The sequence below is a fragment of the Choloepus didactylus genome, chromosome 10, assembly GCF_015220235.1.
Source record: "Choloepus didactylus isolate mChoDid1 chromosome 10, mChoDid1.pri, whole genome shotgun sequence".
Classification (NCBI taxonomy): Eukaryota; Metazoa; Chordata; class Mammalia; order Pilosa; family Megalonychidae; genus Choloepus; species Choloepus didactylus.
In genome coordinates, this window is record NC_051316.1 from 131,211,229 (window position 1) to 131,264,804 (window position 53,576).

General features: G+C 56.2%; 1 protein-coding gene across 4 annotated transcripts; it reads left to right on the forward strand.

Moving 5' to 3' along the window:
* The first annotated feature begins 12,613 nt into the window (after nucleotides 1-12,613).
* TRAF2 (TNF receptor associated factor 2) lies at nucleotides 12,614-41,886 on the forward strand. 4 transcript variants are annotated; one of them, XM_037797443.1, is made up of 11 exons: nucleotides 12,614-12,665; nucleotides 18,676-18,876; nucleotides 19,580-19,658; nucleotides 19,940-20,038; nucleotides 25,524-25,685; nucleotides 26,787-26,861; nucleotides 35,759-35,833; nucleotides 37,180-37,506; nucleotides 38,132-38,309; nucleotides 39,715-39,863; nucleotides 40,563-41,886. In XM_037797443.1, exons 2-11 carry the CDS (start codon nucleotides 18,689-18,691, stop codon nucleotides 40,779-40,781), a joined length of 1,551 nt encoding a protein of 516 aa, XP_037653371.1. In that variant the 5' UTR covers nucleotides 12,614-12,665; nucleotides 18,676-18,688; the 3' UTR covers nucleotides 40,782-41,886. The 4 variants fall into 4 exon arrangements, with proteins under 4 accessions (XP_037653371.1, XP_037653372.1, XP_037653370.1 ...); XM_037797444.1 differs by lacking the exon at nucleotides 12,614-12,665 and adding an exon at nucleotides 15,737-15,822; XM_037797442.1 differs by lacking the exon at nucleotides 12,614-12,665 and adding an exon at nucleotides 18,204-18,334.
* Nucleotides 41,887-53,576: the final 11,690 nt, after the last annotated feature.

Genomic DNA, 53,576 nt, shown 5'->3' on the forward strand with positions numbered 1-53,576 from the left:
GAACAAATAGACAAATGGGATCTCCACAAAATTAAACACTTTTGCACATCAAAGGACTTTGTCAGAAAAGTAAAAAGGCAGCCTACCCAATGGAAACCACATATCAGATAAGGGTTTAATATCCAGAATATATAAAGAGATCCTACAGCTCAACAACAGAAAGAAAAACAACCCAATTAAAAAATGGGCAAAAGACATGGATAGATACTTTTCTGAAGAGGAAATACAAATGGCTCAAAAACATATGAAAAGATGCTCAATTTCATTGGCTATTAGGAAAATGCAAATCAAAACCACAATGAGATATCATCTCACACCTACTAGAATGGTCATTACCCAAAAAACAGAAAATGACAAGTGCTGGAGAGGATGTGGAGAAAGAGGCACACTTACTCATTGCTGGTGGGAATGCAGAATGGTGCAAGCACTCTGGAAGACAGTGTGGAGGCTCCTCAGGAAGCTAAGTACAGAACTGCCGTATGACCTAGCTATTCCATTGCTAGGTATATACTCAGAGGAGCTGAAAGCCAAGACAGGAACAGACATTTGTAAACCAATGTTTATAGTGGCATTATTCATGATTGCCAAGAGATGGAAACAGCCCAAATGTCCATCAGTGGATGAGTGGATAAACAAACTGTGGTATATACACATGATGGAATATTATGCAGCTAAGACAGAATAAAGTCACGGAACATATAATAACATGGATGAAACTTGAGGATGTTATATTGAGCCAAGTTAGCCAGAAACAAAAGGACAAATACTGTATGGTCTCACTGATACGAACTAATATTAATGAGAAAACTTGGAGAGTTAAAGGTGGGAACACAGGTTATCAGGAGATAGAAAGAGGGTGGAGATCAGGCATTTGATGCTCAAAGAGTGTAGAATGTTCAACAGGATTGATTGTATAGATGCAGAAATGGATATGCACAAATCTGCATGATGGTAGCACAATATTGTAAGTACACTGAACAAAGATGTCTGTGAGTAAAGCTGAAAGAGGAGGGCTAGGGGCATGTATGACACAAGAAGGAAAGATAGATGATAAAGACTGGGAGTGTATAACCTAATGAAACTTAGAGTGGTCAGTGATGGTGACTAAATGTACAAATACAAAAATGTTTTTACATATGGAAGAATAAATGAATGTCAACCTTGCAAGGTGTTGAAAAAGCTATGGTATTGGGGGAAAATATAATCAATGCAAACTGAAGTGTATGGTTAACAGTAACATTGTAATATGCTTCCATTACATGTAACAAAGGCAATATACCAAAGCTAAAGGTCTCTGAGGGGGGTGTTCCAGTCTATGAATGTCAGCATTACCCCATACAAAAACGGTTTAAAAAGCTGGAAAAGAGCTCAGACTTCAGTTAGACATATGAATGAAGCAGATCTGGTAAGACTAAGGCAAAGCAGGCCAAAGGGTAAAGGATGATATTGACTATGTTTTAAAACCTCAACTCCTATGTAAGACCAAGGGAAGAGAGGTTTTTTTTTTGGTGCAGGATCTGTATTTTCTGTAGTACACCAAGTAATTTAACTTGTACAGCCAGTTTATTCAAACACCATAATTACATGGAACTTTGACTAGGAGATGAGATCCAGTAATTTGTACATGTAAGTATGAAATCCCAATTCATCCCAAAGTAATTTAGGCAGAGAATAAAAATGTATTTGCAGGTATCCCTGAGGAACTGGGGAAAAATGCGGAAATATTAAACTTCCCCTCCTGGGGAATTCCTGATATTCTCACAAGCATTGAGGGCTACCAGTTTAGAAGGCTGAGCCCTTGACCTTGGGGCTTGCCCTTATGAAGCTTGTTACTGCAAAGGAGAGGCTGAACCTACTTGTAATTGTGCCTAAGAATCACTGCCAGAGAACCTCTTTATTGCTCAGATGTGGCGTGTCTCCCTAAGCCAACTCAGCAGGTCAACTCACTGCCCCCCCCTCTATATGGGACTTGACTCCCAGGGGTGCAAATCTCCCTGGCAATAAGGAACATGAGTCCCAGGGATGAGCCTGGCCCCAGCATCATGGGATGGAGAAAGTCTTCTTGACCAAAAAGGGGGAAGAGAAATGAAACAAAATAAAGTTTCAGTGGCTGAGAGATCTCAAATGGAATCGAGAGGTCATTCCTGAGATTATTCTTATGCATTATATAGAGATTCTTTTTTAGGTTTAATGTATGGGAGTAGCTAAAGGGAAATACCTGAAACCATTGAATTGCAACCCAGCAGCCTTTATTCTTGAAGACAATTGTATAACTATGTAGCTTACATGGTGTTACTGTGTGATTGTGAAAACACTGTGGCTCCCGCTCCCATTATTCAGTGTATGGACAGATAAGTATAAAAATGGGGACAAAAAAACAAAAAATAGGGTGGGATGGGGGGATGGGATGTTTTAGGTGTTCTTTTTTACTTTTATATTTATTCTTTTTTTTATCTTCATTTTATTGAGATATATTCACATACCACGCAGTCATACAAAACAAATCATACAGTCGATTGTTCACAGTACCATTACATAGTTGTACATTCATCACCTAAATCAATCCCTGACACCTTCATTAGCACACACATAAAAATAACAAGAATAATAATTAAAGTGAAAAGGAGCAATTGAAGTAAAAAAGAACACTGGGTACCTTTGTCTGTTTGTTTGTTTGTTTCCTTCCCCTATTTTTCTACTCATCCATCCATAAACTAGACAAAGTGGAGTGTGGTCCTTATGGCTTTCCCAATCCCATTGTCACCCCTCATAAGCTATATTTTTATACAATTGTCCTCAAGATTCATGGGTTCTGGGTTGTAGTTTGATAGTTTCAGGTATCCACCACCCGCTACCCCAATTCTTTAGAACCTAAAAAGGGTTGTCTAAAGTGTGCATAAGAGTGCCCACCAGAGTGACCTCTCGGCTCCTTTTGGAATCTCTCTGCCACTGAAGCTTATTTCATTTCCTTTCACATCCCCCTTTTGGTCAAGAAGATGGTCTCCAGTCCCACGATGCCGGGTCTACATTCCTCCCCGGGAGTCATATTCCACTGTTGCCAGGGAGATTCACTCCCTGGGTGTCTGATCCCACGTAGGGGGGAGGGCAGTGATTTCACCTTTCAAGTTGGCTTAGCTAGAGAGAGAGGGCCACATCTGAGCAACAAAGAGTCATTCGGGAGGAGGCTCTTAGGCACAACCATAGGGAGGCCTAGCCTCTCCTTTGCAGCAACCGTCTTCCCAAGGGTAAAACCTATGGTAGAGGGCTCAACCCATCAAACCATCTTATTTTATTTTGAAATAAGGAAAGTGTTCAAAAATTGATTGTGGTGATGAATGCAGAACTATATAATGGTCCTGTGACCAGTTGACTGTACGCTGTGGATGGCTGTATGGTATATGAGTATATCTCAATAAAACTGAATTTAAAAAAAAAAGGAAAAAAATGACCCCTACGTGTGGCGGTGGAGGCTCGGCAGGAGCGGGCCGAGGCGATGCTGGGAGGTGTGGGGTCCGCGCATGTTCCGAAGGCCGAGCTGGCGGGGTTTGGAGCGGCTGTGCGGGGGTGGGGTGGGGGTGGGGGGGCACCTGCCAGGTGTCCCACCTGAGCACCCGGAAGGACGGTGGTCAGCACCGATGCCTGGAAGGGGCCGTTCTGGGGGAGTGGAGATGTTGGGACCAGTTGCGTCGAGACACCCATTGGAGGTCGGGGGGCTGCCGCTGGGCGGGTGGCTGTGGGGCTGGGAGAAGGGGAGTGGGGGGCGCACTCAGGAGTTCCGAGGCTGGGAGCCTGCAGGTCAGTTGGGAGCGAGGGTGGGAACAGGAGCCAACGGGGGGAGCCCGCGCCCTCCACAGCCGGAGCCCGGGAGACACGGGCAGGGGCGAGGGGCCGGGGGCTGGCAAAGCTGTGGAAGGGGCCCCCGGAGCAGGCAAAGGCAGGTGCTGCATCCCCGGGGAGGGGTCCCTTGTGTCTTGCAATGTGTGGCTGCAGCGTTGGGGCCATTTGGTGACACTGACCAGGGCAGCATGGGTGGGGGTCCTGGGGGCTTTTCGAGGGGATTTGACGGTGGTGGTGAGACCGTGGGGAATTCTGACTGCGGGAGAACGAGGAGACACAAGCATGTCTGTGGCTGCTGCGTGGTCCTGCTACGGCAGGAAAGGTGCTTGGGAGAGGGGCCCTGGGGAGCGAGAGAAGGACTGCGGTCCAGGGCCCTCGGGGGGGCTGGGTCCCACTTCCCGGCCGTGACAAATGCCGCGCAATGGGCTGGCTGAACACCAGGGATCTACTGGCTTCCTCCTGCTGGCAGCCATCCTTGGGCTCCTTGGCTTTCCCTCACACGACGAGGGCTTCTCCTTTCTCTTCGGGGTGCCCTGCTCTCCAGCGTCAGCGCCCCGTGATTCTCTCCACAAGGCCTCCAATTACAGGGTCAAGACCCACCTCCTTCAGCGGCTGCACTTGAGCTAAAACTCATACCTTGGAATGGTCCCATGTACAGAGGGTTTGCACCCTCAGGAATGGGACTAAATTTAGGAACATAGTTCCTCTGGGGTCCAGGGCTCCACCTGCCACAGGTGGCCTTGGTGGGACCAGGTCAGCCCTACACACAGGAGGGAAGATGGAGTATATGTGTACAAACATGGGTGGATATCGGCAGGCGTGTGCAAGTGTGTATTGTGTCCGGATGTCAGCAGACATGTGCAAGTGTGTCTGTGTGTACAGGTGTGAGGTGTGTATGGTTATGCACATGTATACAGAAGGGGGCAGGCATGTGTGGTTGTGCCTATGGGTACAGCTGGGGGCAGGTGTGTGCAGCTGTACCTGTGGGTACAGCTGGGAGCAGGTGTGTGCAGCTGTGCCTGTGTGTACATGGGGGCAGGTGTGTGAGGTTTTGCCTGTGTGTACAGATGGGGGGGGGCAGGTGTGTGCAGGTGTGCCTATGTGTACATGGGGCAGGCGTGTGCAGCTGTGCCTGTGTGTACACATGGGGGCAGGTGTGTGTGATTGTGCCTGTGTGTACAAGGGGGCAGGTGTGTGTGGTTGTGCCTGTGTGTACAGATGGGGGCAGGTGTGTGCAGCTGTGCCTGTGGGTACAGCTGGGAGCAGGTGTGTGCAGCTGTGCCTGTGTGTACATGGGGGCAGGTGTGTGAGGTTTTGCCTGTGTGTACAGATGGGGGGGCAGGTGTGTGCAGGTGTGCCTATGTGTACATGGGGCAGGCGTGTGCAGCTGTGCCTGTGGGTACATGGGGGCAGGCGTGTGCAGTTGTGCCTGTGTGTACACGTGGGGGCAGGTGTGTGTGATTGTGCCTGTGTGTACAAGGGGGCAGGTGTGTGCAGTTGTGCCTGTGTGTACAGATGGGGGCAGGTGTGTGCAGGTGTACCTATGTGTACATGGGGCAGCAGTGTGCAGTTGTGCCTGTGAGTACACGTGGGGGCAGGTGTGTGTGGTTGTGCCTGTGTGTACAAGGGGGCAGGTGTGTGCGGTTGTGCCTGTGGGTACAGCTGGGAGCAGGTGTGTGCAGCTGTGCCTGTGTGTACATGGGAGCAGGTGTGTGAGGTTTTGCCTGTGTGTACAGATGGGGGGGGCAGGTGTGTGCAGGCGTGCCTATGTGTACATGGGGCAGGCGTGTGCAGCTGTGCCTGTGGGTACATGGGGGCAGGCGTGTGCAGTTGTGCCTGTGTGTACACGTGGGGGCAGGTGTGTGTGATTGTGCCTGTGTGTACAAGGGGGCAGGTGTGTGCGGTTGTGCCTGTGTGTAGAGATGGGGGCAGGACAGGATGGTGGCAGCCGGGCCACAGGAAGGTCTCTTCCATGAGCAGCCCTTGGCCCTTGGCGTGGGGCCAGCCCAGGGCAGGGCGGGAGCAGCCGTGGCGGGGACGCCTAGGGGGCCTCTGATGCCCTGCGCTGCACTGCGCTTTGCTCTCTGCTGCCACGAGGCGCCATCAGTCCCGGGCCATGTCAGGGATAAAACACCCTGCTTGAAAACATCTTTTGTTGGGTTGAGTTTTGGGCAATCACTGTCTGTGCACTACAGCACATTTTAAACACTTCCCAAACATTGTCTTCTGCATGGGAATCAGCCGCACTCTTTGTGCTTAGGGTGAGCCCACAGTTTGGAGCTGCTCCGGCCCCCCGGCGAGTGTGGGAGCTGGTGGACCCGCTCACCCTGCACTCACGCAGCGCACAACAGCAGCGCGGCGGCCGTGAGGATGGAGAGGCCCTGATTCTCCGTGGCCTTCTGCAGTTTTCCTGGAATTACAAATGTCTCAACTGCAGAGACACCTGGAGGCCACACGGGAATGGGCCTGAAGCAGCAGACGTGCAGGCATCACGGTTTCTAGAAGTTCTTGTGAAGTGAAACTTCATGAATCTCTGCCCATTTATTCCAGCTCTGAGGCTTTTCCCGACTAGTGTACCTGTTGCTTCATGTGAAAGAAGATTTTCAAAATTACAGTGAATAAAAAGTGTTCTCTGATCAACTGTCCTTAGCAAAAACAGGTGGACAAATCTCACCACACTATCCACCGAACAGGACGACAAGAAGCCAATTCTAACAGCCAGACACCATGACCCAAGACAGAAACTTAACCCTAACGTTATTTGTTCATTCCTGAGAAAAACCGAGATGTTGGTGCACATCCCTCCCTTTTCTGAAGAAATGCATCATGTAATCAACGTTGTCTGCCATCACTTTTCACTTTTTCCTGCTTTGTAGTGTAATGTCTGTTCAGACAACTTACTTGTTCTTTCTTTCTTCTTCACCCCCACGGTTCTACATGTGAAGTTCAATCACAGAATCTTTTCACTGCTTGTATTTCTTCTCTGGTCATTATCCGCTGCTGCTGGGTTGTTGGGGTCCCTGGTCCAGCTGGCTAGAGCTGGAAGGTGGGGGGCCACCACGGGGGGGGGCCCACGAGGGACACCCCGGCCGCTCAGCGCCTCCAGACGCGAGGCCCAGCCCGGCCAACAGGTGGTGCGTGCGGCCTCGGGCCCAGCCCTGGGGTGGGGGGAGCCGGCGGCGGCCCGTGGGGCTCCCCTCCCCTCCCCCCCCACCAGGCCCGCGGGGCTCCCCTCCTCTCCCCCCCACCCGTTCCCCACGCAGCATCTGCTGGAATGTGCCACTGTAAACCAGTCCCCCTCCGGGGAGGGGGCGACGAGCCTGGAGCTGTGCCCAGGCAGAGGGGCCACCCCCAGGGACTCGCTGCCCGGGGACAGGGGGGCGGGAGGCGCACCCACCTGAGCTAGGACCACCCGGTGCAGCCCCTCGTCCTCCCGGCCCGGAAGAGCTGAAGGGGCCTGGGGCCAGCTGGGCCCTCGGGTTGCCCGCCACAGGGTGGTCACCCAGGCCCTCTGGCCCCGGATGTGGGGCGTCATAGGACAAGAAGGTGACTTGTGAGGTTTGCAAGTGAGGGGGGAGCTCCGGGGCTGGCCGAGCCTGTCTCCAGGTGGGGAGATCGGGGCTGACCCCCGTATTCTTCTTTGCGCTTTCCTGTTTCCCGGAGTTTCTGAGGCTGCCCCTGTTGCTTAAAGCAGTGGTGTCGTCACGTGGTTTTAAAAGATGGAAAAAGATTCGAAAAGCTCCCTCCCCTGCTCCCCGAACCCTCCCAGTCCCTCTTTCGCTTTCTCGGCCGGGCGCTGCGGGTCACAGCCTCCCGAGGGGCCGTCCCTGGTGCCCGCAGCGGCTCTGGGACGCCTGGGTGAGCGTCCTGCTCATCGCTGAGGCCGGGGCCGCGGGCACCTGTGTTACGGCTGAATTGGGTCCCCAGAAAGCCACGTTCCAGCCCCAGGCCGTGGCCCCTCGAATGTGACCTTACTTGAAACAGGGTTTTGAAGATGGGATCCGTTAAGATGAGCCCGCACTGCTGTCCTTAGAGGGGGAGGAAAGTCGGTCCCTGGAGGTAGGAGACAGAGAGAGCAGGACGCGTGACGTGTGACGTGTGACGGAGGCTGCGGCTGAGGGACGTGCAGGTGGCCAGACCCCAGCAGAGTCCAGGTCGGGGGCAGGGCGGGACCCCCTCCAAGAGGGAACCTGGCCCCGCAACACCTGGGTTTCAGACCCCTGGCCTCCAGAACCCCAGGGAAGCTTGTCCGGGGTAGGGTGTGACAGCAGCCCCTGAAACGGAGCCACCCTGGGAGGTGGGCTGCAGGGATAGCTTTGCGTGGCCCTTGGTAAAGTCCTCTGGGCTGGTGTGTGCAGGGGGGCTCTGGCCGAGAGCCGGTAAGTGGCCTTTCTGGAAGGGCACCTGTCCACTGACCACAGGACCAGAGGGGAGACGGTCTCCTGTGAGAGCTGCAGTGCCCGGGTGGCTGCCAGGGCCTGGGAAGTGGAAGGAGGATAAGCCCCTTCTGTGAATAGTGGATGTGCAGGGCTGGACCTGCTTCTGGAGGGCCTGACCCCCGGGGACCCCAGAAGCTGGGCTGGAGCTGAGGCCACCCCCAGGGCCCCACCCCAGGCCCACCTTCCTGCCCCCCACCCCGGCCCCTTTATGAGCTGCTCCCCATGGTCCCCAAGGACTGGGTGAGCACAGGGGTGGGGGAGACCCTTGGAGGGGAGCAACCACACCTCACAGAAGCTGAGACATCACGAGGATTCAGTGTCTGCTGGGCTCTGTGGGGCCCCAAGGGGCACAGCCAGGTGGACACAAGAAAGGAAAGAAAGCAAATGAAGGAGGCCAGGCAGGGGACTGAGCCGCTCGCTGCCGGAAGCCTTCAGGCAGAGGGGGGCCGGTGGTGCCCCCAAGCCCTGGTTCTCCGCCAGCTGATGGGGCGTCTCCACGGGGCAGCTGCGTCCACTACGGCCTCTGCCCTGGCCCAGGACAGCAGCTGCTGCTTGGGCACCCGGAGCCGGGGGACATGGGGCTGCACGCAGGGGTCCTGACCTGGGGAGAGGATGGGTGAGGTGGGCCCGTGGGGTTCCTTGGAAGGGGCACGGCGAGGACAGGCTCCACTCCCAGGACTGCTTGGGACCCGCAGGGGGCTCCTGGGTGTGCCCGGTGGGGGTGGGGGCCCGGGGCTCCGAGGCCAGGCCCTTCCCGCCAGGGCTGCCGGGGCTGCCCCAGCTTTGCTTCCTTTTTGGCAGGAAGGAGCCGCACGGGAATCCCCTGAGCCGCCGCAGCCCAGAATGCGTCAGCCCTTTCCCAGCCAGCGAGCAGGGCGAGGGCCTCAGGCTGGGGGTGTCAGCCCTTTCTGAGTCAGTGAGCAGGGCGAGGGTCCCCGGCTGGGGTGTCACCCCTTTCTGAGCCGGCAATGGGGTGTGCCCCTCCTAGGGCTGACATCACCAGGCCTGGGGATCAGTCCCCCAGGAGAAAGGAGAGGCTGGTGCCTTACCCAGCCCCCCAGCGGGGCCTCTGTGGCCAGGCGGTGGCAGGAGCTGGTGCCCTCCATCCTCAAGGGACCCCGAGGGACAGCCCCTGGCACCTGCCACCATCGTCCAGTGCCCTCCAGGCACTGCCAGTCACAGGGCTGGGGACCTTGGCATCCACATATCCTTGGAGGCTTCCCCTCACTGCCACCTGTCTCCTGCACAATTTTGCTTTATCAGAGGATTTAAATAAAAATAATTTCCTAACCCATCCCCCAGGGAACAGATAGGTGGAGGTGGAGGGGGTTAGGGCACCAGCAGTGATCTTGCCTGGGCCCAAGACCTGGCCACAGAGACATGCTTCTGGAACATTCTGCTGCCCCTTTGTGGGGCTGCTTCTCTCTGCCCACAGGTGAGAGGGGCGGGGGTGCCGTTTGAGGGATGGAAGGGGAGGTGGGGCTTTGGAAAGGACGGGTATCGTGCGACAGGTGAGCAAGGCTGGGAAAGGGGCACAGAGGGGTGGCTGGGTCAGGGTACAGCTGGTGGGGCCAAGGGGGCCCATGCAGGCAACTTGCGGGCACCCCAGGGCCCAGGCCGACGCAGCAGGCAGAGCCCTGCGGTCCCCACTGTGTCGAGGCTGGGGAGCTCGGAGGTGAGCCGCTGCCCTGGGGGTGCCCGCTGTGTCTGGGCAGCTGGCCAGAGGCCATGGCCTTTCGGGGAGTCCTCCCCAGATGGTCAAAGCGTTGCCAGGAGGCATGCGGGCAGGGGGCCGGTGGACACCATCAGGAGGTGGGGCCTGCAAAGACCCCACATACTCCTCTGGTGGGTCGGTTCCGCCTGCCCTCGGGGTCACACTCGGTGGTGACCAAGGCGCGGCCCGGGCTCAGGGTGAGGCGTCTCCCCTCCCACCTGCGCTGCCAGGAGAGCTGCTGCTGGGAATGGATGTGGTGGTGCGTCCCCCTACCCCACACTTCTTCCCTCTCCCAACCCCCAATCTGGTTACCCACGTCCCAAATCCCCATCCTGAGGTTGTCCCTGACTCCCGAGCCCATCCCTGACCCCAGACTTTGTCCCTGACCCCTGAGACTGTCCCTGACGCCCCAAGGCCATCCCCAAAGGCCCCCCATCTGGGTCAGCACTACCGGGGGAGGCCAGGGAAGGGGTGGGAACGACCGCGTTCAGTGCTCGGGGCTGGCAGCCATCTGGCTCTGTCCCTTGCAGGCCCCTTCAAGGGCTTTAGACCCCCCTCCCTGCTTCTGCTGACCCCCACCCAGGGGCCTCTCACCTACGGCTCCTGGAGGTGCCCCACACCCCACCCCCTGCCCCCTCGGAGAGTCCGTGCTTCTCCCCGCTGGGGTCCATCTGCCCCTCCTAGTGGCCCACTGGGCAGAACCCGAGACCACCACCCACCACTCCCTTGACATGAGGCCCGTGTCTGGACACACTGGAAAGTTCTCTTGGGCCCACAAACTGGGGAGCACCACCCTACAACCTTTAGCTGGGGAGGGGCAGTCAGACCCCAGGTTGCTGGCCCCAACTGCAGGATCCAGCTACGGAGTTTTGGGGTGAGCCATGGAAAGAAGGCTCTGGGGGTGGCCAGGGGTCTGCCACTCCCTGGTCGGGGGCTCGTGGGCACACGCAGCCTGCCTCTCCTTCAGTGTCCTCAACTCCACATCCTCATTGGCCCATCCTAACAGTCAGAATTTTGAAATGTGTGTGTGAAAATCCTCAGTAGACAGGAAAGTCTAAATCGAATTGAGGCATTTTTGCGAGGGGAGCATTTGAGACCCTTTGGGATGGGCCCGGGGATGGTTCCGGGTGGGGCAATAGCACAGCCTGGCCCAGGAAATCACTCTGGGTGTGGGGCCGGGCAGAGACGGTCCTCAGTGGTCCCAGCTCCTGGACAGGTGAGGCCTGACCTCCTGGGGGGCCCACTGCCCTCGCCCGGCCGAGACCCTCTGGAGGGCACGCTCTCCCTGCTGCAGCTCTCTAACAAGCGCCACGTGCGGCTGGGTGGCCACAGCCCAAACAGGCAGCACCAGAAGGAGCCTCACGCTGCCCACGAGTGACCGACCCTCCAGAGCCTATCGGTGGGGACCCCAAATGCTCCCAGGCTGCTCTAGGTGAACTCAGGCTGGGACGAAGCGACTGGATGCAGTCGCTGCCCGAGTTCTATCGGAGGCAAGGCTGTCTGCGGTATCCCGGGCACGTGGTGTGTAGTTAGGGAATTCCCACTTGGAGCCTGGAATGGTCCCAGGCGCCACGCCAGGCCGTGGTCAGCAGGGACCGTCCTCCTGGAGTTCGGCAGCTTGGGCGTACAGTGCCCCACCCGGAACCTCGGCTTCCCTTTCTGCAAAATGGGGGTGAGAGCTCCCATCTCACAGGATGCATGGAGAAACTGAGATAACAGCTCAGACCCTTCCCCAGCGCGGGGCGCCCTGTTCCCTCAAGATAGCCGTTCTGCTTCCCGGCCTCCTCTGGAGAGGAAGAAACTGCACTTCCCGTCACAGCTGTGAGGGTGAAGGCGTGGCAAAGACTTGCCCCCTTTCCTGGTCAAGACCACCGCCTCGTCTACAGCGGCCTCCGCGGACGTGTTCCGTGTTTCCCTGGCCGTAGACTTCGCGTTGCTTTTCCAAAATTGTGGTCGAATGCACGCTGCATGCGACGTGATAGTGTACAATTCAGCGGCGTCTGGTGCACCCACTAGCACGTGGCTCCAGGACGCTGCCATTGCTCGACAGGAACAGCTCCGTGTGCGAAATTTTATTTATTTTTCGTACTTTCTCTCACCAATGTAACCCAAGCCGGAGCCCTCCTATACTGCGCGCAGGCTGCGCGCTGCCGTCCCCTCTTGTCCCGGCGGGTCACACAAGCTCCAGGGGCGCCGGGGACCACGTCCGGGAAGCCCAGGTGGGACGGGACCGGTTTCTAGGTTCTCGCGTGGGAGTGAGGAGGGGCGAGCGCCAGCACGCGGAGGGTCCGCCGCCTCGCCGACACCCCCACGAAATCCAGCAGCATAAAACCCACATTGCCAGCGCCACTGGGCGCTCTGGTAGGAAAACGCCGGTCAGCGGCTTAAATACTCCGTCAGGAGGGCGGGCCTCTGGCGGGGGGCGGGTCTGACCAATCGGCGCCCGCTGCGGCTCCCTGCGCGCTCGCGGTGGGCCACGGCGACTGTCCGTCAGGCGGGCTGGGGGGCGGGCCCGCGGTGAGGGCGGGCCCGACCAATCGGCGCCCGCTGCGGCTCCCTGCGCGCTCGCGGTGGGTCGCGGCGACTGTCAGTCAGGCGGGCGCGGGGGCGGGCCCTCGGCAGCGGGGGCGGTGGCCCGGCGGGCGCTCAGTTCCGGGCGCGCGGGGACCGTTGGGGTGAGTCGCGCGGGCCGCGGCCTCGGGCGGTGCGGGGACCGGGCGCGGGGCCGGGGCGGGGTCGGGCAGTGGGGCCGGGGAGCGGGGCCGGGGCCGGGGCCGGGGGGCAGGGCCGGGCCGCGCGCGCGGCCTGAGGGGGTTTCTCGGGAGCCAGCCGGAAACTGAAACTCTGCGCGCGCCGCCCCGGAAAGTTCGCGAACGCCCGCGCGGCGGGGTCGGCGGGGTCGGGGGGTCCCGGGTCCGTTCCCGCCCCGCGCCCCCGGCGCCCTCTTGTCCCGTCGCGCCGCCGTGTCGCCCCTCACCCCCGCCTCCAGGTGTTTCCCCGGAAGTTTGCGTAACTGAGGGGCCCCGGCTCGGAGCGCCCCGGCCGGCCCTGCTGCCCGTGGGAGGCCGCCGTGCCGGGCGTCCTGGCCTCCGGGTCTGCCTGAGCCCGGGGTGCTCGGCGCCCGCAGGGGCTGTGGGAGCGCTTGTTTGCTTGCAGGTGTTGGGGAGCTGGGGCGGCGGGAGGCACGTGCCCCCCGGTTTCCGAGGGCCGCTGATGGAGAGTGGATGGGGGGCTGAGCCTGGCGTTCCCAGCTCGGCCCCGAGGCGGAGGGGCAGCCGCCCCCCCAGCGGGCACGGGGCGCCAAGTGTCTGCCAGGACCGTGCACCTTGGGCCCGGGGGTCGCTGCTTTCCGGTGGAGCGTGAGACGCTTGAGGCATGACTCACACCTGGCCATCTCGCCTTTGCTTGATTCTAAACGAAAAAAGCCCCAGAATTGTTTTTGTTAAAGCTTTTTCTAAGCGGTGGAGACTGGCTTTAGCAAGTGTGACTTGATGCGTTTTAACAGGCGCACAGTGGCCCTTGGGGGGCCAGAGGTGAGCGGGCGCCCTGGCCCCTGGAGGCCCTCCCAGCACCTCCCGGCTGCCACTGCCTCCCCCCAACCTGTGGCTCCCTGTGGCCCTGGAATAAAGCCCAGGCCCCTGCAGGCTTTCAGCTCCAAGGGCGCAGCGTTCTCGGAGGTTCTGTCCACCGGCTCATGTGCCTTTTGCCTGAGATGTCCTCATTTTCAGGCTGCCTGGGAGTGTTTCCTGCATGCCGCACCCCAACACCCCACTCCAGGGCCTTGTGCCCCCCCACATCCTCTGCCTGCTGCCACTGGGGTGGGCCAGCCATGCCCCTGCTTGCTCCTGCGGTCAGGCCAGGGGCAGGGAGCACTGTGGGTGCACAGCGGGCAGGTGTTTAGCCAGAGGGACCCCTTCTTAAGGAAATGAATTCAGTGTCACTTCTCTGGGGACCCCAAGGAGTAGCTGTGTCAGGAATACCTGCAGTTTCCTGCTGGAGCACCGATTGGAATGTTGTGTGATGGGACAAAGCGTTTTCTCTGGGAGAAGGTGCTTCCAGCCCCTCGCCCTTGCTGGCGGCCGTGCTGTGGCCGTGCCGACTCCGGGCTGGGCCTGGCACTGTGCTTCCGCTTGGAGGGCCTGGGCCTGGAGGGCCGAAGCACATCCCAGGGGCGCCAGTTCCATCCAGCATGTGTCGTCCGTCCGTCTCGGCATCCGTGTGTCTGGGTGGGAGGCCTGTGTGGATGCTGCTCCCTCCCCACCGGACTCTCCCTTTATGGAGGGTAGGGGGTACACAGGGAGGGCCCTGCCCCGGGGAGCTGCTTGGGAGGCAGCGGAAGAGGCAGGGCAATGCTGTCCTTGGAGCCACGAGCTGGTGTGGCCCTGAGCAGGGTGTGGGTGGCATTTGGGGTGGGGGGTTTTTGACTGGTCATGAGTTAGGGATGGATATGTAGGGGGGCTGGGGAAAGAACAGTTCAGGTGGAGGGAAAGTCGCAGCCTGGGCGTGGCCCAGGGACAGCAGGTGCCAGGAGGTGATAAGGGACCCAGTGGCCAGCTGCTCCAGGGCAGGGTGAGTCTGGTGGACGGGGCCGGGGTCCTTGACTCTCCCTCAGCAGTGTGCACTGAGCTCTGGGCTCTGGGGGACACTTGGGAAGCCCCCTCTGCCCACTCCCTGCCCTCGCACGTTGGCGTCCCAGAGGGCGTGGGCAGGCCGCATCAGGAGAACTAATGGAGCGTGTTGTGTGTTGGTGATGTGAGTGCTGCAGAGCGGGGGCTGAGGGCATTGGGGAGCTCCAGGGGAGTCAGGCCAGAGCCTGGTCGGGGGAGGGGCAGTCTTGTGATGTTTTGCATTATGGTTCTTAAAAGTTAAAATAGACTTAAAGATGACACTTGCCTGGAGCGTTTGGGGCGTCCCATGAGCACAGAGGCCCCCATGGGGGTGTGCTGCTGTGTCCCTGTGATGTTGATGTGGGGCAGGCTGCTCCAGCGGGACAGGGGGCCGATCGCCGCCGCATGGGAGGGCTCCAGTGTCAGTCTGGGAAGCAAGGACATGGGGGATGGCCACCAAAGGCCAGCTGCCCTGTCGGCTGTTGTGACCTTTTCTCTCTTTTGTTACTCAAAGAAAAGAGGCCGTTTTTGTGGTTCTTTTCTGCCTGAGAGAGGAGCTGATGGATCCATAAAAGGGGCGCAGTCCCCCCAGAAGACGTGGTCGGGTGGGAGGGTGCTTGTCCACCCAGCCTGCCCTGCTGGAAGATGTCACCATGGGGAGAAGAGTGCTGCCCTCACGAGATACTGCAGGACATGATTACACGAGTCCTGAAGAAGAGGGGGAGCCACCTCCAGTCCTCCTGCCCTGGCACGATGGTGGTTTAATTTCGCCTCCTCACCCGCCATGTGCGAACGTAGCTGCAAACGCTGAGCTCCCTGCCCTTTGCGTCTCTCCTGCTTTGCAGTGTCTTCTGATTAACAGAGCAGGAGCAGGGCCAGGAACTAAACACACATCCAGGTCCCCGGGCCTGGAGAGGTTTGGTGCTTTCTGAGCCCGCAGCCTGCAGAGGCGTGAGTGATGCGTGAGCTCAGCGCCTGTCAGGCGGGTGGGCCCTGTTTCCAGAACTTCTGGTCGGCCACGTGGAAGCATGTAGCAGATCACACAGCGCTGAAATTGCAGGCCAGGGTTGCATCCTGGCCAGGCAGGGCGAGCAGGCCCGCACCACCATCCCCTCTGGCCAGCGCGGCGCCAAGTGCCTGTGGGCTCTCCTCCCTGACTGCCCACATCTGCCCGTGGGTCCCTAACAGGTGTCTACACGAAGCTGCTTGGTGGTTGAGTGGACGGGTGAGTAAATCCTGTGGGAGCCTGTGCACCCCCGTGGCAGGGAGAGCAGGTGCCCCCACCCAGTGCCCTGGCACCACGGGCCCCTCCCTGCAGGACCTGGCGAGCTGGTGCGGAGTGTGGGGTGCTTGTGAAACTGCTTGTGATTAAATAGCCATTTTCATAGTCAGCCAGTTGGCTTGTTTGGAAAGCCCGTGTGCCTGAGGATCTGTTCTTCCCTGAGTACCGACCGGTTACTCTGCTGAGCGGATGTGAGAGGCAGGCGGTGAACAGAGCCCTAAGTGCGTGGGGGGGGGCTGGGGATGCCTCCAGAGGGGCATGGTTACCAGCAGGGGCCAGGCCAGGCCGGTGGAGCCTCGGGGGCTTCATCAGCAGGAGCTGCTGGGGGCCTGGGGTGAGGTGGCCTCAGGAGAGGTCTCACGTGGACCCGTGGGGAGGGCCCGAGGGGCTCGGGTCCTGGAGGGGCGCCGAGGTGGAACCGCAGGCTGGCCTGGCTGGGGGTGGGGGGAGTGCAAGAGCAGTCGAGAAAGTTGAGGAAGTCTGAGTTTGGTCCGAGCCCCCTGTGACTGGGGTCTCTGCTGAGATGGGGAAGCCCTTGGAGGGACGCTGGTGGCAAAACCGAGCCCGTGGGGAACAGGAGGCCCCCATGGCGTTGAGTGGCCGCACCTACTCTGGGGGTTGGCAGCCCCAGGTGACCTCAAGCAGGGCCTCCAGACCAGGTGGCTGGCCGTCCCAAGCCCCTGCTAGCCGGGCCTTGGCGCTTTCAGTCCTCAGGCCACACAAGGACAGTGGGCACAGCCGAGCTCGGAGACCCTGGGGAGGGTCCCGGCACCTTGCGCGTGGCTCCCAGCCTTGCCTGGGAGGGTGGGCGCCCGTCGTAAGGCTGGGGGGAGATGGAGCGAGGCCCCCGTGTGAGGCAGGCAGGGCTAGTGTCACCGCTGCGGAAAACGTAGGAAGTAGGTTTATTAGGTAAACTTCACGGTCGGTCTGAGAAATGCCGTCTCCTCTGCTGGAAAACCTAATTGCCACGTGGAGCCCTGCGGCTTGGCTCTGGGGCCCAGCCTGAGGCTCCCTCCGCGTGGCCCACCTCTCCCAGGATGCCGGACTCCAGGTCCCCGAGGGCAGCTCGTCCCCCAGGGCTTCTGCTCACCTGCCCGGGAGCAATCATTGCCCCCACTGCTGCTTCCTTATTCTGAAGCCCCCCATCAGGCCATGTCCTGTCTCCCTCGGCGGAGGCTGCAGGTGTCTGATTCCCGTCTGCTCTGGCCCTAGGCGGGAGCGGGATGGAGCCTGGTTAGAGACCACTCTCGCCTTCAGGGCCCTGGAGGGGAGGGGAGCAGGCGGAAAGGCGGCTGGAGGGCCCGCCCGGGGCAGCGGGTGCACCTGCCATCCAGCACGGGCCTGTGCCATAGCGTCGCTCTGCTTCGGGCCTGAGCAGGCTTTGTGAGGTTGGAAGCCAGCCTCTCCCCCACTCCTCGCTTCAGGCAGGAGTTTTGAAATCCTTCCTACTCAAACTGCCCCAGACTCCTTACAGCACTGGGGCCTGGGGCTGGGGGTGTAAGTGCCACCCGTCTCCTTGTCTCTCCTGAGAAGCTGGCAGGAGAGAGGCAGGCGTGGTCTGGGGGTGGCAGGGGCCTGCCCTTCCCCCTTGCACCCTTCCCTTTTCCTGCTGAAAGGAGTTCGGGCATTAGCAAGGCCCAGGTGGGAGCCGGCTGGCGTCCCTGGGGTTGGGGTGTCTTTTCCTGGTCTCCTCTCCCTGTTGGCATCAGGCTTGGCAGAAGCCGGCCACCCTTTCTTTCGTGGGTTCCTACACGTGGAGAGCTCTGTGCTGGGGGAGATCGAGGCCAAGTGGGAGGGGTCTCTGTGCAGGTGCAGCTGGGTGAGTGCCCACCATCTGGAGGAAGGAGCAGGGGACGGGGTGGGCCGTGCCAGCTGGAGCAGAGGGCATTGTCTGGGGGCGCTGGGGCCCCGAGGGCGCTGGAGTTGCAGGGCTGGCTGCCGGCCGCGGGCTACTCTGGAGGCTCTGTGCTCGGGCCATGTGATGGGCGACGTGTGGCCCTGCAGGCAGCTCCTGGGGGTCCGCAGGAAGGCCCAGAGCCCAGGGCAGCCTCCGGCTGTGGTCTAGGGCCTGCGGCTGATAGCTGGGGCTCCTGCCTGGGCTGGCTTGTTAAGAGCCATCACCGTCTTCAAATTCCTATTGTGGAGACGTTGGGAGCCACCTGGAAGCACGATGGCTCGACCACCATCGACTGGCCTCCCTCACCTGCGTGCCAGTGGGGTCAGGCATCCGAGGTGTGCCTCTCGTGCCCGGCAGCGGATGTGGCACGTGCCGGCTGGAGGCCATCCCTGTCTGAGCGAGTGCTTTACACCTGTGCCCGCAGGCTGTGCCCACGTCTGGGTGTCCCTCAGGGCAGCGACATGGCCTCCATGTGGGCAGGCTGTGCCTAGCCTGGCTCCGGAGATGGCAGTGGTGTTGTCTGGCACCAGGTTGCAGAGCTGAGGTGGGGGAAATGCGGTGAGAGGCCACTTTCTGGGCCTGGCCTGGCAGGTGCCTGCTGGCTTTGGCAGGCTGTCCTGGCCTCTGTTGGGGAGGGCTGGACGGGGAGGGGCGGCACCCAGCCCCAGCCTGTGGCACGGGTGAGCCTTTGCCCTCGCCAGGCCTCAGTCGCCACGGTGCCATGGGGCAGCTCAGGTTCCGAGATGCCTCCTTACAGGTCGGTTCAGCAGCCTGGACCTTCCCCGTCGGTGTGGCACTGCCTGCCGTTGCTCTCCTTGTGCCGGGCGTTCTCCCCAAGGGCCCCCCTGGGGTGGAGGCGGCTCCCAGGAGTAGCTCTGACCTGCTCTCCTCTCCCCTAGGCTCTGTGGCTTCATGGCAGCCGCTGGCGTGAGCCCTCCCAGCTCGCTCGACCTGCTGCAGCCCGGCTTCTCCAGGACACTCCTGGGGACGAAGTTGGAGGACAAGTACCTGTGCTCGGCCTGCAGGAACGTCCTGCGGCGGCCCTTCCAGGCGCAGTGCGGGCACCGCTACTGCTCCTCCTGCCTGGCCGCCATCCTGAGGTGCGGGGGCGCGGGGGGCATGGGGGCTGGGGCTTGTCGCCTGGGTGCATCTTGCACCTTGCACCACGCACCTGCTTGCGAGTGCTCGGAAGGTGGGAGTCCGTTAGAGAGGGCTGGGGAACTAAACACCTGCTGGGCTTCGGAGACTTCGTTCAAGGAAAGGAGCGCAAATGCAGGTTAGGGTTGAAGGGGTAATGTTTTGGTCATGCTGGGTTTAGTAGAATGTCATTAAAATTAGTTTCACCTGTTGCTTTCGTTCTTAACGTGGGTTCTAGAAAATTCAGAATCACGTTTAAGGGTCTGTTCTGTCTTCAGAATCACGTTTAAGGGTCTGTTCTGTCTGTGTGGGCGCTGGTCTGAGAGGCAGGGGCCCCCTTGGGGACACACGGGCGCCTTGGGGTGGGGCGTTGGTCACCAACGGTGGCCTTGCCGCCGCCCCCCCTTACCCCCAGAAGAACGGTTCATCCTCAAAGGTTTGACCCCAGGGCAGTGCTTAAGGCACCCGTTTCAGGATTCAGATAAGCGTTTTCTCTACTTTAAATCTTGAAGAAAAGGACGCAGTTAATTCATGTTTGGTGTTGATTTAGAGATGAGAAAACTTGAAGAAGTTGCGGGGAGGTTGGTTTATGGACTGGAGGAGGATGGTGCTAGTTTCTTTCTTGATTTCTTAGTGGGTTTTTCTTTTTTCTTGTCTCCCTGTTAGCTCTGGGCCGCAGAACTGTGCCGCCTGCGTCCAGGAGGGCCTGTACGAAGAAGGCGTTTCTATTCTAGAAAGCAGCTCGGTGAGTGGAGTGTCTTTAAGCCGAAAGTGTTGAAACGGATGAGACAGTGTTTTGGAATTTCCTTTAGCACGGAGGGTGGGATGAAGCTTCAGAAGCTAGAAATATCCCATAACCGCTGCAGGCCAGGTTTGTGTTTGGAGAGGTTGGCGTCGAGAGCCCATGAAGCGTGAGCGCTGCGTTCCCTTTCTGGCGATGGCCGAGTCAGCCTGCGCTGCTAGCACGTGCTTTGCTTGTGTCCGTCAGGAGCAGGAGGTCTTACCAGAGGCTGCTTCTCTCCCAAGGCTTTCCCGGATAATGCCGCGCGGAGGGAGGTGGAGGGCCTGCCGGCCGTCTGCCCCAGTGACGGATGCACCTGGAAGGGCACCATTAAGGACTACGAGGTAAGGCTGGGTCTGGGCTGCCGGTGGACACGCCCAGCCCACGCGGGCTTCGTGGGGGGAGACCTCGCGGCCAAGTCCCAGGCTCCCGGCACAGGGACAAGCAGGGCCTGCGCCTCCCCGCGATCAGGATGTAAAGCTGTTTAATTTCTGACCAAGAGGTGGAACACTGTCTTGCATCCACTTCGACTCTTAAGTCCCAGTGCGTGCAGGCACAAGCTCTGGTGGCTTGGGGGAGATCCCGGTTCTGCCAGTGCTGGCTGCGTGGCCTTGCGTGAGTCCCCAGCCTGCCGTGCTGTCTTCCTGTCTGTGAGATAGGGACGCGGTGGGCCCGTGGTGGGCTAGCGGGAGGGTGGGTGCATCATCGCCGAGCAGCACCAGCCTGGGAAGGGCCGTGGTGGTCTCACCAGCCTTGCACTGTGTCAGCCAGTGCCACCCACGAAATGGGACAGGGCAGCTCTTTGGAAACTGGCCTTCTCACTGCATGTTATTTGTGTAGGGTCTTCTGAGGAGGATGTTGCTTATTTTGAGTTCTGCTGACGTATCACTTTGGAGAAGTGGCCACTCATTCACTCTGTGGCCCCAGGGAGGCCTTCTTGCTGATGTCCGGCGGTGGCGGTGGCCAACTCGGCTGTTTTTATTTTCTTCTGAGCTAACGGCCTTTAAAACTGCAAGAGGCCAGATTGCAAAGTGGGGGGACCTTGATGCTGTCTGGCCCAGCCCGTGTGTGTGGGAGAGTGTAAAAGATAGTTTGCTGGGAATTCTGGCGTTCCTTCCATAGCCAGCCCTAGGACTCCTGAGCTGAGCTGAGAAGCAGGGAGGGGGCCCCAGCCTGGGTGGTCATGGGGGGCCAGAGCCGAGAGTGTTCTGGGGCTGCTCTTGACCTGCCAGAACTTGGAGTTTGGAATTGCCGACACTCTCTCTTTCCCTGATTGTCCGCCAGCTGCTGCATCTCCGTCTCGTCCTGACAGATTCTGAGTTGTGCTTTTTGGGCCCTGAGTAGGTTTTTGTTCTAAAAGCGGCTTTGGTTGCATCTGGGGAACCTCTGGGGGGGCAGCATGCCCGCGTGCTTCCCTTCCCAATGGAGCTCCCGGGAGTGCTGGGCAGCCCAGCTCGAGCCCCGTGCCCTTTCTCCATCCTAAGAGCAGAGCTGTCTGTTCTGGTGCCACAGGCTGCCCTGTGCTGGGAAACCTTGAAGACCCAGAGGGTCAGGCTGCAAGGGTGGCATGCACGGGGTTGCCGGCTCTGCGCCCCAGCTACGGGACAGCTCTGGGGCGGGTGTTGCCCAGCTCGAGGAAGGGGTCAGCCAGGCCGTTCGTTGAGGGGATGCTGCTGTGCAGCTGACGGGGTGTGTGGCAGGGTCCCCCGGTTGGAGGGAGAAACCACGCCAGGCAGAGGTGGGAGGGACAACCATCCGCTCGGCACTAGCCTGGCCCTTCCCAGGGGCTTCTGCCTCCTCTCCTGGGCGCACAGGAGGCCGTGAGGCAGGGCCGCGGCCTCAGATGGCTTGGCAGGCGGCAGGGGCCTCCGGGGCCATGGGAGGGCACGCAGAGCGGAAAGTCCCTGGCCGTGCTGTCAACCAGCCCTGGAAAGTCCCCAAGGGGAGCCACCGCGTGGCCGTGTGGGAGGGCGGTGCTGCTCGGGCGGCCACCAGCCTCTGGTCTCAGTGACACCACCTCCCCCGGCTCTGAGACTCCCGGGCCCTGGGACAAAGGCATGTCCTCGTGTGCAGTGGGCAGCCCACCCCCGCACCCCACTGGGCAGCCTCCCCCCCCCCACAGCAGCGTCTGCTTTCCCTCCAGTCTGCACAAAGCAGCTCCTCATTGGGGTGGGAGTTTTAGTGCCAATGTTGAGTGTCCGTGTTGTGGTGCGTTGGTGGCCTGAGTGATTTTGAAGCATGTGGGAGGGTGGGGAGAAATCCTCTTAGGCCTTTGGATGTTTTTTACCTGTGCAGTATTTTTTAAGAATCGAATGATTTTAAAACTGCTGTTCAACTGGAACACGGTCATTTGCTGAGGGCCTGCTGGGTGCTGACAGCAGAGCCAACCCCTGCAGCCCCTCCCCTCGGGCTCGCCGCTGGGGGACTGGGTAGGCAGAGCAGAGCCCAGCGGTGAGCGAGGGGCCGGGGATCTGGTCCCAAGAAGGTGGCATGAGAGGGACAGGAGCACGCAGGATGGAAGCAGATTCCGCTGCCTTAGAGGCAGGGGATGACCACGGACATGTAGTCTCGGCCCATGGCCCGGGAGCCAGAGTTGTGGTGACAGTTTTCCTGGAATGTTTAGTTCAGGTTCTGACTTTCGTCTGATATTGCTTCTTTTTGGGCAGCTGGGCAAGGTGGGGCAGGTGGGGAGAAGACGCGTGCGGCTCTGGTCGGTGGCCTCTTGCTTTCAGGCGGTGTCCACGACAGCTCGGGCCAGCTGGCATCACCGCAGTCTCAGACCCCCGAGGTTTGAGCAGAGACTAGGGCGGCCCCCCGACCCCCCAGCACTGGCGGGTACCAGCCTTCTGCCACTCTGTCTCCTGTCTCCTGCCCCTGGATTAAAGCAAATGCAAGACACACCATTTCATCCACAAATATTTTATCGTGCCACTAAGATATTTTGATTAGACCACAATACAGTAACTACTTGAGCTTCCCTCTTTATCTCCAACAAGCCCCGGTCACGTCTGAGGCTCCTGTTTGGTGGGTCGGGTAACTGTTCCTAAACCGTGCGTGCGGCCTGGCCCAGGGCTGGGCTCTGTGTCCTGTGGTAGTCCGGCATGGAGCTGGGGCACAGGACAGCATCACGGAGACCACAGAGACAGCATGGCGGGGTTCCGGGGTACCCGTGGGCTCTGGGAAGTTGGTCCCTTTAGAAGGTCCCGCTGCAGGGGAATGCTGACTGGCAGGCAGGGGGTGGGGGGCCCAGCAGGCAAAAGCTCCAGGGGCCGGGACTGCATGGCAGGTGCAGAATGTGGGGTGATGTGAGGTGGGAGATGGGCAGGGCCGGGAGGGCTGTGCTTGGTGCCTGGCTGTGGGGTGTGCGAGGCCTTGGGGGAGCAGTCCGGGGCGGGTGCCCAGGAGGGCCACTAGGCACTCAGGGTGGGGGGCAGAGGGTCCCCCTTGCCCTGGTGGCCGCACCGGGCTGCTTGCTTCTTTGCAGCTGAAAGTGGTCCTTGTCCTGCCACATGACTGCTCCGCAGTGCTGCCTTCTGAGGCCGGGAAGGTGGGGGGCTTTGGGAGCCTGGTGTCCTGGCCTGGCAAGAGCACTGTGCCTCTGGGCCGCCGACCACCACTCCCCCAGGGGAGGCTGGGCACAGACGGTGCTTCTGGGGCTTGAGAGTGGGGCCCCACAGGAGCGTTGGCACTCCCACATGCATGGTGGCTGGGCCGCGGCCACCCTGGCGCTACATGCTGGACCCCGGGGTGAGCTGGCTCACGGGCCCCTGGGAGCTGCTGGCAGTGTGGAAGAAAGCCCCTCTCTGCTCTGCTGCTTTCTGTGGCTGTACTGCCTGCCCTGTCCACCCTGGTGACGGGAGGACAGATGCCTGGCTTGCCCGCTGCTGGCTGTGCCCTGCCACGTTTTGCATGAGTGATGGGGGACAGTCTGCTGAGCCCCAGGTGCTGCCCTGACAGACGCCACCGCTGCCTTTTCTAGAAACCCACCCTCTTCCAAGAGCTCTAAGGGGGTCCCTCATACCTAGTGGAGCCGCCAGCCCGGGTCTCATGGAGACGCTGTCCAAGGGGGCAGGGTCTGCCCCGGGCAAGTCTGCCCTCTGCCTGGGCTCTGGAGTCTCCAGTCTCTCAGGAGCGTCGTCTCCTTCCCCGTCGCTGTCCCCTTCCTCGGGATGGTCCCTGTCGGCTCACAGGTCCCCACTCCACTGTCTGCTGTCACTATGGCTGAGAGCAGACGGGGCTCCTTCAACTCCACGTGCCTCTGCTGCGCCCCCACCCGTCCCTCCGGCCGCGTCTCCGGCTCCGGCTCCTTCCTGTGGCCTGGCCCGAGCCCCGTGGGGTCCTTTCGGCTGCACGGCCGTTCCCTCGGGATCTCCGCCGCCTGCCTGCGGAGCACGTCCAGAGCCCAGCCCCTCTCGCCCTTGCACCCCCCCCATGCACCCCCGTGTCTCAGTCCTCCGCCCTCCCCGGGCAGCCCCCGTCCTTGTCTATTCCCACAGTGGCTTACTCTGCTCGCCGGGAGGCTGCTGGATGGCTCATCCGGGAAGGCCCTGTCTGACCCTGCCCTGGTTCTGTCCAGAGCTCTCGGGACACAGAGCCGTTGCCTGTCCCGGGCCGGGTTGGAGCAGGGTCTCAGGACAGTCTGTGGGCTCGGACTGCCCATCCCCATTGCACTTCATTGGCCTCTCACTCCTGGAGGGGTCAGCTTGGCAGGAATTGCACCCCTCGCATCCTCCTCATGGTGCCCAGCACCCCTGGGTGCTCCTCCAGCCTTGGCTGGGCTTGCCCTCGCCCTTGCCTGGCCCTGCCCTCCTCCAGGCTCTTCTCCCACCGTCCCCGGTGCACCCCACTCACCTCCCCACCGTCTCGCCCTGCTGTCAGCACACGTGCTGCTTGCTGGCTGGCTGAGGCCACCTCTGCCGTCGGCCGCCCTGGGCAGCAGGGTTCTCATCTGTCCTTTGTGTTCTGTGCTCGCTCCCCTGGTGTCAGCAGGGACCTCACTCCTGCTCAGCTTGGCGTGCAGGTCCAAGCAGATGGATGGGCTTCTGCAAGATTTCTCTGCTCCGTCTCAGCCCACTCCCCACACAGCCCCAGGCTGACCCTTTCAGGGTGCCCCAGTCTGCGCACACCACTCCCCTGTCCACGTGGAACCCGGCCACACGGCAGCCTGTGACCTTGGCCGTGCACGGCCACCCCTTTCTGTGGACTCCGCTCACTTCTGCCCCAGGCCCGGGCCTGCCCCTCTTCCCTTGGCCCCAGGCCCCACCCTGCTCTTCAGAGCTCCGCGAAGGTGTGCCCGGAAGCCTTTCCTGGCTCCCCGTTCCTGCTCTGCAGAGCTTCTCTCAGTGCTGGTTTGCGTCGTGCCCTGAATGTCGGCCCCTGGGAACGGGTCAGCTGCTGTGTCCCTGTGTGCCCCCACGCCTACAGTGAGGCACTGCTGACAGTCAGACTTGTCATTGGGTGGCGGTGGGTGCAGGAGGGGCCTGGCCGTGGGGACCTCCTGGTGTCCACTAGTGCTCTCTGGGGGCTGGTCTGCACTGGGTCCCTCCCAGCAGCTCTTCCTTGGGACAACCCTGAGTCGGGGTCGTAGCCTCTGACCTCGAGTGGGCCAGCATCTTGCACTGAGGGGCCAACTGGGCCCTCCAGAGCTGTGACCCTGAGGGCCAGCTGGGACGTGGCCCAGGGGGGTGTTCCCTGGTGGCGGAAGAGGCCGTGCTACTGTGGGACGGGGCGGTAGACCCACAGGTGGAACGAGCGGGCGTGGAGGGGACGCTGGCTGCCGGACCATCCTGCCTGGTGCCCGCTTGACGCTGTGTCCTCCTGTTCCCACAGAGCTGCCACGAGGGGCGCTGCCCGTTCACACTGACCGAGTGCCCGGCCTGCAAGGGTGTGGTGCGCCTGGGCGCGAAGGAGCGGCACGCGGAGCTTGAGTGCCCAGAGAGGAGCCTCAGCTGCAGACACTGCAAGGCACCCTGTGGCGGGGCGGGTGCCAAGGTGAGGTGGGCACCAGGTGGGATGGGCACCAGGTGGGTCCACGAGTGTCAAGGTGAGGCTGTGGGCTGCTGGAGGACGGCTGCTGGCTCCGAGAGGTTGTCCCGTGCTGGCCTGGCCCCTCGGCTGCCGTCGGTGTGGCCACAGGCCTTCCCATGCGGCCTGGGGAGGGGTCTTGGTGGGAAAGCGTTTGGGCATGCAGCTAAGGTCAAGTCGCTTTCTAGAAAACGTTTGTGTTTTAGCCGATTTCAGACACAGACGCAGAGTAGGTGGTGAGATGAGGCCCGTGGCCGTCTCGAGGTTTTGCTGCGTGACATTATGTTGGAAAACTTCAGGATGTGTGTTGAGGCAGGGATGCTCTTACTTTTATAGAACCATAAGGCCCCATCACAGCCAAACATTAGGTAACCCCTCAGCCTCAGCCCCCTGTCGGCCACCCACTTCCCCGGGCTCAGGACAGGCCACGCGCTGCCCTCGGCCGGTTGGCTCATGTCTGCATCTGCAGCAGTTTCCCTGCTGGCACCTCCTTTTCCTCATCATCTGTTTGCTGAGAGGCCCGGCCTCTGTCCTGCAGAACTTCCTGCTTTTCAGGTTCTGCAGTTTGCGTCCTCTGCTCCCCAGCATGTCTGTCTGTCTGCTCTGGGTCCTGCAGATTGTTGGTCCTGGGACTGGACCAGCAGGTCGTCTTGCCCCAGAGCCGTCTGCAGGGCTGGGCTCCTGCACCACCTCACGGCTGTCTGGGGACATTAGGGCTGACCAGCGGCTCATGACCTCGTGGCTGAGCCAGCCCTGCGCCTCCAACGCCGTGGCGCCTTCAGACGGTCTGCTTTGCCCTGGAGGCTCAGGACAAAGAAGGAACGTTCTCCATCTTCTCAGAAGCCCCCGTGGGCGGGCTCCCGTTTTGAACCCGGTTTTGAGCCTTGTCTGTTGCAGAGGGCCGGGGTCCCCACACAGACCACCCGAGGGAGCTGCGGACGGACAGGGCCCCGCGGAGCAGCGGGTGTGGGCTGAGCGGTCCTGGCCGCGGCCTATGCTGTGTGCCTGGGCCCCCCGTGCCACCCACCCCGCCCGGGCGCTCACAGCTCACGTCCCTGCTTCTCTCAGGCGCACTCTGAGGTCTGCCCGAAGGTGCCCTTGACCTGCGAAGGCTGCGGCAAGAAGAAGATCCTGCGGGAGAAGGTGAGTCGTCTCCGGGCGCTCGGGCCAGACGTGAGTGTTGGTTCTGAGCTGGTGCTGGGGGTGCTGCAGTGGGGGCCCGGTGGGCAGGTGTGCCGGTCACCAGGGACAGGTGCAGCGTGCCCGAGCCACGGCCGTCTCCTGAGCGTGCTGGCGGCAAAGCCACCGAGATTTGGGACACTATTTTTTTTTAATCTCCTAACGTGCATTTGTTACATTGGGGCAAGTCGTTATTTTGAAATTCACGTTGAGGTCGCTCTTATGTCTTGGTGACTTTGGGCCGAGGTCTTGGTGTTGGTGGTGCGTGGGTGTCTGGGCAGCCAGCGGTTTGGGTCTGGAGGGGGAGTGCCCTGCGGTCGTCACACACCCCACAGGAGCAGAGGAAACAACCTCCTCAGTCCCGTGACAGACACCACACCCCAGTTAAGGAAGCAGTCGCAAGTTCAGTGCAAACAAAACTGTGGACCCTCAGCCTTCCTGGGCTTGGAGTGAGGGATCCAGAGACACTTCAGCTCCGGGAACTGTGGCCGTGAACCGCCACGTGGTGCTGCAGCCGGGGCTGGCGGCTCCCTCCTGGTGGGACCCCCAGGCTGCCTGCTGAGGACGGGGCCTGTTTGCCTCCGAGAACCCAGGTCATGTCTGACTCTTGGGAGGTGGGGAAAGGACTGGAGGAAGCTCTCCATCCACAACCTGCTCCCTTGTCCTGGAGAAGCTTCTGCACTGGGCTTGGCTGAGCGCTTTGTGGTGCCCTGAGCCGTGCTGGAGGCTGGAGGCTGGAGGCCAGCTCTCGAGCCCTGGGGCCTGTGGGTGCACACACTGATCGGCTCCGTCCTTGTGCGCATGTAACAGGCCCCAGTACGAGCAGCCGTCTTCCTCTGATGGTGAGTTCACTGCACAAAACCCAGGATGGCTTTCAAGATCCTTTTGTCCTTAGAAGTGTGTTTGTACAAGGGCGGGGCAAATTCTGTGTTGAGAATTTGGCATGTCGTTTAAATCCTAGATGGTTATGTTGCTAACTTGAGGTACGGTTAGTTCATTTGTTTCAGTTTATTTAGAAAGTTTAGGGATTGCTGGGGACATCTCATTGACTTTGTATATGCGTGTGTGTGTGGCCCACGTACGGAAAGGAAATCGTGTCCTGTTGAAGGTTATCTAAGGGTCTCGAGGATGATCAGTAGCCATGTGACGTTTCATTGACTTTTGTTCTTGATGTCAGATGTCTCCATGATTCCAGAATTGACGCTCTGGGTGAGGGCCATTTGGGGAAGTCTTACTTCTGTTACTGTCCCTTCCTCTTGGCCCCCCTCTCCCGTCTGGATGAATTCCTGGAGGCCCTGTCTCCAGGGGGCAGACCTAGGCCTGCCGGGAAGGTACCTGCTCTGCCTTCACCCAGCACCGCTCCCTCGCTGCAGGCATCATGTGCGGGGGGCTGCTCTTATGAGCCCCTCACCGTGGCTGCCCTGGCCAGGAGCAGCTGGGCACAGCCAGGCAGCTGAGGGACCAGACGGGCGGACGGCACCCCCTCCTCCCCCCTTTTCTCCCCCCTCCTCCTTCCTCTTCTCCCCCTCCTCCCTCCTCTTCTCCCCCTCCTCCCCCCTCTTCTCACCCCTCCCCCTCCGCAGCCTCTCAGCGATGGTGTCACAGCCACAGACCAAGGTCGTTGGATGCTCTGGGGTCATCCTCAGTCCTTGCAGGAAAGCCTCCCGAGAGGCCAGCCTGCTTGCCATCTCCGTTGGTGCTGCCAGGCGGCAGGGGGCACAGGGACACGCTCTCCAGCAGTGTCTGCCCCCACACGTCTCCCACTGGGGGCTCAGCTCACCCCGTTTTTCTGGCCTCATTGCTGTCCCCCTTCCTGTGTTGGAATTCCCAGTGTGGGCAGAACCAGAGAAGCCCACAGCAAGCTCCCAGGGCCCGTTCCTGGTCCTCAGACATTAGAGATGCGGGAACACCCACCGCTTCCAACTCATGCCCACCCCCCAGGTGACTTAGCGTTTGGCATTTGGTCTGGAGATATTGCAGCCACAGCAGAACTGAGGAGCCCTTTTTCTTTTTCCTCTTGTTATGAGAAAATACATGAATTCAGACTATTTCCGTTTCACGTTGTGGTTTGTAGGGTCCTTAACCTCGTTTCTGTACTTTCTGCAGGAAGCTTTAGTTCCTAGTGCCTTGACCTGCCTGCGGCCGTCCTGCCGAGGCCCTTGCTGAGGGTGGTGTGTCCTTCCGGGTCCTTGCTCTGGGGGTCTGTGCAGTCAGATCGGTGGGTTTCAGAGTCCCTGGAGCCAGGAGGCCGGCAGCTGCCAGGTCTGCACGGGGCCAGGGCTCACGTGTTCATTTTGCTTTTGAGTTTTAAAGATTGCTTTTTAAAAAAACTTGTTTCATGGTTTTATAAAATGGTTCCAGTGGTTCCAGAGTGACTCAGTGGAAAGGCGCCTTTAGAGGAGCTGAGGTGAACTGCCCTCGCCTTGTTGGGGGGCGCGGAGGGCCATGCGTGGTGCCTGGCAGGTGGGCTCCCCAGGCCTGCAGCGCTGCGCGGGCAGCTGGAGTTCCCTGCTCGGGGCGGCCTCGTGGCGGTTCTCTCCCGGGAAGTGTCTGCTCGCGGCCCGTGGCCGTCTCTGGGGTCGCTGGTCTCCTCTCTCCCTGGAACTCTCCTCATGCGGGGCAGGAACCCGAACCTGTGGTGCGAGGTGCGGATGTGTCCCTGGCTGAGCTGCTTTCTCGGGATTTCTGACTGCGGTGTGTTGGGGAGGCCCGTGCTGAGACTGGTTCCCCCTCGGGTGCCCAGGAGGCCGTGTGCTGCCCCGGGCGCGTGTGGCCGCACGCCCACCTCCGAGACCTGCTGGTCTGTGCGCATCGCATGGTGGCCCTGTCTTCACGCACCTGTGCCCTCCTGGGCTGCCCTGGGGTGGCCTGGCTCGGGTGCGCACTGGTCTCTCTCCAGGCCCGGCACCCCCTGAGGTTCCCAGCAGCTTTGTTTTTTCAATGTAGTTTTATTGACATGTGTTCACATCCATATAGTCATCTGTAGTGTACAACTTTTCACAGTTTCATTGTATAGTTGTGCATTCAACACCACAATCAATTTTCATTTTCATCACTCCAAAAAATAAAAATGAAAATAAGAATAAAAGTAAAAGAGAACACTCAAAGCTTCCCATACCCCTCCTCCCCCCTCGTTTACTTTTTAAAAAAAAATTTAATTGAAATGTATTCACATACCATAAAATCATCTAAAGTGTACAACCATTGTTTACACTATCATCATATAGTTGTGCATTCATCACCATGATCGATTTTTGAACCTTTTCATTACTCCAAAAAATAAAAATAAGAATAAAAATAGAACATCCAAAACATCCCATACCCCCCTCCTCCATATTATTCATGTACCTTTTGTCCCCATTTTTTGTACTCATCTGTCCATACACTGGGTAAAGGAGCATGAGCCATAAGGTTTTTGCAATCACACAGTCACAACAAATAAGCTATATAGTTATACAATCATCTTCAAGAATTAAGGATTCTGCATTGCAGTTCAACAGCTTCAGATATTCTCTTCTTACTATTCTAATAAACTAAAAACTAAAAAGAGTTATCCATATAATGTGTAAGAGTCACCTCCAGAGTGATCTCTTGACTCCATTTGAAATCTCTCAGCCATTGAAACTTTTTGTTTCAATTTTCTTTCCCCTTTTGGTTCAGAAGGCTTTATCAATCACATGATGCCAGGTCGAGGCTCATCCCCGGGAGTCATGTCCCACGTTGCCAGGGAGATTTACATCCCTGGGAGTCATGTCCCGCATAGGGGGAGGGCGGTGAGTTGACCTGCTGAGTTGCTTAGCTGGAGAGAGGGGCCACGTCTGAGCAACAAAGAGGTTCTCTGGATGTGACTCTTAGGCACAATTGTAAGTAGGCTCAGCCTCTCTTTTGCAGTGACAAGCGTCATAAGGGCAAGCCCTGAGATCAAGGGCTCAGCCTACTAAGCTGGTGGTCCCCATTGCTTGTGAGAATATCAGGAATTCCCTAGCTGGGGAAATTTAATATTTCCACATTTTCCCCCGGTCCCTCAAGGGGGCTTTGCAAATACTTTTTATTCTCTGCCCAAATTACCCTGAGATGTATCGGTGCTTCATGCTAACCTGTACAAACAGCACGGTCTCGCTCCCTCGTCAAGGTTCTGTGTAATTATGGCATTGAGGAAACTGACCATACAAGTTAACAGAAAATATAGATTTTGCACCAAATAAACATTTCTTCCTTTGGTCCCTCACAGAAGCCAAAGTTTTAAAACACTGTTAATATCATCCTGTACCCTTTAGTCGGATCTACCCGAATCTCAACCAAGTCCATCTCGTTTATATCTCCAGTCAAAGTCTGATCTCCTTTTCAGCCTTTAGCAGTTGCTGCACGGGGCAGTGCCGACACTCACAGCTGCCAGACTCTGGCTCTGAGTCCCAGGCCCCACACAGACACCCAGAGCTCCAGGGACTAACCACGTCACACAGAAACAGCTCAGCATCTCAGAATTTAGAAACAACCGTTACAACTCAGGAATAGATATGACTGCTGTAAGAGCTCACAACCTAGGAACCTTTACATAAGCCTTCCCCTTGTAACCCATGCTCCCAGATTCAGTTCTGAGTTTGCACATTGTTATTAGCCCATATTAGTGAGGGATTGTAATGTTTGTCTTTTCATTTCTGGCTTATTTCACCCATCCTACTGTCCTCACAGTCCATTCACCTGGTTGCATACCTCACGACTTCATTTCTTCTTGCTGCTCTCTCATGCAGAAACATTCTTATATTCATACATTTAATCACGCTCGTTGACCACTCTAGGGTTCACTAAGTTATACAGTCGCAGTCTTTATCTTCTGTCTTTCCTTCTGGTGTCCCACATGCCCCTAACCTTCCTCTTTCAGCTGTATTCAGTCATCTTTGTTCAGTGCACTTCCAATATTGTGCTCCCATCACACTGTATTGTGCTCTCCATTTCTAGGTCTACACAATCAATCCTCTATAACATTCTGTACTCCTTCGGCATCGAATGTCCAATCTCTACCCTCTTTCTGTCTCCTGATACCTTCATTTCTACACCCTTCTCCCATCCTCTCTCTCCTGCCTCTTCCTGTCTGTCTGTAGCAGTCCCTTTAGTGCTTCCTGCACAGGGGACTGCCTGTTCACAAACTCTTTCAGACAGTTTGTCTGTAAATATTTTAAAATCACTCTCATTTTTGAAGGACAGTTTTGCCAGATGTAGGATTCTTGGTTGGCAGTTTTTCTGTTTCATTGTCTTGCATATGTCATGCCACTGCCTTCTCGCCTCCAGGGTTTCTGCTGAGAGATCCGCACTTAGTCTTATCGAGCATCTCTTGTAGGTGATGGTTTGCTTTTCTCTTGCTGCTTTCAGGATTCTCTCTTTGTCTTTGACATTTGAAAATCTGCTTAGTAAGTGTCTTGGAGTAGTTCTATTTGGATCAGTTCTGTTTGGGGTACACGGTGCCTCTTGTACTTATAACTTTATGTCTTTCATAAGAGTTGGGAAAATTTCATTGATTATTTCCTCTGTTATTCCTTCTACCGCTTTTCTTCTTTTCTCCTTCTGGGACACCCATGATACGTACATTCCTGCATTTCGTGTTGTCATTCAATTCCTGGAGACGTTGGTCATATTTTTCCATTCTTTTCTCTGTTTGTTCTTTTGTGTGTAGGCTTTCAGGTGTCTTGTTCTGCAGTTCTTGAGTGTTTTCTTCTGCCTCTTGAGCTCTGCTGTTGTACGTCTCCGTTGTGTTTTTCATCTCTTCGAGTGTGCCTTTCTTTCCCATAAGTTCTGCCATTTGTTTTTTCAAACTTACAGATTCTTCCTTATGATCACCCAGTGACTTCTTTATATCCTTCATCTCTTTTGTCACATTGTCTCTCACTTCATTGATTTGATTTAAAAGATTTGCTTGAACATCTATAATTAGTTGTTTCAGCTCCTGAATCTCAGTTGAAATGTTAGTTTCCTCCTTTGACTGGGCCATAATATCTTCCTTTTTGCTAATGAGGCTCATGATGTTTTGCTGTCTTGGCATGTGGTTTTCTTGATTGCTTCATTCTGGAGGTTGTTTTATCTCTTTTGCCTAAGGTTTTCTTGTTGGTTGACTTTGATCTCTGTCTTTTCTTTGTTTCTCTCCCTGGCAGTTGTCAGATTGGCTCTGCCCCTGTCTTCTCCCCAAAATCAGACACCTACCGTTGCCTGCCACAGGGAAGGGAGGTAGGCACTGGGCACCCCAGTAAGTTCACTGTGTGTGGTAGTACAAATCCAGGGGTTTCCAGTGTGCTGTTTTCCACTGGCTAGTAAGATTTGGATTGTTTTGGGGCCCTGCTTCAACAGTTGGGTCTTCCCTGTTTCTCAGCGGAAACAGGCCCATGTTTCTGTACAGGGCATGTAGACCAGCTCATGTGTTCCTAAGAAAGGGTCTGGAGCATCTTTTAAAAAGTATTTTCTTCCCTTGCACTTTCTGGACTGTCCCGCATAGACGGTGCTGTTTGGTAACTTAATCGTCCTCGGAGGCAATACACAGGTGAGCTGAAACTGCGGGATTCCCATGCCTCGCTTTTCCAGCCAAAATCTGGCTTGCTGTGGGGCTCCACCTGTAGCCGAGGACTCCCTCAGCCGGCCCAGTGCTCCGACTGTCCCGAAGGCACCGAAACAGCTGCCGGCTGCTGCTGCCCTCGGGTGGGGGAGAGGCTTTCAGGCCTAGGGCTGGAAACAGTCTCCATCCACGTTGTCTCAGCCTCTTTGTTCCTCACTGACCTGGGCCTTGAAATGTCCTGTGAGATTTTTAAATCTGTGTGCCTGGCGGGAGGGCTCCCGTCTGCCGTTTCTGTGCCTTCCCCACACTGAGACCAAGTGAGGGGAAGGGGAAAGGACTGGCTGATCTGGGGTGGAAGATTCCTACCTGATATTTCTTCTTTTTCTTCAATTTGGCATTTTCAGGGTCTTTCTCCAATCTACATCCTCCTCCAGAGTTTCAAACAATTCAGAATTGTCCTTTTTTCCATTGAATCTCTGGAGAGTTTTCAGTAGCTGTTTACGTCGCCATGTTGATGACGTCACCCCCATCAGCTTTTGACCCCAGGAGGCCGACCCCTCAGTCGGGCCTCGGTCTAGAATTTGCCTTCTGGCCCCCGAGCCCCAGTGTCCCCTAGGCCGGCGAGGACCGGCGAGGACAGCTGTCTGTGCTGAGTTCCATGAGCATGAGGCCCAGGTGCACCTCACGTGCCATTTTGCAGGGCCGTCCCAGTCGCAGCCGCTGTGGTTATCAACAAAGCGTGGGGGCCCGTGTGTGCGTGCCTGCCTGCGAGTGTGTGTGCACGTGCATGTGATTGCAGGTGGGTGAGTGAGTGTGAGTGCCTGCGAGTGTGCACACGTGTGTACCTGCAAGTGACTGCACACGTGACTGAGTGCCTGCAAGTGTGCACATGCCTGCAACTGTGTGTGCACATACACGAGTGCCTACGAGTGAGTGTGCCTGTGAGTGCCTTGAGTGTGCACACGTGTGTGCCTGCAACTGCGTGTGCATACACGAGTGCCTACAAGTGCCTCTGAGTGTGCGCACGTGTGTGCCTGCAACTGCGTGTGCACATACACGAGTGCCTGAGTGTGCCTGTGAGTGTGTGCGGCCGCGTCTGTTGCATCGGGGGGCGGCCGGTTGCTGAACCCTCGGCTCTCGGCGTTGCTTGGAGTGTACCGGCGGCGGGGGCTCTTTCCTGGAGGCGAAGGCGAGGCGGGGGACTTGGCCAGGTCCCCGGCGGTGGCGTGCAAGGTGTGGAGGGCGGCGAGAGGGAGACAGGCGGGACACGTTTCTTTGAGGGTGAAGAAGCCGAGAGCGTTTATTAGGGGAGGGTACACGTTTATATAGGGCGGTTTAGAGGGCGGGTTAGCTGTAGGGGTTAAAGGCTTGGATTGGTTCTGAGAGGGCGCGGAGGTCGTTTGAAAAGGGGCGGGAGTTGCTCTGGTAACGGGGAGTGGGCGGGCAAGATAAGGGGGGGGGGCGGTTTTCTCCGGCAAGCTTCCTTTAACGGTTGTATTTTGGGTGAGGAAATGGGGCCTGCATCTGGCTCCACTTTCTCAGGCCCGGGGGGCTGTGGAGGGCGCTACCGCCCGTGCCCACCACCCTCCCCAGGGGCGGATCCGGTCCCCTGGCCCAGGCCCGCCAAGTTGAAGCACGTAATCAGTATCCCGCAAGTGTGCACACGTGTGTGTACCTGCGAGTGCACACGACTGAGTGCCTGCAAGTGTGCACGTGCCTGCAACTGCATGTGCACATACATGAGTGCCTGCAAGTGAGTGTGCCTGTGAGTGCCTGCGAGTGTGCACACGTGTGTGCCTGCGGTGACTGCACACATGACTGAGTGCCTGCAAGTGTGCACGTGCCTGCAAGTGTGCACGTGCCTGCAACTGCTTGTGCATACACGAGTGCCTGCAAGTGAGTGTGCCTGTGAGTGTGCAAACGTGTGTGCCTTTAACTGCATATGCACACACGAGTGCCTACGAGTGAGTGTGCCTGTGAGTGCCTTGAGTGTGCACACATGTGTGCCTGCAACTGCGTGTGCACATACACGAGTCCCTGCAAGTAAGTGTGCCTTGAGTGCCTGTGAGTGTGCACACGTGTGCCTGTGGTGACTGCACGAGTGCTTGTGAGGGAGTGTGCACATGTGCATGAGTGCATGTGTATGCGCACACGTCTGGGTGTGTGTGTGTGCACACGTGCACACAGCTCTGAGAGTCAAGGGGCAGGTGGCGTTGGCCTAAACAGCCTGGAAGTTTTGACCCGGCCTAGCATGGAAGCGACAGAACAGGCTAGTGTGGAGAAGGGACAGCACTTGCGAAGTCACCCCGTCCGTCTTCAGTTTCAGGACCACGTGAAGACCTGCGGCAAATGCAGAGTCCCTTGCAAGTTCCGTGCCGTTGGCTGTGCCGAGATGGTGAGTGCACGTCTGCAGGAGGGGGACGCCGGGGCTGCTCCTTGAGGCACCCCCATTTGAAGAGCTGATGCCTTTAAAATGGTCATGTCTGTGTCCCCCTCCCCACACTGCCCGCAGGTGCCTCCTAGTCTCCTAGGCAGAGCCCCCCACTTCCCTCCGCTGGGTTTCAGGGTGTTCGGCTCACCATGAATTTGTAAAGACCCCCAACCCAGCCAGCGCCCACAAGCGGCATCCACCATTGCCTCCTGGGTAGTCTCGGACTCCAGGGCTGGCCCCTCCAGATCCCACTCAGCCCGCCAGCCCCTGCGTCTCCCCAGCCAAGGGCCCGGGTTCACCCCGTTGCTGGGCCCCAAAGCCTGCAGTTCATTCTGGACCCTCCCCTCATTTTGCACACCGCATCAGCCCGGCAGCAAGGCCTTCCCGACTTCAGATGGACCCACCCCTGGGGCCGGGCCGCTCTTACCCTTCTCCGACCCTGGCCGCAGTTGCCGAGGGGCTTCCCTCCGTCAGCCCCCACCGGGCAGCTGGGCTGTGACACTTCCGGGCCTGACACCCGCCCAGAGGCGCCTGCCGGGCCAGAAGCCTCAGCCCTCGCCCCAGCAGCCCCTGCCATGGCCTTCTGCGATACCCCTGCTCACTCCGTGCTGCTCATGCTGCCCCCCTTGAGGGCGGTGTCCGGGTGCTGCCTGCACCTACCTCTCTCTGGGCTGTGTCCGAGGCCCCACTCGCTCTCCCACGCCTGCCCAGGGGCTCCTTGTGGGCAGGGCTCTGCCTCACATGGGGCTGGGCCCAGAGGTGGCCCCTGTGGATGCATGCACCGGACAGAGGGCGGGAGTGCTTTCCCATGGGGGCTGGTTGTGGGGCGCTCGGCGGCTCCCGCGCCCCATTTCTGGGGGTTCTCTGGCTCGGCTTTTGAACCCAGGGTTTTTCATCCTGCCTTTTGAGAACAGCGAACAGCATGGGGCTCTCTCTGTTCCCCTGTGAGCCTAGAGCCCCCTTCCTCAAGGAGGAATCAGCGTTTGGAGCCGTGTCTGCCTGAGACGCTGTGCACACCCTTGGGGCCGGGCCTCCAGCTCACACGTCTGGCTTCACGTGGTGCTTAGCATCTTTTATTTTGCGAGAATGTGTTTATATTCTTCATGTTTTATAGTGTAAGTTTGGAAGTTATTTGGTTTTAAGGACCAGACCGTACAGGAGAGCATGTCTAAAGAAACCCTGCTTCTGCCCGCGTCCCGCCTTCTTCCCTCCTGCCCACGGGTGACCGTTCTACGGTGTCGTCTTCCTGTTAAAAACGTGTGCACGTGTGTATATGTGGAAGTGTCATGTGTGCCCCCCTGCCCCTGTAGGTGGAGAGTGAGCAGCAGCAGGAGCACGAGGCCCAGCAGCTGCGGGAGCACCTGGGCCTGGTGCTCAGCTCCCTTCTGGAGGACGGGGGCCGCGGCCTGGGCCAGGGCGAGGCCGGGGACTGGGAGGCCCGTGGGCTGGCCTCGCCGGGGCCCTCTCGCACTGCCGAGCTCCTGGAGAAGTGTGAGAGCCTGGAGAGGAAGATCGCCACATTCGAGAACATCGTCTGTGTCCTGAACCGCGAGGTGGAGAGGGTGGCGGTGACGGCGGAGGCCTGTGGCCGGCAGCACCGGCTCGACCAGGAGAGGATCGAAGCCCTGAGCAGCAAGGTGCGTGGCCGGCCAGCGGGGCCCGGTGCATCTTTCCTCCTTGGCTCTGGTGGGTCGTGGGACCGTAGAGCTGCGTCTCAGGGTGGCCCCTTGGCTCTGTCCGGGTGCACCGGGAGGCCTTGCAGCCTAGAAACTCAGGTTTCAGATCCCGGTGTGGTTCGTATCCCACTTTCAGGCGTTGTCCCCCTGCCTTTTAAAGAAAAGCTTGTCTGTCCTTCCTTTGTTCCTTCTCATCCACTGGCACACCAGCTGCAGGAGTTGTTTTGGGTGGGGCCGTTTCCATCCAGCCTACAGGGGTTGTTCTCGGGAACGTGCCTGGCACCCTGGGGGCTCTCCTGCTGGGGCAGTGCACATTTTCTCGGCCTGGTGCCCTTCTGAGTGGTTTTGGAGCTTTAGGACCCCACACCTGGGCGAGGGACAGCTCTCATGGGGGGAGCCTAGAAACAGCCCCTGTGAGGCCCCAGCAGCACCCCAGAAACGCTGCCCTGCGGGAGAGGGGGCTGTGGTGGGGAGTCAAGGTGCTTGGTCTTCACGAGCTCGGGTCCCCATGCCCCGGATGGAGTCGGGTGGCTGCTGGGACCCCGCCTGCCGTGGGCGCGGGCTGCGAAGGGCTGGTTCTGCTCAGGTGCAGCAGCTGGAGCGGGGCCTCGGGCTCAAGGACCTGGCAATGGCCGACCTGGAGCAGAAGGTGCGCGAGATGGAGGCCTCCACCTACGATGGCATCTTCATCTGGAAGATCACGGACTTTGCCCGCAAGCGCCAGGATGCTGTGGCTGGCCGTGCCCCTGCCATCTTCTCCCCAGGTGCCGTGCTAGCACTGTTCCCGCCCTGGTGCCGTTGGGGGACGGGGGTGGCTGAGGGCAGGGCTGGGGAGGGTCAGCGTTTGACCCTGAGGCACATCGGCAGCCCCCCACCCCTGTGCGCCACCCCCCCACCCCCCGCCATCTTGACCCCGGAAGGGTTCAGTACCTGAGGCACGTGGCCTTTGCAGTGGACACCCAGCCCTTCTGACATAGCAGGTGCTGGGTGGGAGCTGCTCCGGGCAGGGGTGATGGGGAACGGCTGGAGGGAACAGGGCCCGGGGAGGCTGTTGGCTGTGGGGAGGGCAGGGCAGTCTTCCCGTCCGGGCCCCTTGCTCTCTGGGCGCTGGTGGAGGCCAGGCCTGATCCCACAGGCAGCTTCTGGCATCTGCTGCAAACCAGGAGCACCTATGGCGGATTCTAACTGTCCCCTCTTGTCACCCCAATTGCCAGCTCTTCTTAAGGGTGATCACAGTAGATTCTCTGGGGGCAAGGGTGGCGAGGGCTGGGGGTCACTCGTTCCACCTCGTTTCTCTGCGAGGAGTGCGCTCATCCCCCAGGACTGACTGGGCAGCAGGCAAGCAGCCCCCTTCCTCAGGCGGCCCTTCCCTCCGTCCAGCCCCAAGCTGACTGCTGTGGGGTGCTGTCCTCCCCTGCTCGGGCTGCGTGTGGGCTGGTTTCAGTGCTGGGCTGGGTCAGCCTGGCTTAACCTCTGCCCAACACCAGGCCCCTGCCTGGCGGCTGCACCTGCACGTGCCCTCCTGGGGGACCTTCCGGCACATGGGCCCCATCACTACCCCCACCGAGCCCCTGCAGTGTCCTCAGCTCTGCCCCAGAGAGGAGCAGTCGCTGCGGGCTCCTCCAGGCCAGGGAAGGGAGGCAGAGGGAGCGCAGGAGGGGTGGCTCTGGTCGGGACTTGGGCTCCCCGTGAACTCTGACGCACCTGGAAGGGAGTTGGCGTGAAGAGGCCGTTGGTGCCTGCCGTGCTGTAGATGTCTGCGGTGGAGCTGATGTTCGGGGAGGAGCCAGCCTCGGCCCTTAGTCTCTCGGTCCTTCGGCCGCTCTGGCCCGGCTGCTGTGTGGCCCGAAACCCTGTGGGCTTGGTCAGGGCTGGCGCTCAGGCAGGCATGCCGGACGAGCCGAGGACACGGGTCTCCGAGCCCCGAGCCCCGCTCCACAAAGCAGCCCCGGGCATGGGCGCGCTCGGGCCGGGTTTCCACGCACGTTGCTAGATCACGTTGCCTGTTTGGCTCCCTGCCCACGTGTCCTGTTGGGTGTGACAGGCGTGAGGCGTGAGGCGTGGGTGTGAGAGAAACCCACAACCTCTGCCTCCAAGGCAGGCTCGGGCCTGGGGATAGGGACCCCCAGGGCGGGCCCGGCCCTCATGTGTGCCTCTTGTTCTCCGCAGCCTTCTACACGAGCAGGTACGGCTACAAGATGTGTCTGCGCGTTTATCTGAACGGCGACGGCACTGGGCGGGGCACCCACCTGTCGCTCTTCTTCGTGGTGATGCGAGGCCCCAACGATGCCCTGCTGCGCTGGCCTTTCAACCAGAAGGTGGGCCCCAGCGCAGGGCTTCTGGGGGCCTGGGGCCTGCGGGGCAGCACCACCCTGGACCCCTGCTGCCGATGAGGGTGTCCTGCAGGCTGCACGTGTCCCCTGGGGCGGCAGTGGCGGTGGTGCTCCACCGTGGGTGCTCGCCTGCTCGTGCTTTCTAACGGCTGCCCCCTGCCTGCACCACCCCAGCCCGCTGAGGCCGGCAGGCAGACCCAGTGCCCTGGAGCGTGTGCTTGAAGGGAGGCTGGTGCCAGAGGGCCCTCCTGCTTTGTGTGCAGCAGAGTGTTTGAGTTATTTTGAAAACCAGAACCAGCTTTTGTTGAGGAACTGAGGGCCCAGGGACTAGACCAGATGGTGAGAGGCGCGTCCCTGCCTGGCCCAGCACGGCTGCCCCGTGGCCCCTCGCGGGCAGGAGGGGAGGCTGTCTGCGGACTGTCCTGTGGCCTGGAGCAGTGGGCTTGATTGTCTCGTGACCTGCTTCTTACAGGGGGTGGCAGTAGGCACCTCATGATGTTTTTGATGAGAAATTTCCCTTGTCAGGTGAACGTGGTGAGAAACAGAGACTCTGATGAGTTCAGGGGCCTCAGGCTTTGGCCTGTGGTTCCGGGTGTCGGGGGGTCCTAGGTCCCCCGTGTGGAGCTCAGCCGGCAGGCGAAGCCTTGGGTGGCCCTGACCATGCTGCCCCCGGGTTTCCCCCAGGTCACGCTGATGCTGCTGGACCAGAACAACCGGGAGCACGTCATCGATGCCTTCCGTCCCGATGTGGCCTCATCGTCCTTCCAGCGGCCTGTCAGCGACATGAACATTGCCAGCGGCTGCCCCCTGTTCTGCCCTGTCTCCAAAATGGAGGCAAAGAACTCCTACGTGCGTGATGATGCCATCTTCATCAAAGCCATTGTGGACTTGACAGGGCTCTAGGCTGCCCGGTGTGCGTCGGCTGCAGGGAGCTTGGGCGCAGGGCCCCCGGCCGAGAGGCCGGCGCTCCTCTGAGTGCAGGGCCCCAGGCGAGGGGCAGGTGCCTGGAGGGCCTGCAAGGCGGGCGGCCGCTGTCGAGAGCTGCTGGGCCAGGTCAGCTGGCAGTCGGTGGGGGCCTCCTGGTGGGGCGTTGGCAGGTGTTTTCTGTGGGGAGGGCACAGCTCTGCACTGGTGCTCCCTGCTTCCGGGCAAGGCCTTCGGGTCCGGGGAGCAGGAACCGCCCGGCCTTGTTGTCCGGCGCAGGAGCCCTGTGCAGCCCAGGGCCTGCCCTTGGCTCCTGGAGAGACAGGCCGTCCTCGCACCGAGCTGCTGGCTGTGGGGCGGGTGGGCAGCAGGGCAGGCCAAGTGGTGTGCTGTGCCCCTCAGGAGGGAGGGGACAGGGAGGGCGGCCGGCTGTGCCATCCGGCTGAGAAGGAATCATTAAACCTTGAGAACCCTTGTGAGTGGTGTCCATTGGCTCCAGTGGTTTGTGGCCTTGGCACAGGCACTCCCTGGAGGAGCCCCTGGCTCCCCCTCCCCAGGCCCTCAGCCGTCAGGGCCCAAAGTGTCCCAGGCCTGGCCCGTGTGGGGTGACCACTGCTCCCTGCAGGCGTCCGAGGGGCTGCAGGCAGCACGGTCCGGGAGAGCAGGGGGCTGCTTCTCCCGCAGGGGTCTGATAGGCAGCGCCCCTCCCTGGAACTTGGGCTCCTCCAGGCCACGGCTCCCTCTGCAGCTGCCACAGGCACCCTGACGGCAGAGGGGGACCCCATCAGCCTGCAGGAGGGGTGTGTGGGCGCACACTGGGCCTGCTGCACCTGGGACTTGGGCGTTGGCTCTGAGGGCCGAGTGGTTTCCACGCAGGAAGGGCTGGTGGTGGAACCGTGCCGGGAGACGGCTGCACCGGGAGCCCAGCACCGGTGGGGCATGCCGCCTTCCTTGGGCAGCACCAGGCCTGCACTGTGGGAGTCCTCACGACACAGAAGAACAGCGTGATGAGTGCACCCCAAATCCACGCATGTTCATGCTTTGTAGTATTTATATGTATTTTTAATTAAAAAGATAAAACATGGAGGAAAGTCGGAGTGCTCTCTCGTTCCCTTCCCCAGCCCTGTCGCTTCCTGCCCTCTAGGGCAGCTGCTGCCGGACTGTCCTGCCCTGCCTGATGCCCTGCCCGAGTGCTTTAAAATCTGCCTCTCCGTGGTCCGTGTCCACAAGCAAGAGCACGGCCTCGGAAAGACTGTTACGGAAATCCGGAGCCAAGTCACCTGCAGAGGCACCACTGGCCTCCTGAGACGGCTCTTTCCACCCAGCCGTCCCTCAGGCCCCCATGCGGACAGCCCGGCCCCCACTGTTCGGTGTCGCCTGGGAGACGTGTCCACAGCTCCTCGCTCGTGGCTGACACCTGCATCTTCCTTTGTGGTGCTTGCAGCAGTGTGGCAGGTCCCCAGGTTTGCCTCCGATGGACCCCGAAGGAGGATCGGTGGGTGGAGATACCCCTTGGCGGCTGGTGTCAGAGCCTCGGATCTCTGCCAGCGCCTCGCCCTGGACTTCAGGCCGCACCTGCCATCATCCCGCGTGCATTTCCCTGGCTGCTGATGGCCGGGCACCTTTGTCGGGCCTCAGCTCTTTCGGGATCCCTGTGGGAGCCGCCTGCTCTGCCGTTGGATTGTGTCCCCAGGTGACATGTGCCGGTGCTCACCCAGGGCCAGGGAGCATGGCCTTGTTTGGAAATGGGGTCACTGTGGGTGGAGGTCGTTAAGTTGAAGTCCTGGGGTGGGGCAGCCCTTAATCCAGTGCCCGGTGTCCTTACGGAAGGGGACACACCGGCACCGAGGGGACGGCGCAGCAGGGGGCAGGCGGAGCCTCGGAGGGCACGGCCCCGGGGTTCAGGCTATCGGTCCTGCCTGCACCCCTGTCCCGCCCGCACCTCTGGTCTGTGGCTTCTCTTAGAACTCGGATTATGTTGTTTCTTGTGTAGAAATTCACAGCTTCTCTGTGGTTGGTTGAAGTCTTTTTGTTTATGAACTGTGCTGTTTTGTAACTTATATAAATTCTAACTTTCCCTGAAGTTGAAAAATGCCTTCATGGTTTTAAAGTTTTGTTTTTAAGATAGCAGGCTTCTACATTTGGAATTTGTTTATATATGGGGTGTGTTTGTGTTCCATCCCAAATTAGGTGAATTCGGATTTCTCAAAACAAACAGTAAAGGAGCAGGAAGGTGCCGGCTCAGAGAGGGGCCGTCAGCCTGCACAACCCGGCAGGAGCGGCTTGGGCTCCCGCCCTCCCTGTGGAGTGGGGAGCGTGCAGCTGCAGCCGGGGTGGGGGAGGTCCACGTTTGGGGCCCATGGGGTCCCAGCCCTTGCAGAAAGGATGCTCCAGAGAAAGGCGCAGCAGAGCCCTGCCTGGCCACCTTGCCACCTGACGCCCCTGCTCACACCCCTGAGCCCCGGTTGGTGCCCTAGAGCCTCTGAACACCAGCAGACAGCCACGGTGACTGGTTTCGATGTTCAGTTAAAGCTGCCAACCTGAGGAAAAGACAGTGGTCAGGAAGCCTTCTTCAGCGTGATCAGCCACTGTACCCCGAAAATAACAACAAAATGAAATAAGGCGGAGCACTGAGACCAACAGGCTGTCTTAGCAAATGTGATGGCAGGAAAAAAATAGAAGGGTTAAAAGCAAAAGTTGCTCTTTGAATAGAAGTGAGATCTGCTAGGTTTGTATAGGTTAGAGTGAAATAGTGACACATCCCAAAATAATTTGGGCAGAGAATAAAAATACATATGCAGGGTCCCCCAGAGGAGCTGGGGGGAAATGCAGAAGTGTTGGGCTCCTCACCTGGATTGTTGCTGATGTCACAAACATTGAGGACTGGCGGTTTCATGTGCTGAGCCTTCTGTCTTGGGTCTTGCCCTTACGAAGCTTGTTACTGCAAAGGAGAGGCTCAACCTGTGTATAATTGTGTCTAAGAGTCTTCCCGAGTGCCTCTTTACTGCTCAGGTGTGGCCTCTCTCCCTAGCAGGTGAACTCGCTGCCCTCCTGCCACGCGGGACCTGACTCCCGGGGGTGTAAATCTCCCTGGCAATGCAGGATATGACTCCCGGGGATGAATCTGGACCTGGCGTTGTGGGATTGAGAACATCTTGACTAAAAGGGGGATGCGAAATGAAACGTAGCTTCAGTGGCTGCCGAGGGCCGGCCTCAGCAACGGGCAGGGTCCTGATGGGGGGCTGGAGTCGGCGAAAGGAGACAGACCCCTTGTTGTGTCCGGGTACGAAGATGGACTCTCCGACCAAGCAGAGCATCAGAGCTTTATTTTTATAATTCTCTGTAACATACGCACTAGCACTCAGGCACACAATACTAGAACAGTGTGGCTGAACCTCAGACATTGTTTATTCTTGCACAGTGATCAGCGGGCCAGCAGGGACAGACCCCCTGGAGCGCAGCAAGGCAGTGTCCGGCACGGGCATAGCCGTTCCTGTTATTTAGCACCAAGCAATCTGTAACTATTTTTTGTGTTCATGTTTTTGAATTTATTAATCATTACCTTTTTGTTTCTTCTAGCTAACTCTTTCAAAGCTTGGGAAGGCGGATTTTGAGCAGAAAGGGTGACCTATTGTCTTCTAAGAAAGGAGCAGGCGTTTTCACTGCGCTGACGCTAATGCAGGGTAAGCCGCTGGCTCATTGACGTAGCTCGGTGTGGGAGCATGTCACCACCACAGGGCCCAGAAGACGCCAGATGGGAAAAAGAGGCAGCATGAATACAAGACACAGCGTAAGAAACAAACTCCTTTTAGGCAGGAGTCATAGGCGCCACTCGACGCTCCGCCTGGCGGGACGGTCACCACGACGTGCTGAAGGCCCAGGGACCGTCCACGAGGCCGACTGCCGGGTGCTGAGTTGGCTGCCCACAGGTGGCTGAGAGATTCCAAGTGGGGTCGAGAGGTCACTCTGGTGGACATTCTTACGCACTATATAGATAACACCTCTTAGGCTTTAATGTATTGGAATAGCTAGAAGTAAAGACCTGAAACTACCAAACTCCTACCCAGTAGCCTTGAATTTTGAAGACAATTATATAACAATGTAGCTTACAAGGGGTGACAGTGTGATTGTGAAAATCTTGTGGATCGCACTCGCTTTACCCAGTGTATGGATGGATAAGTAGAAAAATGGGGACAAAAACTAAATGAAAAATAGGGTGGGGGAGGGATTTGGGTGTTTTTTACTTTTATTTTTTTATTCTTTCTGGTGTAAGGAAAATGTTCAAAGATAGATTGGGGTGATGGAGGCATGACTGTGATGGTGCTGTGAACAGTTGATTGTCCACCATGGATGACTGTATGGTATGTGAGTATATCGCAATAAAACTGAGTTTAATTTAAAAAAAAAGTTGCTGAAATTTCTGAAAATGGAACGAAAACATGAAGAAATGGAAGACTGAGGAAAGTCTGGAAGGCCCAGTGTTCCTTTTCGTGGCTGATAACACCCCTCATTTTTTTGGTCGTTCTTCAGTCGAGGGACATTTGGGTCATTTCCACATTTGGGGTTTTATGAATCGAGCTGTTGTGGACATTGGTGGCCAGGTTTTGTGCGTTTTCATTTCCCTTGCCGGGTAGTGTGGTAGCTCCACGTGTGACTTTCTGAGGAGCTGCACCGTTGTCCGTTCCCACTGGAAATGGTGTTTAACCCGTGCCTTTGTTTGGCTCCTGCCTCCTTATCTCCCATGTCATTATGTAGAATTTAGGTTCTATCTTGTTTTGTAACCACACAAAATAATACTTTTTAAAAAAAATTCAGTACAGATTACCAACATTTTATGTATTTCTTTGTCCACTGTTATTTGTGTATCTTACCCCCACCCCTTGTGTCCTTGACTTGAAGAAGGTCCATTGCTTCTCTCCCAAGGGCCTCAGGTGCTGCCCTCACAGGCTTTATGTGTCTGCAAATGTCTTCGCTTTACCTCATTCTGACTTCTGGTTATCTGGGTTTAGAGTTCTGGCATGATGGGAATTTTTTCTCAGTACTTCAAGAATTCAACATCACTGCCATCCAGGTCTGCTGCTACTTTGTCCTCCTTTTGACAGGTAACAAGGTATTTTCTGCATAATAGCTTTTTACAAAAATGTATCACATAGGAAAGTTGATTTACTCTTTTGGTGCACATTTCTATGAATTATACCACTTGAATAGTTTTCTGTAACCACCACCATAATCAGGCGATATATCAGCTCCTTCAACCCCCAGAGACTCTCGCGCTGACCCCTGGCAGCTGTCCTTCCTCCCATACGGAAACCACGGAAACCACTTGTGCCGGTTTGAATGTATTATGTCCCCCAAACGCCATTATCTTTGATGTAATCTTGTGTGGGCAGACTATCAGTGTTGATTAGATTGTGATTCTTTGAATGTTTCCATGGAATGTGCCCCACCAAACTGTGGGTGATGACTCAGGATAATTTCCATGGAGGCGTGGCCCCACCCATTGAGGGTGGGCCCTGATCAGTGGAGCCATATAAATGAGCTGACGGACAGAAGGAACTCAGTGCAGCTGAGAGTGACATTGTGAAGAGGAGCTACAGCCAAGGGGGACACTTTGAAGAAAGCACAGGAGCTGCAGATGAGAGACAGTTTGAAGACGACCGTTGAAAGCAGACTCTTGCTCTGGAGACGCTAAGAGACGACAAATAATCCAAGAGCAACTGAGAGTGCCATTTTGGAGAGAAGCTGAAGCCTACAGAGGAACAACCTGGGAGAAAGCCATTTTGAAACCAGAACTCTGGAGCAGATGCCAGCCACGTGCCTTCCAGCTAACAGAGGTTTTCCAGATGCCAATGGCCATCCTCCAGTGAAGGTACCCGACTGTTGATGCATTACCTTGGACACTTTATGGCCTTAAGACTGTAACTGTGTAGCCAAATAAACCCCTTTTTATAAAAGCCGATCCATCTCTGGTGTTTTGCCTTCAGCAGCATTAGCAAACTAGAACACCACTGATCTGTTCTCCATCACTATAGTTTTGTCTTTTCAAGAATGTCATTTAGCCATGGAATTGTGTTATGTTACCTTTTGAGACTTTTTTTTTCACTCAACATAATGCCTTTTACATTTATCAAGATGTGTGTGTATCAGAAACTTTTTTTTTTTTGCTAGAGGAGTAGTCTGCTATGTGGATAGACCACATTTATACATTTATTTTTTTATCCATTCATTTGTTGATGGACATTTGGGTTACTTGTGCCTTTTAGCTACTTTGAGTAATGGTGCGATGAACATTGGTGTTCAAATACCCTTTGGGGTACGGACCTAGGAGTGGAGTCACTGGGATGTGGGGGGTGTGGTGATCCTATGTTTAACTTTCTGAGGAGCCATAAGACTGTCTGCCTCAACAGCTGCACCATTTTACGTTCCCACCACCAAGTACAAGGGCTCGTGTTTCCCTGCACTCTTGCCAATGCTTATTTTCAGGTTTTTAAATAATAGTCATCCAGGTGGCTGCGAAGCACGATGTCATTGTGGTTTTAACTTACATTTTGTAAGTGACTAACGATGTTGAGCATCTTTTCATATACTTATTGACCATTTGAATATCTTTTTTGGAGGAAGAGCTATTCACATCCTCAGCCCATTGGACTGTTTATCTTAGTAGTTGAGTTGTAGGGGTTCTTCGTATATTCTGGATATTAAGCCCTTATCAGATATGTGCTTTCCAAATATTTTTTCCCATTCTTTAGGTTGCTTTTTCACTTTCTGATAATGTCCTTTGATCACACAAGTTTTTAATTTTGATAAGGTCTATTTTGTCTATTAATTCTTTTGTTGCTCCTGCTTTCAGGGTAAAACCTAAAGATCCATTGCCTACTACAAGGACCTGAAGAGATTTCCCTATGTTTTCTTGTAAGGGTTTTATAGTATTAACACTTATATTTAGGTCTTTGCTCCGTCTTGTATTTAGTTTTTGTTTATGGTGGAGGCAGAGGTCCAGATTCACTCTCTGCATGTGGATTTCCGGGTCTCCCAGCACCGTTTGTTGAAGAGACTGTTCCTTCGCCACTGAGTGGACTTGGCATCCTTGTGGAAAATCAGCTGGCCATACATGCCCAGCTGTCCTTCTGGATTCTCAGTTCTATTCCATTGATCTTTGTGTCTATCCGTATGCCAGTACTATGCTGTTTTAATTTCTGTAGCTCTGTAGTAAGTTGTGAGTCCTCCAATTTTGTTCTTCTTTAAGATTGTTTTGGCTGTTTAGGGCCCAGTGCAATTCCATATGAATTTGAGGATCAACTTTTCCATCTCTGCAAAAAAGGCTGCTGGAATTTTGATAAGGATTGCATTAAATTTGTAGATCACATTCAGCAGTATTGACATCATACTGCCTTCCGATCCATGAAGCCAGGATATCATTGCATTTATTTAGTTTGTCTTTAATTTCTTTCAGTAACGTTTTGAAGTTTTCCTTGTACAAGTCTTTCACCTCCTTGGTTAAACTTATTCCTGGGTATCTTGTTCTTTTACATACTTCAGTAAATGAAATTAGTGTGTGTGTGTGTGTGTGTGTGTGTGTGTGTGTGTGTGTGTGTTAATGTCTTTTTCAGATTGTTTATTACTGGTGTAATGAAATCCAACAGACTTCTGTGTGTTTCCCTTGTGTCCTGTGACTTTGCTGAATCTGTTCATCAGTTCTGGTAGCTTTCTTGTGCGTTCTTTGGGATTTTCTACATATAGGTTCATGTCATCTGTAAGTAGTGATAATTTGACTCCTTCTTTTCCAATTTGGATGCCTTTTTTTTTTTCTTCTTTCTCTTGCCTGATTGCTCTGGCTAGAACTTCCAGCACAATGCTGAATAATGTTGGTGACAGTGGGCATCCTTGTCTCCTTCCCGCTCTTACGGAGAGAGCTTTCAGGCTGTCGCCATTGAGTCTGTTTGCTGTGGATTTTTCATAAAGGCCCTCTCCCGTGTTGTGAAAGTTCACTTCTATATCTGCTTTTCTGTTTTTGCTCCATGAAAGGATGTTGGATTTTGTCAACTGCCTTCTCTGCATCAAGATGATCATGTGATTTTTTTTCCCTTTCATTCTATTGATGTATTATATGTTTATGTTGAACCGTCATTGCATTCCTGGAATAAATCCCATTTGGTTATGATCTATAATCCTTACTCTTGAGTTTGGTTTGCCAATATTTTGTTGAGGATTTTTGCATCTACATTTATAGGGGATATTGGCCTGTAATTTTCTCCTCTTGTGCTATTTTTATCTGACTTTGATATCAGGGTAATGCTGGACTCATAGAATGAGTTAGGAAGTAATCCTTCCTCTATTTTTTGAAAGAATTTGAAAAGGGTTGATGTTAAATTTTCTTTAAATGTTTGGTAGAATTCAGCAGTGAGTCCATCTGGTCCTGAACTTTTCTTTGTTGGGAGATTTGTAATCACTGATACAGTCTCTCTGCTTATTATAGGTCTGTTGAGATGGTCTTTTTTTTTTCTGCATCAGATTTAGGTAATTTGTTTCAAGGAATTTGTCCATTTCATTCAGTTTTCTTATTTGTTGGTATGTAATTATTCATAGTCCCCTCTTAAAATCCTTTTATTTCTACAAGATTGGTAGTAATGTTCCCACTTTCATTCCTTATTGTAGCTATTTGTGTCCTCTCTTTTTCTTTGTCACAAATAGAAGTTTTTCTGGCTAAATATTTTTCAATTTTATTGATCTTTTAAAAAAAACCAATTTTGGTTTTTGTTGATTCTATCTATTGTTTTTCTGTTCTCTATGTCATTTTTACCTCTGCTCCAGTCTTTAGTGTTTCCCTCCTTCTGCTAACATTGCATTTAGTTTGCACTTTTGTTCTAGTTTCTTTAGGTGTGATGTTAGGTTATTGATCTGAGATCTTTCTTCTTTTTAATTTAGGCATGTAGCACTGTTTCCCTCTGAGCACTGTCTTCACTGCATCCCATAAGTTTTCGTGTGTTGCATTTTTGTTTTCATTCGTCTCAAAATATTTCCTGATTTCCCTTGTGAATTCTTTGACCCATTGGTTGTTCAATAGTGTGCCATTTAATTTCCACATATTTTTCAAAATTTTCCAGTTTTCCTTCCATTATTGATTTCTAGTTTTATTCCATTGTGGTCCAAAAAGATACTTTGTATGATTTCAATATTTTTAAATTTAATAAGATGTTATTTGTGGCCTAACACATGGTCTATCCTGGAAGATATTCCATGTGCTCTTGAGAAAAGCATGTGTTCTGCTGCTGTTGGGTGGGGTGTTTTCTGTATGTCCGTTAGGTCCAATTGATGATGTTGTTCAAGACCTCTATTTCCTTATTGATTTTCAGTTTAGATGTTCTGTCAGTTATTGAAAGGGTATATTGACATCTCCAGCTATAATTGTAGAACTATTTCCCCCTTCAATTCTGTCAATTTCTGCGTCATACTTTAGGGCTCACATGTGAGGTGCATATATGTTTATAATTGTTATATCTTCTTATTGGATTGAACCTTTTATCAATCTGTAATATCCTTCTTTGTCTCTGGTAATCCTTTTTGAATTAAATTCTATTTTGTCTGATAATATAGTCACTCCGACTCTGTTTTGATTATTGTTTGTGTGGAACATCTTTTCTCACCTTTTTAATTTCAGCCAGTTGCTGTCCTCGTACCCAAAGTGAGGCAGATGTAGACAGAATATATTCAGATCACGCTTTTTCATCCAGTCTGCCAATCTATCCCTTTAAATAGGGGAATTTAATCCATGGACATTTAAGATCATAACTGAGAAGGAAGGAATGCCAGTCAGCATTCCCTGTTTTCTGTATGTCTTTTATGTTTTTGTTCCTCAATTACTGTAATACTGCCCTTTAAAAATTTTTCATTTAGATCTTCTTTTGTGGTGTATCATTTGATTCTCTTCTTTTTTCCTTTTCTCTCTGTTTTTTTGTTATTTTCTTAGTGGTTACCTTTGTAATTACAATTAACATCTTAACTTAATAAGAGCTTAGTTCAACTAACACCAGCCTAGTTTCAGTAGTGTATGAACTCTATGCTCCTATATGTTTTTCATTCCCCTTTATATTGTTACTGTCTTGGATTACATCTTTATATGTTGTATGCTCATTAATATAGCTTTTAATATTTTTTTGTATTTTTGTGAAGTCATATAGGGGAGGAAAAAGCAATTAAAAACTAAAAGTACAATGATACAGGATTTTATATTTGCCCATGTGGATACCTATACCTGTGCTCTTTATTTCTCTTATGGCTTCGACTTACTGCCTAGTGTCCTTGTTGCAGCCTGAAGGACTCTTTAGTATTTCCTGTGGGGCAGGACTTGCAGAAATTAACTTTCAGTTTTTGTTTATCTTAAATGGCTTTATTTCTCATTTCTTCACTTTTGAAAGGTAATTTTGCCAGATAAAGAAATCTTGGCTGACAGTTTTTTTCCCCTTAAGGATTTTAATATGCTTTTCCATGGTCATCTGATGAGAAATCCACCGTTAATCTTTTGGAGGATCCCTTGTATGTGACAAGTCACTTCTCTCATGCTGCTTTCACAATCCTCTTTCTTGGAGTTTGATAATTTCACTATAATGTGTCTTGGTGTAGATCTCTTAGAGTCTGTCCTGCTTGGATTTCCTTGAGCTTCCTGGATGTGTATTGTGCCGGTTTGGATATTTATGTCCCCCAAAAGCCATGTTCTTTAATGCAATCTTGTGGGGCCAGATTTATTAGTCTTTTGATTAGGGTGGAAACTTTGAGTGTTTCTATGGAGCTGTGACTCACCCAACTGTGGGTGATAATGCTGATTAGATTATTTCAGTGGAGGTGTGGCTCTGGCCATTCAGGGTGGGCCTTTATTCATTCATTGGAGTATGTAAGAGAGAAGCTAAGAGCTGACACAGACTGAGATGCTAGCTGATGCTTAGAGATGCTTGGAGATGCAGACAGAAGGACATTTGGAGATGCTAACCTGAGAGATGAAGCCTAAAGTTTGCCCTGGAGAAGCTAAGAGAGGACCCCCAGATGCTTATAAACACTATGGGAGAAGGAAGCAAGGATGCATAGCTGCTGAGAGAGAGGAGCCCAGAGACATTTTTGAGAAAGCCATTTTGAAACACAAACTAGGAGCAAAGGACCAGCAAATACTAACCATGTGCCTTCTCACTTGACACAGGTGTTCTGGGTTCCATCAGCCTTACTTCAGTGAAGGTATCCTCTTGTTGATGCCTTAGTCTGGACACTTCTATGGCCTTAAAACTGTAACTTTGTAACCTAACAAATCCCCTTTATAAAAGCCAGTGCATTTCTGGTATTTTGCCTAATGGCAGCAGCAAACTGGGACAGATTTTGGTACCAGAGAAGTGGAGTGCTGCTGAGTTTGCAAATACCAGACATGTTGGAATGGCTTTAAATGGATAAGGGGAAGATTCTGGAAGAATTGTGAGAAGCTTGATAGAAAAGGCCTAAACTGCTTTGAAGATGGGCTCTAGGGTACTTCTGATGAGGCTGTGTGCAGGAATGGTGAATGTGTCATTGCAAACCAGAAGGAAGGTGATCCTTGTTTTAAAGTGGCAGAGAATTTGGCAAAATTGAGTCCCGGTGTCGGATGGAAGGCAGCATATGAAAGCGATGAGCTGGGATACTTAGCTGAAGAGATCTCCAAATTAAATGTGAAAATGCAGCCCGGCTTCTCCTTGCAGCTTATCATAAAATGAGAGAGGAAAGACACAAGCTGAGAACTGAACTCTTGGGTGCAAAGAAACCAGAAATTGATAGTCTGGAAAACTCTGGGCTTCCAGAAAGTGAGACCCAAGAGGCTATGCGGGACACTGATTACGTGCTTCAACTTGGCGGGCCTGGGCTGGGGGACCTGATCAGCCCCTGGGGAGGGTGGTGGGCACGGGCGACAGCGCCCTCCGCAGCCCCCCGGGCCTGGGAAAGTGAGGCCGGAGGCAGGCCCCATTTCCTCACCCAAAATACCACTGTTAGGGGAGGCTTGCCGGAGGGAACCGCCTTTTCCCCACCCCCTTATCTTGCCCGGACACTCCCCATTGCCAGTGCAACTCCCATTACCACCAGTGCGCATACATTGTTGCCAGACACCGTTACCGGAGCAACTCTCGCCCCTTTTCAATCAACCTCCGCGCCCTCTCAGAACCAATCCAAGCCTTTAACCTCTACAGCTACCCCGCCCTCTAAACGCCCGATATAAGCTTGTACTCTCCCCTAATAAAGCTCTCTCTCTCTCGGCTTCTTCACCCTAAAAGAACCGTGTCCCGCTTGTTCCTTTCTCGCCGCCCTCCATACTTTGCACGCCACCCCGCCGGGGACCTGGCCAAGTCCCCCGCCTCGCCCTCGCCTCCGGGAAAGAGCCCCCGCCGCCGGTACCCTCCAAGCAATCCTGAGAGCCTAGGATTTAGCAACCGGCCGCCACCCCCCCCGACGAATCAACTGCGACCGCAACTGGCGCCCAACGTGGGGCCCCTGGAATTAAAAGTCCTCTCCACGCAGCGGTCCAGTAAACCACCCGCTCGCCCGGACGCCTCTCCAGCTCCCCGTCTCCTCGCCTGCAAAGTAAGGGCCGCCTCTCCCTCGCCACCCCGCGGAGCCGCCTCTCCCTCACTGCTCCACGTCCGGAGCCGCCTCTCCCACGCCGCTCCGCGCCCGGGCCGCTCTTCCTTTCCCTCATTAACCTGGCTTTTGCCCCCGACTACCTTTCGTCTTCTCTTCCTATGTCCCCCCATTCCTCCTAACACTCTT

Excerpts from the sequence above, each read along its gene's own strand:
- TRAF2 (XM_037797441.1), top strand. Across the intron at positions 19,659-19,939 it reads CTATTCTAGAAAGCAGCTCG|GCTTTCCCGGATAATGCCGC; the intron begins GTGAGTGGAGTG and ends TTCTCTCCCAAG. Across the intron at positions 35,834-37,179 it reads CCGTTGGCTGTGCCGAGATG|GTGGAGAGTGAGCAGCAGCA; the intron begins GTGAGTGCACGT and ends CTGCCCCTGTAG.